Source organism: Lactuca virosa, chromosome 8, assembly GCF_052849685.1.
Source record: "Lactuca virosa cultivar CGN04683 chromosome 8, Lactuca_virosa_CGN04683_v6, whole genome shotgun sequence".
Lineage (NCBI taxonomy): Eukaryota > Viridiplantae > Streptophyta > Magnoliopsida > Asterales > Asteraceae > Lactuca > Lactuca virosa.
Window position 1 is genome coordinate 62,019,640 of NC_136433.1, and position 72,089 is coordinate 62,091,728.

The window sequence follows — 72,089 nt, forward strand, 5'->3', positions numbered from 1 at the left end:
TGGAATTGCTACAATATTCATGAGTACCTTGAAAATAGGGATTTTAAGTATTAGATAAACCCACACTTAGATATTTCTTCATGGATATTTTCATGAGTAATTCCAAGATGATAATATCTTATATTCTTCAAACGATGATACATAAGTTGTAAGCTATGAATCGGTTGTGTATTGGTATTACGTAAACGCATTAGTAACTTGATGTTATATAACGTAGTATCATATATGATTTGGATAGTAAAGGTTAGAGTTATGTAGTCAAAGTTTATTCATTCCTTTTGTCATAACATGAAAAGAAATATCTTTGGGTCCCTCAATGATTTGATGTTGACTATATTGTACTAGGCCTAACCAGGACTAACTGATCTATTAAATTGAAGTCCAATAAAGACTTTAAAAATCGGGAAACCGAGAAACATAATCTTAGACAACGATATTGCTTATGATCCATGTCTCGTGTACATACGATATCTTGAAGAACGATGGAATAGTTGATCACGTATCTTAGGGCCGACGGCTGATTTGAATCGGAGTTTGGCAGTGGCTTTGGAAAGCACACTTTACTGTTTAGTTCAAGGTCTATACTTACAATTCTAGTTACATACTTATCCAAGTGAGAGACTGTAGGATTATGTTCTCTACGCCAATAACTAAATTGATATATTCTTGAATTAAAAGCGAAGTCCGTTTTGGGTTGCCCTCAGAACTAGCAACTGATAAGAATTACGTTTAGAGAGAGAGGATGATTTATTAATATATGATATGATTAATATATTAATTAGAAATAGTTATAATTAATTTAGAATTAATAAAAAAATTAACTGGAATTAATTTCAGGGTTAATTAGAAGTAACTGGAAGTACAAGGACTAAGTTGTAATTGTTTAATAGTTGAACAAGAGTAGGATTCTAGAATCCTCCTTGGATGTCCAGTTTTGGCTTGTGTATTAAGCATTCTAGAATGCTTCTTATTGATAGTTAAGGAGTTGGACAATTGCCATATTTGAGATATTATAATAAGACCCTAGGGTCTCATATTTTCGGCCATGCTTCCTTAGCCTCCTATAGTTGAATTTCTGCTCCCATCTCCTCTCTCCTCTAGTGTTCTTGATACTAGGGTTTGAGTACAAACTGTTAGAGGCATCATCTCTTTGGTGCTAGTCTTTCCAAGCTTCACAACTACAAGGATTGGTTTGATTTCTTTACAATAAGAAATCGAAAGGTATGTAATTCTATGCTTTGTAATTTTCGAATTACACTAGGGTTGTGCTAGTTTAGTTGTTCATTGTATGTAGCTATCAAGGTGTATGACATAGGTTTCTTATAAGATGCATGTACCCTATTAATTGTTAATTGTTTTCCGCACTGTACAAGTTTGTTTTCTATAAAACTCATCATATCTTCCCTGGAAAAAATCTTCACTCTTGATCATCCTAAAAACAAGATATCATATCTCATTCATCTGTCTAGGATGAGTACTATGAGATTTCTAACGTTTCCGCTGAAACATGTTGGCCACTCAACCTAGTTAGTGAGTTGCACCAACCGATTATAACTGCCACTATTATAAAAAAACGGTTAGAGCCTTCAATCTTCTGACCAGTCAGGTTCAACAATAACAAACCAAAAAAATTTAGATAAACATTCATTTTGTATGAGATAAAGTGGCATTGGATCAAGTGCATGTTCTTCACGGCCCTTCCACGTCTCAATATGTTGAGATCTTCACCAAAGGACTCGTGACTACATTATTTCAAGAATTTTGAACCAATTTAAATGTTTTGGTTCCCCCTTTCATTCACACTACATGAGGATATTAGTGTATATTTATGTATTTGTTATAGGCTTTGTATATCTAAACCCCATATTGGCCCACATATATATTTCATATTTTGTTCATGTAATCCTCTATTTATTGTAATAATTGAGAGATGTTTGAATATTGATCCATGGGAAAATAATATCTTCATGGCATTATTCTCATCTCTAGCCTACTAGTCATTAAGGGGGTGTTTGGTATAGGGGAATTAAACCAAGGAGAAGGAATTGATTCATTTTCTCTTGTTTGGTTAATACAAAAGATAGAGAATTGGGAAATAAATCAATTCCTTTTCCATCCAAACAATTCCTTACTTTTAAAAGAGAAAATGAGAGAAAAGAAATTAATCGATGGGCCGAGAATCAGAAAAAAAAAATAGAGAAATCATGTTTACCTCCATTTGATCCCCCTTAAGAGCAACGATCATATATTTTTTTCTATCCCAACACGTATTGGATATCATGCAGTCGGCCCACGTTTCTTCTTGGTTTGCCCTACACTGCGAACAATCACAACTAGCACGACATCACACTTCTGGCTGCTTCTGGGTTGCTTCTTCTTGTCGATTTTGTCACTGCAATCTTCCAATTCAAGGTATTACTATTAATCTTTCAATGTTAAAATCGATTCTAGATGTTTGAATGTTGTTATTGTGTTATTTGAATGTTAATTGTGACCATACTAAATGCCGTTATTGTTAATTTTAAATTATTGTTGTCATCATAATTTTAGATAAATATTGAATGGAGGTAAATAGCCATATGTTTCTTGATTGTGCTTGAAGTGTATGTAGAAAAGTATCTATCTCATTTTTATTTATTTATTTCTGTAATTTAAACAACCATAAAATCTTCATATGATCTTGGAATTAGTAGATTGTTTTTCTATATTATAGTCCTCTGTCTTTGCTATGTTTTAGGCTAAAAAAACAGCTTAATTGACTAAGATATGGTTGAGTTATACAACCCTAAACAGGGTCTGTTACAATTGTTGTAAACTATTTCAGCATTTTGTAAACTTTTTGTCCAACTTTGAACCACCATAAAATATTCATACAAGATTGGTATGAGATGATTTTTATCCCAGGTTGTAATCCTCTATCTTAGCTACATTGTAGGATCACAAAACAACTTAATTGATTAAGATTTGGCTGAGTTATACAACCCTAAACAGGGGTTGTTACGATTTTTGTAAACTATTTCAGCATTTTGTAAACTTTTTGCCCAACTTTGAACCACCATAAAATCTTCATACGAGATTGGTATGAGCTGATTTTTCCCCAGGTTGTACAACCCTATATAGGGGATGTTACGATTGTTGTATAATATTTCAACATTGTTTTTGTCCAACTTTGAACCATCATAAAATCTTCATACGAGCTCAGAATGTGGCGGTATTTTTTTCTAGATTGTAGTCCTCTGCCTATTATATGTTTTATGCTTAAGAGATAGCTTATTTGGTTTAGTTTTGGCTGAGTTATGCAACTCCAAATAGTGGCTGTTAGGATTTTATGCAATGTATGATTTTGCTATGAATCGTTTAGAAAAAGCTACAATACAGGAAAAATACTTAATGAGTTACCATAATGGACATGATATTATTCAAAATATGGTTTATAAAAGTGATAAAACAAGTGTGGTTAACATAAGAATGGATAGAAATACATTTACGAGACTATGTGACATGCTTGAACAAAGAGGAGGGTTGAAAAATAGAAAAAACATGTTAGTTGACGAGCAAGTTTCTTTGTTCTTACATGTACTTGCACAAAATGAAAAAAATAGGATTATAGTAGAAAGATTCAAAGGTCATGTGAAACTGTAAGTTGATAGTTCAAGTTAGTCTTAGATGCGGTATGTTGATTACATAAAGAGTTTTACAAGAAACTAGTGTCAATACCCGATGACAAAACGGACGAGAGGTGGAGGTGGTTTAAGGTTAGTAATTAATTATTATAAATTTATTTAATTACGAGAATTAGATGGAACATATATCAAAGTTAATGTAAGTCCCCAATCTGCTTCAGTATCAATCAAATCCGTTTGATGGTGCGGAATCCCAATCAAACGGATGATGCGAGATCAATAGAAGAAGAAGGAGAAGAAGAATAACTTGAATCTTGAATGTATTGAAGATATGAATGATGCTCCTTACACAAGATTCTCTCACACACACTATTCTTCTCTCTAGTTTCTCTCTCTAGAATATGCTCTCCTTCTCTCTAGCCTTACACTCTTACTTCTTTTTCTTACACATGTACTCCTCACCCTATATATAGTAGACATGGGCCGTGAATGGGTTTACGGCCGTAAACCTGTTCACGGTCGTAAACACAACCGTAAACACTTATATAGCCGTAAACACCGAGCTGTTTACGGTCTTAGACATAAAAAATACAATTGTCTAGAAAAACAAAGTAAAAACCATAATTTAGACCCAACAATCTCCCCCTTGGTTTATAGCTTTCTTTTCTAACTGAACCAACAAACTCCCCCTTAAAAAGTAGTTGGCTTTTCTTGTTAATCTTCATTAGGAGCTTTGGCTTCAGCGTTTCTCTTCGAATTCTTCACAAATTCAAGATGAACTTGATGAATGTTCAATGAATGACTTCATCTTTAGCAGTTGGGCTTTTCTTCAGAATTTGGCTTTGAACGCACGTTGGGTGAGGATGCTTCTTGATAAGATTCTTGAAAGATAGCGCTTTCAGCTTCAGAATCTTCAGAGAGAATAGAGAACCAAACTTATGGATCACTTCAGCAGGTTCATAGATAGCAGCAGACTGGTTGAGGAGGCTTCAATGCAATCTGTCACATAATCTTCAAGTCGGCTTCACCTTGCTTCTGGGGTTGAAGGATTGAATGTTGAAAGAATAATCTTCATTTCTTGCTCCTTCGAATGAGAATTCTTCGATGCTCACGGATGAAGCTTTGGCTCAGAAATTTTCGATTCGGTCTCCATGAGTCTCATCTACATCTGAATTCACTTTTCAAGACAAAACAAAACTAATAGAAAACTTAGAACACAATATTTTTGGATTTTTTATATTTTCTGAAAAAATAAAACAGAAACAAAAATATTTTTTGATTTTTGATTTTTCTGAATAAGAAATAAAACAGAAATAACACTATTTTTGGATTTTTAATTTTCTGATTTTTGTTTGATTTTTGAATTTTTTTAATTCCCCCCCCCCCCCCCCCCCTAAATTTGTGCATAGAGGAAAACTATGAACAAATTTAATAAAAACAAAAATATTTGGGATCAAAGTTGTCAAGCAATCCAATATCGTTTATCAGCACACGCCTGCATGTCTAGATCTGGTCAATCACCGGTATTGTGGTCCACTTAAACACAAAGGATGTTGACAATTTGGACAGATTACAAGTGACAGGTCATTGTGATATATATTCCAAAATGGACATTTAGCTAACGACGACCAAGGATATTGTTGTCCACTTAAATTAAGCAGCTAGATCTACAGACAACCTATTAAATGGTTCAATTTTAGATGTACTAGAACATGTTTCCCACTTCCCGATATACCCCGGTAATCAACAACTTCCAAAGAACTCCTTACTTTAGGTGAGTATTCAATCATTAAGAAATAAGTCAGATATAGAAGTGCATATGTTGCATCCCAGGACCGATGTCTTCCAATCACACAGAGGGAACAACATATGACTAACATAGATAGAGGGATTGAGAGGTAGAATGTTGCATATGTTGTGTCCCAGGTCGGATCTTCCGATCACGCAGCAGGGACAACATATGGCTAACAGATAGAAAGAATTTCATAGATAAGGAGGTGCGTAGAATTAGAGTTGCATATGTTGCAATCCAGGTCGGATCTCTTCCAATCACGCAGAGGAAGCAACATATGACTGACAGATAGAAAGCAAGAAAATAATTTCCTATAGACCTACTTTATCAGAACCCCCCAGTTTCCCTATCAATACCGGAATTAAGGACATGAGTCCATACATCAAGGAAATGTTGAGCCATAGTTCTAGATAATTAACTTTTAGTGTATCTCGCAGGTTCCCATGTTTATCTCACTGCTCAATCTACCCGAGCGTCGTACGGTCAGTCCAAATGAAACTATCTAAGTCTATATTGTCTAGTCCTTTCATGGTCAATCAATGTATAGTGCTTTTGAATCCTTTGTGCCTACTAGCACATTGAATACAGAGTCTAGACAATTCGACTTTAGTGCATTACACGCATCATAAATTGCTCTTTAGCACTATACTTCATATCACTTCCCAAAACAACCTACTAAAGAAAGACATATAAGGAAATTGAATAAAATTGTCTTTGAAATGAATCAATGTAAGAAAACTCAGGAGTATCGAGAAGAAGAATCAAACCGTAAGTCACCGATTGAATTTGCATCCAGAAGGTCTGAGAACAGCATGCATAATCTCAGAACAGATCCAAAAATTCTTCATGTCTTTAAGCACTAACCCCATGTGTGATCCCTTCATTTCTTCCTTTCCCGCAAAGGACACATACTCTCAAACAAAGTTCTGAATGTTGTACAGTTGAGAGATGCCTCCTATCATGTGCCTGGAACAGCCACTACCAACAAACCGAAGTCTGATGATATGCCTCCATAGCTGCTCCGACACCGAGCGGGATCAGTTGATCTTTGGAACCCAGTCTATTTTGAAACCGGGTTGACCTTTTTCATCCTTGCACGATACTCTTTCCCATGACATATCCTGTTTATCACAAACAGAATATGAAGAAATATTAGAGTCATTGGTTGATTTGGGAGAGTGAACCTTTGGAACCCATCTGTAGTTGGGTTTAACCCATTTCTTTTTCGATCCGATGGGTGCCCCAACACTTGTTTCAGAACTTAAAGTCGATCTTCGAGATGACGTTGACCTAACCGGTCTTGATTTCGCTGGAGCATCTCTTGATCTTTGCTTCTTGGCCGGCATTCCCTTCTTGTTGTTGGGAGTTGATTTCTTGGCCTTCATGGCATTCCAGTCGTCATTGTCTGATCGTGACCTTGAGGGGTTTCTTTTGGAAAATCTCCCTCCTGGCGCGTTCTACCAGCCTTGTGCGTAGTAGGGAACGTATGCACGATTTGGACAATTTATGGCAATGTGTCCAGGTGTTCCACAGTGAAAGAAAGTCTTTTTCTTCACGTAAGAGTTGTTTATTCCTGCCCCTGGTGGCGTATCCTTGCCTTGACTCTTATTATTCCTACAAGAACAATTACAGCAAGCACTCTGTTTCGCTTGTTTTGGTGGCCTATATTTCTCAACAACAGGTTGATCAGAAGCAACTGAGTTCGAAGCAACAGATTCAGAGTTCAAGGAGACATTGGTTTGTTCAATAGTTTTCTCCTTGTTCTCATCCTCTACTACTTTACCTGCACAAGAAGTAGAAGCATTAGAATCGTTCAGCTCAACACTTTCTGGCACAACCACGACAATTTATCAAAGATATCAAAAAAATTTAAGTCATCAGACTTTCATACAATTTCATTATCAGACACACTCTCTTTAGCTGCTTGCTTTTATTGACTTAAAGATTGATCTGCATGGGGAGTAGAAACATTAGTATTTTCAAAATTAATACTACCTCCTGACACAAATCCATATTTCAGATGTGGCTCTCTGTCCATTTCCTCTTTTGTCAAAGGGTTATACTGATAGGTGTGATTAAAAGGAGGAGGCACATTACCATACCCTAAACCCTTTGACTGATTATTTTTAAGTCTCAAACTATTTTCCATCATTGATGCAACTACTTCACTCGACACATCAAATTTTCTAAAATTAAAATCTGCATTTTCAAATTTTTTTTTCAATGTGTCAAGCTCAGCAGTTAACTCAGCAAGTTGTTCAGTCACAAATCTATAATTGGCACACTTATTGCTATACTCTTCCTGAATTTTTCGGAAGTCCTTGGTTTTAGTCTCTAATTGTTCTTTTAGGGGTTTTTGTCCTTTCCTAAGTTGATATCCTTCGTATTTTAGGTCCTCATTTTCCCTTTTTAGTAAATCTATTTGTTCACGAAGAAACTTAATCGTAGTTTCACAAGATGGAGTACATGAAACTTCATTGACCGCGTCGCTTGAAGAACTCATTGTTTACCAAAAATGCCCTTTGACTAGAAACTCAAAAGTCAACCTTAAAAGTCAAAATTTAAAAAGTCAAACTTAAAAAGTCAAACTTAAAACTCAAACCGAAAAGCTAAACTTGAAATTTTGAAGGTTAAACGAAAAAGTCAAAGTTTAAAGTCAAAGGTCAAACTTGAAAGTCAAAGTCAAAATTTAAGGTCAAAAGTTAAAAATAAAAGTCAAAAATTAAAAAATAAAATTTTTGATTAAAAAAGGAATTTAAAAATAAAAAGAAATTGATATTTGGGTTAAATATGTCAAAATTGCGAAAATAGGGTCGAATGGGAGTCCTTTTGAATTAAATTTGGAAGGTTTGTAGCGTGTGACAAGTTGGTTCAACTGGTAAGGTGCTTGGTTGAGTTGGCAGGAGACCAGTGTTCGATCCCCGGCACCCCCAAAATTGCCTTCCCTTTTTTTTAAGTGTATGCGGTGCGAACTTCGGACCTTATGCGATGTTGACCACGAATCCGAGGCGAGGCTGTAAATTCCGGTCGTAAACTCCGACCATACACCGAGGACCGCAAACCGAGGCCGTAAACTCCGAGAAACCCTAGCTGCTGGCCGTACACGCTGCCACCCCCTCACTGGTTACGACCAAAAACAGCGTTTTTCAACCTTTTTGCTCAAAAACTCGTTTTTATCAAAAACACGAAGAATAAACCCCCCTTATTTTGCCAAGATCTATCCAAAAACGCAGGAATCCTTCAAAAATAAGATCAAATAAGCTCCAGATCTGACAAAAATGATTGATACAATCCAAGCTCTGATACCAATTCTAAGTCACCAATCTGCTTGTGTATCAATCAGATCCGTTTGATGGTGCGGAATCCCAATCAAACGGATGATGCCAGATCAATAGAAGAAGAAGGAGAAGAAGAATAACTTGAATCTTGAATGTATTTAAGATATGAATGATGCTCCTTACACAAGATTCTCTCACACACACTATTCTTCTCTCTAGTTTCTCTCTCTAGAATATGCTCTCCTTCTCTCTAGCCTTACACTCTTACTTCTTTTCCTTACACATGCAATCCTCACCCTATATATAGTAGACATGGGCCGTGAATGGGTTTACGGTCGTAAACCTGTTCACTGCCGTAAACACAACCGTAAACACTTATATAGCCGTAAACACCGAGCTGTTTACGGTCCTAGACATAAAAAATACAATTGTCTAGAAAAGCAAAGTATAAACCATAATTTAGACCCAACAGTTAAAGTCCTTGCAGCGAAGAGAAAACCTTATCGAACACGCAAGGGTGAGATTTGTACTAATGTACTTGGAGAGTGTTCGAGAGATCTTCAGTTCATATATGTACTAACGGGATGGGAGGTTTTCGCATTAGATATTCGAGTACTGCGAGATGCTATTAGCAGACGACATGGTCTTAAAATACCTCATGGTATGATATACATAAAACATTAAGCTACATAATATTATCATTAATACAGTCTAACTAAATATGTAGAATCTATTGTAGGAACATGCTACATTTGTTTTGTAGGTTATATAAATGGTGAAGGTTATTTTAACACCTTATCGCAGACAACGTTACCATCTTAATGATTGGTCTCGACCACCGACTAATGCTAAAGAGTTATATAACATAAGGCACTCATCAGCAAGGAACGTAATAGAACGATGTTTTGGATTGATGAAATCTAGATGGACTATTTTACGTGATAATGCATAACATACAATAGAATCTACGCCATTCATAATCACTACATGTTGTTTGATGCATAATTTCATACGCACAACCATGACCGAAGACCCCCTTGATCAAGAAATCCCTACAAATCACACACAATTTGGAGATGAACATCACAACATTATTTCTACCGTAGAGATCTCGCACGGATGGACTGACCGTCAAGATCTTCTTGCTAATACTATATTTATTGATTGGAGTGCAAGACGTGCCAACAACTAATATATTCCATATTTTTATATAAACTTCATTATTCATTATGTGGTGTTGATGATATGTTTAATGACCGAACAAATTTATTATTATTTCATTATTCTTGTTGATATATTGTATTCATTATGTGGTGTGATAATATTTCATTAGTTTGAATATGTTTGTAACGTCATTAAAAAAATGTTGTTTACAAAGAATAAACAAGGTAAAAAAACTCATTTCCATTTCACTGCTTAATACAACCAAACAAAAGAAATGATTCTCAAAAATATTTATTTACTGGATTGTCAGTTCTACCAAACAGTGGAATCGATTTTCTTTCTCCAGCTTAATCATCTTTCTTTGTTGTAATTTCATTTCTTTATACCAAACGCACCCTAAATGTTTATTGGATCACTATTAACACTAGCGTGGTGACGTGTTTTCGGTACGTGCCCTTTGTCATGAAGAAAAGAGCATTGAGCGAACGAGACATATAAAAAAAAATCCAGGGATTAGAAGTGTATATTGGTCATAAATTTAGGGATCGGATCTCTCATTGTAATGAAATTGGTGCCTTATTTATAAAATATAAGTTTTCCCAATAAAAAAAAACGTGGAAATCACTTTAACAATTTAAAAACGTAAATCAAGGACGATTTTAAATAAAATAATCACCGACCAACTTATTTGAAACATGGCCCAAGTCTCAAAATTTGACAGATTTCTTTGATATTTGACGATAAGATAAAACACACTCAAAATTAAATGCTTTTGAACCTCTTATAAAATTGGGGAAATTGTTTTTCAAAGATTCGATGATATGGTCATTGATATACCTCTTATAATAAATTACATAATGAATGTGGATGGGTCTTGCTCGTTCTTGCCTCTGATATAAGAATCTACATGCATTGCAAAGATAAAACATGACTGAGAATGAAAGTGTTTACTTAGCTTGAATTTTCTTTTATCAACAATAATCATGTTCGTAAATTTTGATACTTTCATCAACCGAAGGTCGTAACCATATAGATGTAAAAGTGGGTCTTGCCTAGAGATGCACACAAAAACCGGTTTCACTATTCAAAACCGAGTCCAATCCGAAACCGGATTGGGTCAAAACCGGTTTTGACCAAACCGGATCGGATCGGATTTAAAACCGGATTTTCAATCGAATCGTAATTCTATATTCCGAATCGGATTTGATACGGGATCGTAAACCGGATTCGCTAAAAACCGGATCCAAATCCGCCCCAAAATCCGGATTCGCTAACAATATATATTTATGTTAAATAAAAGGAATTAAAGTTATGATATGACCTTTCTCATTCAAAATGTAAAATTTAATAGAAGGGAAAACATTGTTGTATGTTTGAATTACACTCCATTTTAGATTATTTTAATGTTGTAAGACAACTTCGTGTTAAACTTAAATATACAGTTTAGTTTAGAAAGTATATAATTATATTTTGTTATCGTTTGCCACTCATTCATATTTTGAAAATTATTTGGTGTACCTAAAACATAATCTTTATTACTGTCACTTGATTAACCTTTACACTTATGTTAGGCTTATATGGTTTTAGTATTAACTTGAATATCCTTGTGTATAATATTCTTTGTTAGTTAGTTTTTCTAGCATTATTATCGAATTATTATTATAATCATGATTTATAAAATATTAGTTAAAATAGGAATAATAAAAAAATGAACACTTGATTATGATAAATACAGTGAAATAACCATGCCTTTATCTATTTGTTGAAATGACCATCAATTCTAAAATGTAACATTGCCGTTTTCAGTGATATATAACGTGTTTTTCTTTTAAAAAACAAAAACTTAAAAAAATAATTATCTCCGCCACATAAATTGAAATATCCACTTCTAATAATTTTTAACTAAATGTTGCATTTTATTACTTGCATGCAATCTAATTGCTCTAATCTAAAAACATCTCCAATGGTTAAATCATACCAAGACTTAAAATTAACCCTACATTATCATTTCAAAAAATTTAACCTCTAATTAAATAACGCATTCAATAGTTAACCTCTTTCTATAGTTGTTTGTTATAAAAAGTTAACTAATTTACCCATATATATTTAAAATGTTCTATAAAACCCTCTTATTAATCATTCATTTTTGAACATACATCGTATTTTAATTTATTAAAAATATTACAATACATTGTTTCAAAAGAAATATATTACAAAATATCATTTAAAGAAATTAATATGAAAAAAACTATTATGAAATAGTCATAAAAAGATTGAAAATATTTTTATAATCATCATAATTTTATATTTTATAAATGAAATGTCATTAAATATATAACAGAAATAATTATTTAATAAATAAATAAAAAATATTTAAAACTAAAGTATATTTAAGATGGTAAATGAAATATAAATAAAATATGAAGGTGATAAATAACAAAGTATAAAAGTATATGAACCGCGTAATATATATTGAATTGTCAATTAGAAAAAAAAACAAATAAGCTGTACACTTCAATGGTAATAAGCTTTAAAAAAGTCATCATTGGAGTGTACTAAGTTTCTTTAGTTTTTTATTTTGTTAATCTTTGGTAAAAAAACGAAATATGTTCTTACCATCTTGGATTTTTAATTGAATTTCAGACATATTATTAAACTTTTGGAATATGTTTTTTTTCCAATCACAACACGTAGTCAAATATCCAGATAGTCAGAGAGATATCTGGAAGTAACTTAATGCCGCAAAATATACTTTTTATATATGATATTAGTTTGAACCTAAAATAATGTAACGACCCAAATTTTCAAAAGAAAATTTTCATTTTTAATTAGCCAAAATATGTTTCATCATTCATGTAATCCCAAATACAATTGTTTTCAAATTCATAACATCAAAAATTTTTATTTTAAAACATCAAAGTGTCCCATGATAACGAATGAGAGAGAGTGCACATCGCGCCATCAGACCTTGCCCTTGCCCTTGGGCTCGGATGTACCTGAAACAAATCCACAAATTGTAAGCTAATGTTTAGTGAGTTCCCCAGAGCATACCCCACACACAATCCACACAACACATAACATATTAGCTATAAAAGCTACATATATACTACATAAGCCATGCATACAACAGATAGGGATGTCGTGGGCTCGTCCCCAGGGTCTTACTCCAGGTTGCCATGGGCTCCCCACATGGTCTTACACCTAAGTGTCATGGGCTCCCCATGGTCTTCGATAGGAAAGCCATGGGCTCTCCACATGGTCTTACATCCAAGTGTCATGAGCTCTCCCATGGTCTTCCACACATACATACCATATATACTACTAACATGCTTCCTAGCTCAACAACTATCATACCACATAATACAACTACAGCTAGGATGCCACATATCATAAAATGGGCCGGCCTTGGTGCCTTAGACCCATTAGTATGGTGAGGAGACTCACCTCTTACGAATGTTGCGCTGACAAGATAAGATCCAATAAGTCCCAACGCACAACTCCAATTCAACTTCCTATAAGCATCATAAGATTGACTTGTCATAATCCCAAAATTACCCTCAAAGTCAACCCTGGTCAAAGTCAAGGTCAACATTCTGTGTTGACCCCAACTCGTCGAGTGCATCTAGTAACTCGTCGAGTTCCTACAGAGTCCAGAAAACCTGAACAAACCCTAGCCAACTCGCTGAGTTGTTTCATCAACTCGACGAGTTCACTTGATAACCAGAAGACGGGGAAACCCAATCCGACTCGTCGAGTTGCCAGGGTAACTTGTCGAGTCCCCCTCCCTGTTTGCGTATTATGATGATACACTTAATGCAGGGACTCCAGGGCTTAGATCTGAAACCCTAAGGTGTCTAGAAGGATAAAGTTTCCAACTTTACCTTCTAGAACCACTCTGAATGCTCTAAGGCCCTTATCAAAGATTGGAAAGCTCAAAAGCTTTGCCATATGGTCCAAGACTCTAGGGATATGAAATCCCTCCTTTCAAGAAGACTTTCTAGTCCTCAAAACGTTCCAAAGATGGAAGATTTATGGACATGCATGTCCAATTCATGTCTTTAAGTCAAAATGGCCAAAAAAAGGGAAATATACTCTAAAAACCCTTGCATGGAATCCTTGCTTGACCAAAAGCTAGATCTAGCCCACCTTGGGACTATTTTGCCCTGTAGATCCATAAAGTTGAAAAATTTATGAATCCCATGCATGCAATCAACATGAATGATAGGAAATGAAGGTAAAACTCAAGATCTAGCCATATTCTAAGATAAAAATCAAGTCTTGAAGACTTACAACAGTTCACAAGATGGTCAATCTTAAGAGTGAGGGCTTGGTTTGCTGGATCTCCTTCTTCTTCTCACTATCTCCTTTTTCTTTAAGCTCTACAAGTCACTCTACCTCACAAAATGGAAGAGAATGGAGATTAGGGTTTAGCACAGACATTCTTAGGGTTTGGAGGTTGATGGAAGGTCAGCCTCAAGGTTCTTAAGGAGATTATATAGGGTGCAAACCCTAAAAATTAGGGTTTCTCTTTACAGCTCCGACTCGTCGAGTCGGGACTTCCGACTCGTCGAGTAGGACCCAACTCCCGCATCCTCATAATAGCCTCTACTCGACGAGTCGGAGGTCCCAACTCATCGAGTCCCAACACCAAAACCCCAAAAAATTAGAAAATTAAATTAATACCTGGAACAGGTGCTACAAATAATAAACAAAATAATAGTAATAATTAAAAAAGCATTAAGAATATGTTATACAACGCCGTCTAAGACCTACCGATGATTTCAAAATCTGATCGACATCATCTTCCACCTACGGCTGGTTCAAACGTCGGCAGGGCTGTGGGAGAAATTTCGTTCCTTATTGATTAAGTAATCTTTCGATTAATCGTTGACAATTAGAATTGTATCATGCAACCTTGTGGTGATTATCTTTTGGCATACATGATCAATATCATGGTTTCTCAAAATCCTAATTGGCTGCCTGGAGAGGGTTGGAAGAATGACACTGTATATGAGGGGCATAGTATGAAAAATAGATTTCATCCCAATCGTGATCACCATCTTGTCAGGTCTGGTATTCATTCTTTTTATGTAACGAATTTTCAAAAAACTATTTTACCTTCTGATATGTGGCGTGCCTGCTCTCGATTGGGTAAAGTTGTTGATGTCTTTATTTCTAATAAAAAGTCGCGTATGAGGAAACAAATTTGATTTGTTAGATTTTCGGGAATTCAAAATGTTGATCACATGATTAAGAAGCTTTGTGATGTTTGGTTTGGTTATCACAAAATGTTTGATTCTGTTCTATTACACTCTATTTCGGGACATTCCTTAATTCAGAGCTTGTGGACGGTAATCCGATCATGTAAAGGCTTTGGGATTTGAGGAAGAAAAGTTTGGACCTTAGTGAGGGTTGATAATATTTGTTATGACATCTAAGCCCTTGATTCATGTGCAGGAACCAAAAGATGAATTGAGAAAAGTTTTACGTTAGACTTCTTACATGGATTATGGTTTTTTGTTCGACATGTGTTAATCCAAAAGTAACTAGATACAATTGTGGGGCTTGTTAATACCTTTATGTGCATATAAAGAACGCCGAAATCGGAGTTGAAACGAAGGAGTTATGGTTATTTCAGGTTGAACTGGAAGTTTGGGGTTTTGCCCTACGCAGGGCGTAAACAAGTTACGCAGGGAATAGCTTATTGAATGTTGATCGTGTTTGAATGAGCGACGCACGACGTAACTTAGGTTACGTAAGGCGTAACTACTACTGACCAAAACCCTAATCCTAAGGTTTCGAGCCCTATTTAAGGGCTCTAACTTCTTTGAACCCTTCCCATTACCAGCCTCCATCACCTCATATCGTTCTTTTGAAAGCCTAACCACCAATTATTAGTTTTGGAAGGATAAATGTGATTTTTGTGTGCATTCTTTAAGAAGGAGTCTATTGGAGAATCAAGTATGAGCTCCAAGATTTGTAGATCTAGAATTTGCACTTCATCGCCTATATCCAGAAGGTATAAAGCTTTTATCTAGATGTTCCTTTTGTTAGATCTATTTAGCTCATGGGTTTTTATGCTTTTTGTCCCATAATCCTGGTCCTTGTAAGTATGGGTTACTCCAAACCATTTGAATGCCTCATTTTGATGTGTTTGAGGCTATAAAGTTTTAAAAATGAGAGATTGGGCACTCTCATCCATCCATGCATGAGTTCTTGAGCAAAAGCTGTCATCTTGGACTGTGAGTTTGATTGTGTGTTCATCATGGCCATGCAAAGGAATAAAGTCAGAGACTTTATCTATTAAGACATTTATTCAGATCAGATCTAGGAGATTGAGAGTTTGGCTTGTTGTATTAAGAGCTGAATAGCAGTTTTGGGATCAGAGGCTATACGCAGGGCATAACCTTTGTACGCAGGCGTAGCTCTATGCATGGCGTAGTTTAGTTACGCATGGCATAAGTCAATTGTAACACCCAAAATTTACACACTTTAAAATGTTATGGTTTTAAAAACATTTGGGTCTTAACCCACATTGAACAAGATCGGTCCCATAAAAACATTTACAAATTAAAAAAGTGGGTGTTACCATTAAGCATCAATACAACCATAGCAAGCCAATAAGAATTACATCAATACAATTAACAAGGAACTTAACAAGTTCCAATCCATTCTTTATCACTTGACTTCTAACTTCCACCTATCATCCTCTCTCCTTAAGTGTAACCTGATATGCATGGCATTAAAAATAGATACGCACGACAATAATATCTCGTAAGCTACGCGGGTTTGTGACCCAAAACATTTATCATCTTTTCATAAAAAAAACATTTCACTTTTGCAAAACATATCTTTTCAAACATTTTCGAGGAAAAATCTTTTCATATATATCATAAACATCAGTTCATATATTATCATTTCATTTCAAAAGATATCTTTCCACGTTCCATTCTATATCAAATCATTTCATTAGTCATAACGTAATTCAAGACATTTCTTTTCACATTCCATTCCTTATTTCCTAAAGGGCTAATTCCGATGTTAAACCATTTCCATTTGTATACTTAGGGCCTAGCAATATCCTGAAGTCTATACCAAGGTGGAAAGAACAAAATTAGTTCACCAAGGCATCATTTCCGTTAGACAATCTATCTCGCGAAGGGGTAGCGCCACCCTAATAGATTCCTCTATATCCCGTTACGGGGATATCATGGCTCGATAAATTATTATTTTTCATTACTTTCGATACTTTACACATCCCATACATCATTATCATATATTTCCATGCTTTACATATTTCATATGTTATTATTATTATTTCTTTCCATGCTTTTCACGTTTCATACATAAGTATCAAAATACTCCTTTCAAAAGTAAAGAATCTATATTTCAAACACGTTATCAAAACACCACTTCTTTCAAAACATTCTTTTCTTTCAAAATGTTCTTGCCTTCAAGGCATTTTTTCAAAACATACTTTCCAAAAATCATTTAACACTTTCATTTCAAAATATTTCATATATCATAGCATTAGTATTTCATTATCATAAAATCATTTTGCCATATACCCTAAAGTGGGAAAATGCCAACACGTACTCACCTTTATCACACGAAGGCTAGCTAGTCTTGTTCTAGTTAATTTACATTGAGCAACATTCTCAAACACCACCTATATAACCAATAAGTAAAGGTCAATAAAAATGACCAAAATACCCCTCAAAGATTCCATTACTAAATTTTATTACTTCAACTTATTCCTTATGAAAAACTATATAGGCGAAAACCATGCGTAAATCTGAGTCTGTATGCAAAATCTATGAGAAAAATAAATTGACCCTTAACATGGTGGAGCACGGGCCGTGTTCATTATGCGTTGGGGAACATGGGTCGTGTTCAGGTGGTTGTATCATTTCTAAACTCTTTTTTTTTTCTCAAACTAGAACTCTACTTTGCATAGTTCTTGAAGACCCTTTTCTAAATCACATTTCACTACTTATATAGGTTCTCACACATGATTAGGAGGTGTTTTATCATCTCAAAACACTCCACTTAATCCATTAAGTGCTCATTGAAGGCATTAAGATCATGATGATCTTCAAGTGTTTAAAAGAAGGGTAAACTAGTCCATTTTGCACTTAAACATTCCAATGGCCACAAAACGTGTTCCTAACTTGTTGAATACTCATATGAAAAGTTGTCAAGTACATAAAACCATAACTAATCTCATTGTAAAATACCTAATCTAACTATGAAATCCTCAATTCCATTCCATATTCCCAAACTGCCCTTTGGGACAAAACAATCACCAGAGCTAGAACTTCACTAGAATCCCTTCATGTTTATGTTTCAATATCATTTTTAGAGTGTCAATTCATGTTTATGAATGTCATTCGCTTCTAATATATAAATCATCATGTAGTTATCCTTAGATTTCCCAAAATGCCCCTTATGACCACATATTCCATAGGTTAATCCAATAGTAAATATACACTTAGTATTTTCATTCAATTCAATCAAATATCATGCATCAATGGTTATGAACGTCATTTGCTCAAAAATTGTTCAACTACATAGGATTTCGTTGTTTTCATCATATTGTCCCCAAATCCATTTCAATCCAAGCTTATACATGGTTCTACCACCATGGATGAGTTTGATCATTCCAATTGGATTTATTATTTTCAAACATCATCTAGGTCATAGAATCCAATCCTACTTCATCATCAATTGCAATATCCCTAATTTGAGTTTTCTAGGGTTCATGGAGCTTTTTACCTAATACATCAAATCCATCAATGGGATGATTGGATTGAGATTAGAACCGTGGAAACCAATCAAGGGTGGTTAGAAAACCAAATCCTAATCAATATTTCTCATCAAATTCCACATTGGGGTTAACCTACTTCATAAATTCGAATTTCAAGGTTTGAAGGAGAAGAAATTATACCTAGAAAGCCTTTGATTCCTCTTCTTTTTGCTTGAATGTTTCAATCTCTACTTGAATGAAACCCTAGGAGCTCTTGGTGTCAAAATCGCCATTAGAAGAGGGATGGTGGATATCAAGCATGTTTTTCCTGCATAAGAGAAGAATGGTGCATCTTATTTCCAAAACGTTTACCATTTGGTCCCTCAAGTTTGCTCATTTTGCCAATTTACAAAATAAACTCATATTTTGTGATATTAGCTTAAGTTTTGACATAATAAGTCCTTCCTCATCCATTTTATAACTTTTGTAGTCCCATCCATTAATTGAGTCAACCCTTTGGTCAATTCATTTTTCCAAGTTGACACTTTTGGCCCTTTAACTTTTGAAATATTATTATTTTCACTTCTTACTTTGTAAACTTCATATCAACTAAAGATATGATTATACCTTGATGATTTATTTAAATAAATTATTTTATTTATTTATTTACTTTATTAATTTAAGAACCTAGTCTTAAAGTTTAGGATGTTACATCAACTGAGTATTAACTGTTGACTTTTTGACCGGTTTGACTTTTGGCCAACCATGTCGGGACTGAGTATTAGAAGGGCAAAATGGGTTTTTGCCCAAGGGAGGTCTAGTTGTGAGCCATATACTTTCGTGGGTTAGTAATTTCTTTAATTTTTAATTAGGGTTTTATTATGGATATGTTCAGCAATGGGAGGCTTTATATCGTAGGCTCGAGTGGGTGGTTTATCTTGTCTTCAGGTTTGAGGTGAGTCTTCTTACTATAGTTGTAACGTCCCAAAAATAAGACCATAAAGTTTCATTTTTAATTTAATAAAATTAGTGTTCCAAAAACATCATCCACACAATTCTAATAAAATAAGTGTATCAGCATCATCTGAAATCAGAGTAAATTTAAAAATCCGGAAACATGTGGTGTATGCTCTGCAATCATCCTGAGCTCCCTCGTTTGAAAACCGTAGTACCTGAAACACAATCTGAAAACCGTAAGAGCAAAGCTTAGTGAGTTTCCCCCAACATAACATAAAACATACAGCCATATAATATCATGCAACATACATATAGCTGCCATGGGCTCCCCCCATGGTCTTTGCCTGGAATGCCATGGGATCCCCCCATGGTCTGATATCCAAGTCCCATGGGCTTCCCCATGGTCTTTAATCCAAGTGCCACGGGCTCCCCCATGGCCTTTCATGAAAGTATCACAAAGAAAACTAGCATTCCACATAACAAGCAATGGGCCAGTATTGGTGCCTTCGACCCATGGATATAGTGAGAAGACTCACCTCGATCCGCTGCAAATAAGATAACACTCAGACATCGAACCGGAAATCCCACACTAACAACAAATAAATCCTAATTAATAATTATTCCATAATCTATTAACCGTGGTCTTAACTGATAAGTCACGATTCCTAGGGTAAAAGACCATTTTACCCTTTCCATAATGGGCCAACCCAAAGTTGGCCAAAGGCCCACTGATGGCCCAACAACGTAACTTAAGGCCTAATCTATACCTAAGGCCCACTCAAAGTCCTGTTGCCCAACCATAGCCAAAACAACTAATTAATAGCCCAACGAAACAATCCAGTCCATTCCAAGAGAGTCCAAGTCCAAAAATCCAATTCCCATTTGATCAGACATACGCAAGGCGTGCATGGCTTGTACGTACAACATACGTCGCTGGTCCAAAAACGAGCATCCTAGGCAGAACGCACGGCGTTCCCCAGTGGTAGGCACGACGTTCCCGACGGCCACCAAAAAGCCATTCCAATGACTTAATCCTTTAAGCCAAACGTCTAAAACCTCATAATAGCTAAATATAAGTGACTTGATCCATAAAGTCGAAGGCTTTAAGCCTTTGCATGGCTTAATGAAGCCCAATCACCAAAGATGAACTCCAAAAGGTCAAAATCACTCCAAAAATGTCTTAAATCTTCTTAATACCTTAAGACCTCAATCCAAACTTCCAGATCTGATTTCAAGGGACTTCTTAAGTGATAAAGTTTCCAACTTTATGACTTAGTATAACTTAATGGGACCTAAATCGAGACCCTAAGTCCCCGTTCATCAAATGACTACCAAATCATGCATGGAAGGTTTATACCCATCAAGATCCAAACTTTATGACTTCGTAACCTCAACAAGGACCAAATATGAAGCTCAAAGGTTCTGGAGTAACTTCTACTCACAAGAACCACCTTAAAGGGACCAAAACCATAACAAAAATACCACTTAGCTAGATCTACATGAAAGAGTTGTCAAGGTTGAGACTTTATACCTCCAAAAGATAGATTTAGGTGCACAAAGCCTGGATCCAAAAGCTCCAACTCAAGCAATGACTCTTCAAGAAGTTCCTTCTTCTTCCTCAAGCACCAAAAACACACATAAATCACTTTGAAGCTCAAGAATCACTTCATTCTTAGGGTTAGAGAGGATGGAGGCTGAAGGAAATGAGGGTTGGAGGTGAGTTAAGGTCTTTAAATAGGGTCCAAGACCCTAAATTAGGGTTTTCAACTGACCTACGAATGCCCAACGTTCCCTAAAAGTATCTACGATGAACGCCCCGCGTTCCCTCCTGCTACGCCCTGAGTACCCAGATTGGTCCAAAACCCTTCTAACTTCAAATAATCATAACTTTTGCATCCCTTATCCGTTTTCGACGTTCTTTATATCCACAGAAAGGTAATGAGAAGCCGTACACTCCTATAAACTTACTTTTTCCTAAAAACTAATCGAACACAAATATAAATTTCATAAAATTCCCGAACCAACGCCTTTACCGATACCCTTGGGCTCCAAAATATAAACCTAGTACCCCGGATCATCCAAACTACATCATCCACCTCCAAATGAGCCTAAGCTCAATTCTTCAAGGGTTCTAAGTTTGCTAATACCCACTCTTGATCACCACCCCGCAATGGGAAACGATTCGAAACAGGGCGTTACAACTCTCCATCACTTGAATTAGATTTCGTCCTCAAAATCATTCCTTACCATCCTCGGCACGCCAAACAACCTGAGTAACACGACCACGACCCAGAGCATACCATAGCCTTCCTAAGGCAACCGAAACCAACCCTAGTAGGGCTCTCCAACCGGAAGACGAACGAATCCTCTCACCACACGACAATAATCCCTTGTAAAATAGCCACATCGACTCAATCTGAAATCTGAAGTCTCGAGATGGTCTAACTCCCTAAAATACCGCCCACACTGAACCACTACCATTCAAATTCCACTATAAATTATAGACAAAACAAAACACTTCCAACCCTTGAGGCTTCCACTAGAAAACAAAATCACAGACCAATTATTGTTGCAGAACACTTATGCTTGACAGAAGGCTCAGATAATCCTTCGAGTAGAATACTTAACCCTGCAACGGTTAAACTCAGACGAGAGTTGTGCAACCGGGTCAAATCGTTTACTCTGAGATTATTTAACCCAAAATGCAAGTGACCTAACATATTCTCCGAATGAGCGACTCCACACACGAGATCCAAACCAATAATATTGCCTTGACTTAACTTGATGCCCTTCACCAATAGAACTAATCCATGACACAATCACAAGAGCTTGATCTATCACCAAAACCAAATCTATTCCTTACCCTTGAACCCTTTGATTGATGCCCTCGGCATATAGATACCCCACTACTTATCCCACTGAAATAAAAATCCTGCACATAAACACTCGTGATGGCCAACTCGAGATCTCAACCAAAAACCAATCTGATACTAAATTCATGACCCGAGATCCACGGAGTTACACTTGTATTTCACCCCAAACCTTATGATTTACGACAAACCCTCTCTAGACTGAGATATAAAGGTTACCAACCATCACTGATACTACCAGTCTCGCACCTGGTCCACCACCAGGTTCCCAAAAGTCCAAATAACAAGGCTACCCAGCCTATAAACCCCTCTACGTCACACACTGACCACCCACTTGATCCTACCACTTAGATTCTAAAACCTTAACCCAATGGTCTCTACCAGGTTCCACCTTAAATACCACAATCATATGGGCCTCACCCACAAGTCCTACTCATCTAGAGCTATACTGGCCCGACTCCGCCTCGGACCCCATCAGTCTGAACGCAAGACAGAGAGATACTCCTCGACGATCCTGACCGGCGTGTCCATGGAACGAACTGATTCCCCCTCCATGCTCGTGATCATCTCTAACAATAGTTTACCTCGAACTGGTGAATGCCACGATCCCATCGCAGTCTTACAATACATCAACCAAGCATGGTTACCACCCATGGCCTCACCAAACCATAATCATCACAACTCTACGCATCCTGAGCTGAAACCTGCATCCAACTGCATCCCGGAAGATGTTCGGGACATACTTCGAATTCTGAAACCCTCAACCTGGACTCAACCATAAGACTACTATGCATAACAAAGGAGATGCCAACCAGTGGTTGGAAACTTCCTGAACTCCCACCTACACAACCTCAATCTGAACAGCCACCTGGGTCGTCTCTCCCCCTGGACAGGATGTGAAACTTGCCCTAGTTCCACACCCTTCCTAACTCCCAGAAATCCGGATCGATTCTCCCCCACTTGGATTCGACAAAGTCCTCTCTCACCTCTTAATTCTTATGGATCTCCAACCCATCTACCTCAAATAGCATGAACCACCTATAACCTGAGTTAATCAATACTAGTGTTCCATTGCTAGCCAAACTCAATGATCACCCAAATCCTGAAACCCCGAAGAATACTCTTGAAATCTTATCCAGTCTGATAATCCAAATCACCTCCCATGATACCATACCACTTCCCTGAGTTCTTATGCTGGCGACTAAAAACCATAACCCTTGCCCTGAACTGACGAATCTTCATCCTAACTCCCACTCTCGAAGAATCATTTAATCCTAATCGACTGCAACCTGAGCGGATATAAAACTCCCCTGACATTACCAATGACCAAACAACTCATGCAACTGATATGACCTTCTTCCTGCTACCGCTCCTCTCTTAGCAACGGTAGTGTTTGAACCCGACAGTGTTTCCATAGGCAACTGCCGCTCCTACCAGTACAAATACTAAAACCACTGAACCTTGATGATTATCGGAGAACTAACCTGCTGAATCCTAACCAAGGCCTTCCACATAATACCCTCGAACCGATTCTGACCAAAAACCAAAATATCAACCGAACACATTGGAACCCGCTACACAAGATACAACCCCTCAATAACCCACTAATGATCACGTCATGCAAAAGGCATATAACAATTCTTTGAGGATATAACCCAAGAATAACATAGAACTAAACCAAATATAATGCTTACCCAAAATAATATAGAATTCCAAGAAACATAAATACCGATAACAACTGAATAGAACGCAAAAGATAACATACCCGCCAAATCACCTGCTAGAGCACGAGCCTCCCCGGCCTGACACTGAAACGACCGACTTCTATCTGCTGGGGCTCCTTCCCTATCCTCATGACTATTAGAGATCCACAAAATAGTCGGAGTAGGTGCACTCAGTGCTCCTCCCATCCTCATCATACATACGACCCTCTTGTGGCCCACTTGGTCGCAGAGAAAATATAACGGTCTTGCCCATGAGGAAAATCCCTGCTGACATGTTCGATCCTGCTACACTTGTAGCAACCCATACCCCTAGAATGGAAAGCTCCATCGTGCAGTTTCCCGCATGTGCTGTACTGACCCCGACCCTGCTGGCCTCCCAATCGCTGATTTGAAGCCTTAGGTCTCTTCCTGGGACGCTCTCTCGCTTGCACCTGATCTGACCCCCTCTTACCCAGGTGCTCCAAATCGACCTCTCGCTCACAGAATGATGGAGTGCAAGCTCCAACGATAGCCATAACCTCAGCACGGATTGTGCCTAAGCGATCATCCAAGATCTCTAGAATCCCCTCCTTAACTGAACCAAAGATCATAGGAGTCTGTTCCAAAATACCGCGGGTAATCTACGACGAGATGAATTCCCGTATCTGCTTGCTAATCGGCTCTATACCTGTACCTGAGCCGGAACCAGAACTAGAACCTCCTTCTTGGGTGCTCATCGCCAAACTGAAATACACCATGCAAACGATCAGAACATAGCCAAGAATCCTCTTCCTACAAACTTCTTAGATTCTCCAAGACTCTCCCCGATTCGAGTATGGATCCTATGCTGTCAGTAGTACCGGCCCAATACTACCTTCCACACCTATCCATACTTTCCTCAAGAATCATCCCGAACCGTCTAAGTCACCTTCTCAAACTGATGCACCAAAAACTCACTAAACAGCGCAACTAAACCCGCTGAAGCACTTCCTAGGCTCTCCTAGGTTCTCGACCTCACCCTGCCATCAACTATTAAAGAACTGTTGAGAGAAAAACTTGAACAAATGTTAGTCACAAGATGATAGAAAGCGAAATAATAAGAAAATTTCGAAGGATCTTGTTGGCTCAACAATAATAAGTTAGAAGAGTTAGATTGTGGAAATATAAAGGAAATAAATAGCAACAAGTTATATCAAGTATACACCAAGTTGATTCATAACGAGATTTGCATGCAAACACAAGTTAGTAAGTGCGATCAACTTAAAGTAAAGAGGGACTTGGTTTATCAAATGATAATAGAGATAGAGATGAAAAATCTTTCTATTTCAATAAAAGTTCAGGAAGAGGTGTGTAGTACATGAAGAGGGATGCTCTATTTATAGAGTCTCGAAAGTTACATTGAGGATTAAACTAATACTAAACTACTGACTACAGTAAGCATGAAAGGTTCACTGGATAATACAAAGTAAACAAGTAATGTCAGTTAAAGTAACAAAAAGTCTACATGCATCGTCCATCCATGCGGTAGTTCTTAAGGTCTGCGGTTGACACAAGGCAAAAACAATCTCCGGCTTGAAATATCTTCCACGGTACCACCAAGTGTTCAGGTCTGCGGTTCCTTAGCTGAAGAGGATCACTTTTTGTTTCAATAATTTCCCCCAAAGTGACCTTTCATCTAATTTCTTCATTTTTGCATTTTAAGGAACTTGATGATAGTCAACCAAAATTTTCTCACTTCAAACAGCCACTGGATTCTTCTTGAGATTTCAAAATTCACTTCATCAGTTGTGTGCTTCGATATTTGCACTTAAGCCAAAGTGATATCCAGCTGCTTCTTCGTTAGACATTGGATTGCGGTCACTGATATGAAGTACTTGGACCATCTTGTGCTTTTTTGTACACAACCCCTAACTCAGGGTAGCTTGTTGCACCAAGGGACATCAGAGTGATCTAATGACATTACTTCTTGTTGCGGTGAAGCTGATTATCGAGGAAAGTGTTCAGAGATTGTTTTTTGGGGAGACTTTTGTGGTGATTCCTGAGGAGTTGGAATTTTGTTCTGCTCTGCGGCAGGAGGTTGATTTCTTGGAGGAGTTTGAGAATGATGAGCTGATGGAGTTTTGGACCTTAAAGAATCACTATCACATCCCCCTCTTGAGGAAGCAGGCTTCAGCTGCTCCTCAAACCACTATTTCAAACCTGCGAGTTTCTCAAACGTATCATTGAACTGGTTTTTCATTTGATCACAAACATCTTGGTTATTGGGGGTTTGTGACTTGAAGAGGAATTGATAAATTTCCTTGGTGAGGTGGAGAATTTCGTCAACACTTTGATTTGCGGTGCTCTGATTTGCAGTGAGTGCTCTCCTTAGACCTTTGATGGTGTCTTGGAGGACTGCATACCCTGATTCATACGTAGTGTGGGTTTCTTCAATAATCTTTTTGGAGTTGTTTTCTTGAGTCTGAAGTGTCTGTTGGAGATCATCTTTCAACTTCTTTACTTCTGAGATGAAGGCTTCAGCTGTGGACATGAAATCCTTGTGGTCTGCGGTTCTTCGATTATCAAGTTCACTTATACCCATTTCAACTCTCAGAATCTCCGTTTTGTGGCCAACCTTTCCCTTGTTTCTAATCTTTCAACTTGTTCAATGAGCGACTGTGGTGTTGGAACATCAGTGCTCTGCGGTTCTTTGGTAGTGACTTCCGCCAAGATCTGATCTACTTTGCCATGAAGATTGATGAATTCTTTTCCTTGAGACTGCAATCTTCTTTTTCTTCTTGGGCTTAGGCTTTGAAGTGGAATGTTGAGATCCACTTGATTCTTCATCGTCAATTACCAAGATAAAATCGTCTGTGGGAAGAGGCTGTTGAGTATTGTCGAGGTTGTCATCATCAAGACCGAACATGGGTGCTGAACTGATCTCGATTGCGGTGCCATCATCATTTGAATCGTGAGCTTCATCATTTTGAGGAGGATTAAAAGGGCCAACCATATTCTCCATGTTTTGAGCTTGTTGAACAGTAAGCTCCATTGAAGACATCCATTGCTGAATTGCCAAAATATTATGAACAGTTTTGACATTATTGAACATTGTAGCCTAGTATTTTGCTACAAGTTGGAGAGACTCTTATTTTTGATGTTGCTATTGTACCTCTTGTGCCTTTCTTGCTTTCAATTCTCTTTTAAAAGCTTCAAATTTTCATAACCCCGACTATGTTGTTGGATGATATCGAGTCCAAGAGTCATCCAAAGCATAATCGTCAAGTCCTTAGCGCACCGAGGTGTCCCTCGGGTTCATGGATCCTTGCACGTTTGTGCTCACCATACCTAAACCGCTTTACTGTAATGTACGTGGTACAGGGTTTCCAGAGCTTCCTCGGTCTCCTTGACCTAAAGTCAAGTTTGGCCTCTGCTATATTCTGGAAAGGGATGAGAAAGAAGTGCTTTGCGGTGCAACATGTGTATCGAGTGTATGTGTGACTCGAAGTCAAATGGAGCACAACTCCTCAAGTTCAAAGACGTGTAAACTTGATGCTATGGAGACCGTAGGGCGACTAGTAACAACTGGATCCACTTGGGTTACGATTGGGGTTCTGTCTCCATCATGAGATGAAACAGATACACTTTCTGTATCTGAGTGGTAAGTTGGGGCTCTTTTGGGTGAGTCTGCGGTGACTCGAATGCCTGTAGGAGTCTTTTGAGAGACTCATGCATGTGCCTTGGATCACATTTGGCCAGAACTGTGGATAATCTTTAATTTCTTCCTCCTAAATACATCTTGGGATTATGAGTGCTCATATTGATGTTCATCGACGACATTAACAAGAATGTCATGTGCTTGGGAAGGAGAAAGTGGGACTGCGGGAGTAGGCTCTGTGGTTTTCGCCTTTATTTTTCTGAGGGAACAACTACCTTTTTAACAATGTTCATAGGTGTTTTTCTTGAGACAGCAAGGGATTTAACCTTTTTTGATTTTGGAGGCTGGTCATGTGTTACGGTAGAATGACTGGCTTTTAAAGGTTTTAGTTGTGGGTTTTGGACTGCGGTGAACTGATTGGGTCTTGGCGGGGAAGAGTGATATGGTGCAATACCTCTACGGTAGTGAGTCCAGTGGACTCTAAAATGTACATGGTTAATCAACAGATGGGACCAAAAATAGTTTGATCTTTGGAAGGGTTGTACCTCTTGAGATCACGAGCTGGAACAGGTTGGTGTCATTGCCCATGCTAAGATTAACATCCTTGTGGAAATCAACTAGGCATAGTGACCAAAACCTTGCAAAGGTCAATTCTTTCATGTCTTCGTTTGGTGCATCCTTGGAGATGTATTAAAGAAAATCATCCCAGATGATTTTCCCATAATCAACAGTGTTTCCTGTGAAGATACTCCACACAATGTCAAGGAGTTGTTTGTCCATATTATCAGTCCCTCCTATCCTGCCCGAGAGACTCCTGATCACAAAATGGCAAAAAAATTGCCAAACCGCAGGCAACTTGCTTTTCTTGAACTCTCCTACGCCTTTAAGCTTTGCCTGATATCCCATCTGATAGAGAGCAGAGAACACATCTGTTGAGCTTGGAGTATAGAACTTTGTTGAAGGAAGGATCCTGAGATTGATTGCAGATAGGAACTTCTCTTTGGTCAGAACCACCAAAGAGTCATCGACTAGATTCAGATGAACTTCATGAGGATTGTGGCTAGGTCTGAATGCCGAGAAAGCACATTTAAAGAGAACTGCCAATGGAACTACTTCAGTGAATGAATTGAATGCACCAAACAATGGGTGTGTTGGAAGGAACTTGATCATCAGTTTAATGGCTCCGTTCTAAGATTGATGATCTTCAAAGATCCCTCTGTAATTGCTTGCTGCAATCGAAGATGTGAGGTCTTTGATAGTGGAATCAGACCCTGTTAAGAGAACTGAGCCTGAGGCCTTGGATGGCTTCTTCGAGATGCCGGATTTCACCCTGATTTCAGAAAATAGTTTGAGAACTTGCTGGAAAAAAGGTTTTTAGCAAGAAGATGAAGAAGATGAATGAGTTCGTCGAGAGAGTTCAGATAGCATAAAAGCTATCTTGGGAAGAAATGGGGGTTTTTATACCTCCGGATTTGAAAAGTTATTGATATTAATTAAATTATAGTTGTAAAAGTTAAAAACCCTTGGGTTTTTACCATTATCAGCTGAATTTAAATAAATCAAAAGAAAATTTTATTCCGGAAAAGGTGGGGCATTAAATGTGTTGCAGGTCCATCCTGAAATGCTGGTTAAATGTGGGGTGTGACGTGCTTTTATTTGTTGTAAAAATGGGGAAGTGGAACGGATTAGATCCCAAAGGTTGTGTAACATGACTGGATGAGAAAATGATCTTTCAAAAAAGATTTCTTTTATAGAAAATAGATTTTTTGATTTTTATCCAAAAGTAGACCCGACATAGGAAAGTTTTAAGGATGACTGGAAAAAGTTATATGTGACAAAATGAATGTTTTGAAGAACGTTTTTTTGTTGGTAATGATCATTAAGTAGCACACATCGACATTTAAATCACTTGAGAATTAATGCCTGTGGGTTCAGTGAATGAATCTGCGGTAGCTGAAGCTGAAAACAGACTAGATGCTGAAAGTTAGAAATAAATGAAATAAGGAGCCCCGAGGAGTATATGGATCATATGTGTTTTCAGTATACCAAGTATACTGAGAAGCAGATATGAAAAATATACTAATAATTTATTCAGGAAAGGAATCGTAGAGTAAGTTGCTTCAAGAGTTTTGTTTTTGAAAAGAAAAGAAGCGGTCTATTCACCCCCAGAGACCTGAAATGGTCTATGGTACTTATCCTTTCAAGAAGAACTTCGGTTCTGGGTTCATCATTCCTAGCATTTCCAAAAATCCATTTAACTTTGTGGAGTCGAGTTCCTAGGTAAAAACGTCAGCTATTTCTTCGTGAGTGGACACAAAAATAAGTTCGATGTTACCTTTGAGGATGTGGTCTTTGATGAAGTGATACCGAAGTTCTATGTGTTTTATCTTTGAGTGATGAATAGGATTATGAGAAATCGCTATTGCACTCTTAGAATCACAATAGATGGGTACCCGTAGCATCTTGTAACCATAGTCCATAAGTTGAGTCTTCATCCAAAGGACATAGGAACAACAGCTGGTTGCGGCCACATCTTCCGCCTCTACGGTAGACAAAGAAACACAATTTTGTTTCCTTGAAGCCAGCTAACTAATCTTCCTCCTAAGAACTGACATCCACCCGAAGTGCTGTTACGATCGAGTCTACACCCGACATGATCTGCATCTATGAAAGCTTAAAGACTGAAATCATTACCCGCAGGTTACCAGAGACCCATTGCTTTACTTCCCTTCAGTTATCTGAGGATCTGCTTGACTGCGGTCAAGTGAGATACTTTAGGGTCAGCTTGGTACCGAGCACACAAACTCGTAGCAAACACAATATCCGGTCTGCTAGCAGTGAGGTACATCAACGATCCAATCTTTCCTTGGTATGTTTTGTGATCAACTAACTCTCCGGTAGGGTCAGCTGATATTTTATACCCAAAGGCCATCAGGACCTTCGCCGAGGAGAAATTGTCCATCGAAAACTTCTTCTATAATTCAGTGGTATACTTTTCTTGATGAATGAATATCCCTTTAGGGACTTGTTTAACTTGAAGTCCTAGAAAGAAGTTGATCTCTCTATTCATGCTCATTTGAAACCAACTTGTCATGAGCCTTGCAAATTCATCCACCATACCTCGATCCATTGATCCGAAGATGATATCATCCACATATATTTGAACAAGAATCAAGTGATTGACATTTGTTTGTCTAAATAAAGTGGGATCAATAACACCTCTTTTGTATCCTGAGGTGATAAGAAACCCAGAGAGAGTCTCGTACCACGCTCTAGGTGCCTACTTTAGACCGTATACTGATTTCTCCAGCTTGTAACATCGATTTGGAAATTCTAAGCTTTCAAAGCCTGGAGGTTGTTGCAGGTATACTTCCTCTTTTAGTTCTCCATTCAGAAAAGCACTTTTTACATCCATTTGATGAACCTTAATGTTTTTTTGAGCAGCATACGCTAAGAAGATACGTATGGCTTCCATTCTTGCTACAGGGGCATATGTTTCATCGTAGTCAACACCCTCGAGTTGACTATACTCCTTGGAGACTAATCGTGATTTGTTTCATACCACCACACCTGATTCATCTAGCTTGTTCTTGTACTGACGATAGTGTGACCTTTTGGCTTCAGTACCAATTTCCAAACTTTATTTCGTTCAAATTCAGCAAGTTCCTCTTGCATTGCAATGATGCAATCAGGCTCCATGAGTGCTTTTTTTATGGTTCTGGGCTCGATGGATGACATGGATGCCACATAATGACAATGGTTATTTAAATCAGTAGAGGAACGAGTTTGAATACCTAAGGATGGATTGCCGATGATTTGACCCAGTGGGTGATCTCTTGTCGAAACATGTAGCCATCATTGTTGATGGTCTGCGGCTACGGTTGAAGGGATATCCTTTATGTCTGAGGACTCAGTGGTTGGAGAAGGTAGCTCCCCCTCGATTTGAGAATAGTCCACAGATGAGTCTTGGTTTGTTGGAATGGGGTCTGTGGTAGGTAGTTGAAGTTCCTCCTAAGCCGTAGATGGGAGTTCCCCCTGAACCGATGACGGTTCCTCCTGGACAAGTGACATTGGTTCCCACTAGACTGATGAGTGATGAACAATCCTTGGATCACTACTTGTATCAATGTTTTCAACTTCTTCTTAAGAGTTTTTAGAAATGGTTGATTTATTGGTTGGTCTGCGGGTAGGCCCTGGAGCAGTATCTTCAAGTATTGGAACCTCTGCGGTTGTTACTTCCAAAGGAATTGGTCTTTCCCCCTCAACTGACAAGGTGGAAATATTGAATGATGTTCCTTCAGAAAAGATAGGTCCAGATACTACTGCATGTTGTTGTTGTGCCACCGGAGACACCAGAATTTCTGAGAGATACGATGTCTCTACGGGATCGAAGAGGTCATCATATTTAACTTCTACTATGTTCAATGGACCCGAGGATGTGGGAATATCGCTTTCCATAATTTACTTTGTTTCGGTGGAGGGAGCAGCGATACGGACGTAATAGTCATCAAATTTGACATCAAAGCTTTCGACTATTAGTCTTGTACACTGTATGAGAACCCTGTATGCAACGTTGTTGGTTGAGTAACCTAGAAAAATTCCTTCATCTGACTTTGGTGAAAACTTGTTAAGATGATCCTTGTTATTGATCACAAAACATATGCAACCAAAAATGTGAAAGAATCGAACATTTGGTTTTCGATTGTTGAGACCTTCATAGGGAGTCTTGTTGATGCGTTTACAAATGATGCTTTGATTTTGAACAAAGCATGCAGTTGTCACTGCTTCCGCCCAAAAGTAGAGAGGAAGATTGGAAAAGTTAAGCATCAATCTAGCTGCTTCGACCAAACTTCTATTTCTTCGCTCTACTACTCTGTTTTTTTTTGTGGTGTATAGGGTGTTGCGAAGTTGTGACTGATGCCCTTGGAAACTAAGAAGCTATTCAAGAGTTGATTTGTAAATTTTGTGCCATTATCATTCCTTATCTGCCTGACTGCTAGTTTGATTTGGATCTCTTTTTCCTTGATGGAGTTTATCATGATCTACGGTGTGTCTGATTTGAGTCTCAAAAAGAAGACCCAAGTAAAGCGAGTAAACTCATCAACTATGGCCAAAATATATTTCTTGTGGTGTCGACTAGCTACAATAGATGGACCGCACAGATCAATGTGAAGTAGCTCTAATGGTTCGACAACTGAAGAATCAACTATCAGAGGATAGCTACCCTTTGTTTGTTTTCCACATTCACAGGCTAGGCACAACGTATCATTGTTGGATTTCAAGATTGGTAGTCCACGGACTAACTCTTCGGTTACCAGGTTGTCGATGTATCTGAAATTGAGGTGAGCAAGTTTGCGGTGCCATAACCAACTTACTTCAGACACTGCCTTGGACAGGAAACACAACTTCAGTTTGCCAATGATCAAAGAGACATCCAATGGATACATTTTTCCTTCAGCTTTAGATTTGATCAACCAAGTATTTCTGTCGTTCGTCATGATATAGCAGTATTCATTATCAAACTCAACCCGATGATCAGCATGGCATAATTGACCCACACTGATCAAATTATGTTTTAAACCTTCTACGTAAGCAAATCGTTGTATAGAGAAACTTCCCGTAGTCAATACACCATAACCCCTGATGATTCTGTTTGCATTGTTTCCAAAAGTGACATGTCCACCACTACTGATTGGCCTGAAATCTCAAAGGTATTCCAACCTTCCAGTCATGTGCAAGGAGCAGGCACTATCGATTAACCATTATTCCTCTTGTTCCTCCTTGCACATTGCATACAAAATCAGAGGGTTAGTTTGGGCACCTAAACAAGTTTGGAGCCCTGGGTAATGTGAGGCTTAACAAATGCATTCACATGTGACTTTTGAACGGATTTCTCTTTAAATTTTAATCCAAGCACATAATCTTTTGTCCTTTTTGAAATGTTGCATGATGGGATTGGACATGACTCTTTTAGTGGATAAAAGCCGAAAGCAAGGTTTTTCTCATTTTTCCAGAAACCATATTTTTTCAAAGGTCTGGAGGGTGCAACTTGTTTCTTTTGACTGGTCCTTTCGGTGTGTTTTTCTGGAGTATTCTTCAGACTTGAAAAAGACTTGTCACGTGGCCTAAACTTAGGTTTTGACTTTGTAACTGACTGATGTGATTTTGAAAGATTTGGAGTTGGCAAAATACCCTTGAAATTTGGATTTGTTAAGGTATTTTGTGGAAGTGACTTGACTTCTTTTTGAAATTTTGGAGACGTGTTTTGAAAGGATTTTGTCACCGTACGTTCCTTTTTGCACGATCCATCGACTGGAGTATGTTTTTGAAAAGTTTTTGCAGAGATGGGTTTTTCGAAATTCCTTTTGTTCGAAACTTTGACTTGATTTTTGAAAGTTTTGTTCTTGAAATCAGCTTCCCGCTTTTCACATCGGGATCTGATCTCCTTTTGTAAAGCCAATTTTGCTTGAACTTTTGTTGAGACCACATCAGTGACATTCAACTGAGGTTTTTTGAAATTCTTTTTTCGATGTAAAAATCGGGGACTTGGGTCATCAGAACTGGAAAGTTCATGACTTTGGGAACATTGGCCAAATTCAAAATTATTAATTGGCAATTCATGCAAGATGGGCTGAAGAGTGGTGGTGCATTGGACTGGGGTCTACGGTAGAGAAGATTGGACTACCACAGAGTAAGTTAAAGGTGACTTTGGATTGGGACATTTTTTGGAAGGCAAGGATGGACCATTTACAACTAATTCAGGTCCTTCCAAAATAATTTCTTCATCCACATCTGAACAGGACCGAGAACCAGGAAAAACTATGCCAATAATGGGAATGGAATTATCTGAGTTACCCGAGGATTCATGAAGAATTTCCTCAATGACACAATTGTTGCTAAGATCACGAAGTCTACCGAAGTGACATTGAATATCCTCTGGATATGTCTTGTCATTGACTGGATAATGATAAGTTCTATCTGGTGGGACATAAGGACGTTCAGCATTAAATCGGGGAGAAGTGGTCTCATCGGTTGAGTACCCATTGGACCATACCCAATTATAAGTGTTGTATATGGTCTCATTGTTAACTAGATTCTCAATAGCTTCAGTTTCACTAAGTAGTTTTTCAAATAAAAGATTTAAACGTACAATCTCTTTTTGGGCAAGATCCCGTTGATTCAAAGCAATATCTAATTTAGTTTCACTTAACATTCCAGCCTCTTTTTCTAACAACAAGTCTTTTTATAACATAGAAATCTTATGCTTTTTGTCTTCTAATATTCCTCTCACATGATAAAGCTCTTGGGTTGCTATGTTCTTTTCATCTAAGGCTTTGTTGTAGTCTGTAAGGACAGAAACACAAGTGTCATTAAGTCTTTCTAAGTATGGTTCACAATGATGCATGCTGTAATCATTAGATTGAATCATACTTTTTACCTGTTCAACGATGCTGAGAGTTCCGTCTTTGGCCATGTAGCAGTAGTTCTATTGGTTTGTTGATCCGTCTTCCTCACTAGTTGCCACCATGCAAATTTTCCCTTTCTTCTTGTTGTTGTCCATTTCTTCATATTCATCACCCGAAGACCATACTTGATGATCCCTTCTAACTTGAGCAACATAAGCTCTTGCATTTTCTCTTTCCTCCATTTCTTGAGCCATTCTAAGGTAGAATGCCTCATCTTTCACCACGTTTGCTTTGTAGTCTTTTGCAAAGTGGGTTTCCTTGTGACACTTGTGGCAAACAATGACTCCATCTTTGTCTTCGGTAGTGGTAATGAAGTCTGAAGGTTTGTTAGTCTGCGGTAGCTCTTTTAAAGAAGTATTTTGCGGTTGTGAAGGATGATGAGGATTTCTGGGATATCTTGGATGGTTACTCTGCGGGTTAAAGTTATGATTAAAAGTTGGTTTGGTGAACTGTTGGTTTTTACGAAAGGATGGTGGTGGGAGTCTATTGAACTATTGGCTGACCAGAGCAATGACATTCTGAAACTCTTCTTCATCATCAAGTTCTGCATCAGCTTTATACGACTGTGGTGAGCTGTCATATGAGTGTTGGTATGATGACTCTGCGATATATAGGTACTAAGGAGTTTTGAATTGTGAAGTGTGAGCCATCAAAGCAAGTGTTCCTCCCAGATCTGCACAATACTTTAACATGGTTGATTCTTGGGTTTGGAGTTCACCATAAAGTTTGAACAGTGAGAGAGTATGTATCTTTCTGTCTCCTTGAACTATCATCTTTTTCGTAGTCCAATGTCTTCCTAGACCATTGAGGAATTGCAGGTTTGCTTCATTATTACTTTGGACTGTACCAGCATTTGACAGTTTTTTGATGATAAGGTTGAACCTTTTGAATGAATCGTCAAGACTTTCACACGGTAAGGCTTTAAAGTTGGTGAATTCATTGAGAGTTGTTGTAAGTTTCTTGTCTTGAGCTTGTTCTGACCCCTGGTATAGATTCTTGAGAACATCCCAGATCTCTTTGGCAGATTTGCAGTTGATGATGATGTCAAAGTTGTCTGGAGCAACACTACTTGAAATTTCATAGAAGGCTATGGCATCTTTCTCCATTGTGTCAAGATCATCATTTGTTGGTCGGTTCATGGCTGCCTAACCTGCACCTAGTCGTGCTTGAGTACCATCTGCTTGAACATGAGTGAGAACAGGGACATGGGGTCCTTATTCCACATACCTTCATACATCTCCACCGAGCCTCTTAAGATACCTTTCCATTCTTTGAGACCAATTGTGGTATTCATTTGCAACAAGTATTGTAGCTCTATTTGAACCTCCAACACTGTTGGAAACGTTTAATGAAAAAGCTTGTGCCATATTTCGTTATCGTTTTTTTTAGTTTTTTTTAAGAACGAGCTTCAGTGGTATAGAAGGCTTTCTAAAATCAGAGTTTTGTTTAAAAAGCAACCACTTTGCCTCTGATACCAATTGTTGAGAAAAAAAACTAGAACAATCGTTAGTCACAAGATAATATAATGCAAAATAATAAGTCAATATTAAAGGATCTTGTTAGCTCAACAATAATAAGTTAGAAGAGTTAGATTGCGGAAATATAAAGGAAATAAAAAGCAACAAGTTATATCAAGTATACACCAAGTTGATTCATAACGAGATTTGCATGCAAACACAAGTTAGTAAGTGTGATCAACTTAAAGTGAAGAGGACTGTGTTTATCAAAAGATAATAGAGATTGAGATGAACAATCTTTGTATTTCAATAAAGTTCAGGAAGAGGTGTGTAGTACATGAAGAGGGATGCTCTATTTATAGAGTCCCGAAAGTTACATTGAGGATTAAACTAATACTAAACTACTGACTACAATGACCATGAAAGGTTCACTGGATAATACAAAGTTAACAAGTAATGTCAGTTAAAGTAACAAAAAGTCTTCATGCATCGTCCATCTTTGCGGTAGTTCTTAAGATTTGCTGTTGACACAAGGGAAAAACAATCTTCGGCTTGAAATCTCTTCTACGGTACCACCAAGTCTTCAGGTATGCGGTTCCATAGCTGAAGAGGGTCACTTTTTGTTTCAACAAGAGCTCCCCATAATGCCAGTCGCCCACCTGATGAATACATTCATATTCACTTAGTAGCTAACTCCCATTACTTAAGAGTTCCACAAAACAAAAAGCAAGCAACATTCGTGCGATAACACTCCATTCAATAAAACGGTCATAGGACATTCAACCCACATACCACAACTCATGCTAGAATTCCACCCTTACTGTCGGTTTCCTTATGCATGAAAATTATACACAGAACAGGATCAAGTAGACTATCGAATAAAAGACTTTACCCTAGGACCACAACCAGATGAGGAACAGGAAATAAGGCCAAATCAATTATTCTATGGCTATAAGATCCTAACCATATACAATTTTTAAAGCATACACTTAGCAATTACTGATACCAACAGATATTCCCATTCCAACATATCATCCAATACTCCCAAGGCTACAAGGCATCACATATTAAGCCAGTCTATCACTGACCAATCAGCACAAGCATGCAAGTCTACCAGCTCATATAATAGACATACAAATGCATCTCTCCTAGCATTCTATCATGCAAAAACTGAGGAGATCCTTAGCCCTAACTAGCATGCAATTCACAGATCAAATCATATTGGATAACGTGTGTGAGTATTTTGTGAAAACTTACTTGAGCTCGACTGATTGCATGCACCACACCCTTTCTTATCTTAGAAAACTCTTTTCTTAAAATACTTTTCATTTTGAAAACTTTATCAAATCCTGAGTTTGAGTTCAGACACACCCGAGAGTATGTCCGAACCCTAAAACCAAGGCACTGATACCAACTTGTAACGTCCCAAAAATAAGACCATAAAATTTAATTTTTAATTTAATAACATTAGTGTTCCGAAAACATCATCCATACAATTCTAATAAAATAAGTGTATCAGCATCATCTCAAATCAGAGTAAATTATAAAATGCGGAAACATGTGGTGTGTGCTCTACAATCATCCTGAGCTCCCTCCTTTTAAACCGTAGTACCTAAAACAAAAACTGAAAACCGTAAACACAAAGCTTAGTGAGTCTCCCCCAACATATCATAAAACATACAGCCACAGAATATCATGCAACATACATATAGTTGCCATGGGCTCCCCCATGTTCTTTGCCTCGAATGCCATGGGCTCCCCCCATGCTCTAATATCCAAGTGACATGGGCTCCCCCATGGTCTTTAATCCAAGTGTCATGGGCTCCCCCATGGTCTTTGTTGCAAGTATCACAAAGACAACTAGCATTCCACATAACAAGAAATGGGTCGGCATTGGTACCTTCGACCCATGGATATAGTGAGAAGACTCACCTCGATCCGCTGCAAATAAGATAACACTCAGCTTTCGAACCGGAAATCCTACACTAACAACAAATAAATCACAATTAAAAATTATGCCATAATTTATTAACCGTGGTCTCAACTCATAAGTCCCGACTCCTAGGTTAAAAGACCATTTTACCCTTTCCTTAATGGGTCCAACCCAAACTTGGCCTAAGGCCCACTGATGGCCCAACAACATAACTCAAGGCGCAATCTATACCTATGGCCCACTCAAAGTCCTGAGGCCCAACCAGAGCCCAAACATCAAATTCATAGCCCAACAAAACAATCCATCCCGATCAAATCCCATTCCAAGAGAGTCTAAGTCTAAAAAGCCCAATTCCCATCTGATCAGATGTACGCACGGCGTGCAAGGCTTGTACGTACGGCGTATGTCTTTGGTCCAAAAGCTGGCATCATAGGCAGAACGCACGGCGTTCCCGGCGGCCACCCAAAAGTCATTCCAATGACTCAATCCTTTAATTCAAACGTCTAAAACCTCAGAATAGAAAAATATAAGTGACTTGATCCATAAAGTGGAAGTCTTTAAGCCTTTGTATAGCTTAATGAAGCCCAATCACCAAAGATGAACTCCAAAACGCCAAAATCACTCCAAAAATGTCTTAAAACTTCTTAATACCTTAAGACCTCAATCCAAACTTCCAAATCTGATTTCAAGGGACTTCTTAAGTCATAAAGTTTCCAACTTTATGACATAGCATAACTCAATGGGACCCAAATCGAAACCTGAAGTCCCAAACTTCATCAAATGACTACCAAATCATGCATGGAAGGTTTATACCCATCAAGATCCAAACTTTATGACTCCATAACCTCTACAAGGACCAAATATGAAGCTCAAAGGTTTTGGAGTAACTTCTACTCACAAGAACCACCTCAAAGGGACCAAAAGCATAACCAAATACCACTTAGCTAGATCTACATGAAAGAGTTGTCAAGGTCGAGACTTTATACCTCCACAAGATAGATTTAGGTGCACAAAGTCTGGATCCAAAAGATCCAACTCAAGCAATGACTCTTCAAGAAGTTGCTTTTTCTTCATCAAGCACCAAAAACAAACATAAATCACTTTGAAGCTAAAGAATCACTCAAATGGAGGCTAGGGTTTCGTTCTTAGGGATAAAGAGGATGGAGGCTGAAGGAAATGAGGGTTGGAGGTGACTTGAGGTCTTTAAATAGGATCCAAGACCCTAAATTAGGGTTTTCTTCTGACCTACGAACGCCCAACATTCCCTAAAAGTGTCTGTGACCATTTTGCCCATGAACGTCCCGCGTTCCCTACTAGTACGCCTTGCGTACCTGGTTTGGTCCAAAACCCTTCTAACTTCAAATAATCATAACTTTTGCATCCCTTATCTGTTTTCGACGTTCTTTATATCCACTGAAAGGTAACGAAAAGCCCTACACTCCTATCAACTTTCTTTTTCCTAAAAACCAATTGAACTCAAATCCAAAATTCATAAAAGGCTCGAACCAACGCCTTTACCGATACCATTGGGCTCCAAAACACAAACTGAATACCCGGATCATCCAAACTACATTATCCAGCTCCAAATGAGCCCAAACTCAATTCTTCAAGGGTTTTAAGTCTACTAATACCCACTCCTGATCACCACCCCGTAATGGGAAATGATTCGAAATAGGGCGTTACAACTTCCCCCCACCCCCACTTAAATTAGATTTCGTCCTCGAAATCATTCCTTGCCATCCTCAGCATGCCAAACAACCTGAGTAACACGACCACGAACCAGAGCATACCATAGCCTTCCCAAGGCAACCGAAGCCAACCTTAGCAGGGATCTCCAACCCGAAGCCGAACAAATCCTCTCACCACCCGACAATAATCCCTTGTAAAATAGATACATCGACTCAATCTGAAATATGAAGTCTCGAGATGGTTTGACTCCCTGAAAGACCGCCCACACCGAACCACTACCATTCAAATTCAAGTATGAATTCTAGACAAAACAAAACACTTCCAACCCTTGAGTCTTCCACTAGAAAATAGAATCACATACCAATTATCGCTGCAAACACTTATGCTTGACAGAAGGCTTAGATAATCCTTTGAGTAGAAGACTTAACCGTGCATCGGTTTGACTCAGACAAGAGCTATGCAACCGGGTCAAATCTTTTACTCTGAGATTATTTAACCCAAACTGCAAGTGACCTAACATATTCTTCGAATGATCGACTGCACACATGAGATCCAAACCAATAATATTGCCTTGACTTAACTTGATGCCATTCACTAATAGAACCAATCCAAGACACAATCACAAGAGCTTGATCTATCACCAAAACCAAATCCATTCCTTACCCTTGAACCCTGCGATTGATGCCTTCGACATATAGATACCCCACTACTTATCGCACTGAAAGAAGAATCCTGCACATAAACACTCACGATGCCTAACTCAATATCTCAATCAAAAACCAATCTAATACTCAGTTCATAACCCAAAATCCACGGAGCTTCCCATGCATTTCATCCCAAACATTCTGATTTATGACAACCCCTCTCTAGACCAAGATATAAAGGTTCCCAACCATCACTGATACTACCAGTCTCGCACCTGGTCCAACCACCAGGTTCCCAAAAGTCCAAATAACAAGGCTACCCAGCCTACAAACCCCTCCGTGTTACACACTGACCGTCCACTTGATCCTGCAACTCATATTCCAAAACCATAACCCAATGGTCTCTACTAGGTTCCACCTAAAATACCACAATCACATGGGCCTCGCCCACAGGTCCTACTCATCTAGAGCTACTTTGCTCTGACTCCGCCGCGGACCCCGTTCGGTCTCAACCCAAAACAAAGAGATACTCCTCGACGATCCTGATCGGCGTGCCCAAGGCACAGACTGATTCCCCTTCCATGCTCATAAAAGGCCCGAACCAACGCCTTTACTGATACCCTTGGGCTCCAAAACACAAACCGAATACCCAGATCATCCAAACTACATCATCCATCTCCAAAAGATCCCAAACTCAATTCTTCAAGCGTTTTATGTCTACTAATACCCACTCTTGATCACCACCCCGCAATAGAAAATGATTCGAAACAGGGCGTTACAATAGTATAGGACACTAGGTGTTGTTATGTGCTTGTTGTCTTTGTGACTCTTTTTGATATGCCTATATGCTATATGTATGTGGGGTGAAATATACCCAAGGGTGAAATACTGAAATAGACCCGTTCGGTTGAAAAACATCGATTAAGTTGAAATAGACTCAGGCATGAAATAGACTTGGGGGTGAAATATAGCCATTCAGTTACAAAATACTGATTGAGTTGAAATAGACTCGGGGTTGAAATAGACCCTGGGGTGAAATAGACATGTTACAACTTCGAGCTGATATGTATGTATAGTATGCAGTATTTTGGGGAACTCACTAAGGTTTGTGCTTATGGCTTGTGGTTTAACATTTTTCAGGTACTTCGAGTGACAAAGAGAAGGGCCCGACTTGACCACACAACATCCCTTGATGGCTTTTTCCGCACTAATTAATTTTTATTTACTCTGATGATTGAGAAATGTGTTGTATCATGTTTGGTTTTGGAATAAATGGTTGTATGACTTAATGGTTTTAACTGAAAATATTTATCGGTATGTTTGGGATGTTACAAGTTGGTATCAGAGGCTTAGTTTGAGGGATTCAGGCACACTCTGGGTGTATATAAACTTAAATGAATGAATTGGTAATCGTTTTAAAAGAAAATAAATTTTCTAAAAAGATTTTTTCTCAAAAGCAAGGGGTGTGATGTGTGCAATCAGCCAAACTCAAGTAAGTGATTCCCAGAATACCTATACATTTTTTATGTTATATATTTTGCATGCTAGAAGATAGCATATGGATATGATCAGGGTTACATGCTAGAGTGCCTATTAAGAGATTTGCATATTAGGAAGGATGCTTATTGATGTTTTGTGGCGTGTAGAGTTCTAGTGCTTGAATGTTGCTTGCTTTGTTCTTTGTAGGAATCATATCAATGTGAGTTAATTATTACATGAATATGTTAAGTTACATGCTGTAAAGGTTAAATAATCATAGAGTGATTGATTTGGCCCTATTATGCAACTCATGTCTAAGTCTAAACCTTGTAAGGTTGAGTATTTTAATCACAGGACTATCTAGGCTTTATTGCATGTAATTCTATTCATGAAGTAGTTAGCGGACATTAGTAAGGGTTCTTCAGCAGCTGGTGGCAGGGTGCGTTGGGAATCCTAGGATAGCCTAGGAAGTGCTTTAGTAGGAATGGTACGTTGTTCAACGAGTTTTGGGAATACTAGTTTGGGATGGTGACTTATAGGATTCTAGATGATTCTTGAGGGAGGTATGGATAGGTGTGGAAAGTAGCATTAAGCTCGTACTACTGAAAGAACATGATCCGTACTCGAATCAAGGAAAGTCATGGAGATTCTAGGAAGCCTGTGGAATGAGGATTCTTTGAGTATGTTCCGATCATTTGTATGGTTTCCTTTCAGTTTATTGTTGAGCACTTGTAGAGAAGGTTTTGGTTCTGGTTTAGGTTCAGGCTATGGCGTTAATCTGATTGATGAGAGGATACAACATCTTTTTTTGTATGATATCACTCGCGGTATTTTGGATGCGGCTCCTGCGATGGTTGGTACCATCAACGAGGGGATTATGGAGCAACTGGATGAGCGACTTGGGGTTTTTCGTGTTGATATTGCGGCTGGTCAGATTCGAGTGCGAACTCTCTCTTTTCAGGAGTTCAAGGCTTGTGGTGGATTGCTGACATGGAGAATGCTCAGCGGACTAGTTTTTGCCATGGGTTATCCAAAGTGGGATTTGCGTTTTGTCGTCTGAGGGTTGGAGCCCACTAAGGGAGGGGGAATGATGGTCATTTTCTTGGAGCGGAGGATATAGCGGCCATGTCTTAGATAAATTTTGTGTCGAGATTCAGTGTGGAGTTTCCACCGGCCTTTGAGGTGTAGCAGTTGGTGAGGGAGCTTCAAGACCTTTGCCAGACAACAGAGATTGTGGTGGAGATCCCCGCTAAGTTCAGAGAGAGGACTTTATTGGTTCCGTGGTATGCTACGGGTGAAGAAATGAAGAAGACTACGTTCCAGGATATGTTGTGGGATGATATCTGTAAGTTTATGAGCCTGTCAAGCTGCAAGACTTTAAATGATATGATTGCCAGGTGAAGAAGACCAAAATTCATGATTCACGATCGGGAGGCAATCAGTGCCAGAGCCATTCTGTCAGGTGGGGGAGAAATCAAGAGGGGAGCTATCATGAGAAAGGGAGGTGTTGCATCAGTTGTGGATAGGTTGGTCGTTTTAGCAGGGATTGTCCTCGGGTTTTGAGTCCGATTTGTTTTCACTGCAGTCAGGTGGGCGACAAGAAGGCCGATTGTCCAAGGTTGGTGAGTGGAGCAGTGAGGACACCAGCTCCAGCTATGCTAAGGATCACAGATCGTCGCGAGTGTGGAGTGGAGGCTCTAGTGGCGAGGAGCAGAGAATTTCAGTTTCAGACCGAGGAGACTCGAGTTCCATATGATGCTGTTGCAGTTAAGTCTCCACCTAGGGGTCCTAGTTTCTTTATGGTTGTCTGGTTGTTATAGATTGAGAGATTTGATGGGTTTTATATGTTACAAAAAAACTATTTTTGGCGGAAAAACATAATCCTTAAGTTCACATGCATCCTAAAGGATCTATGTTCTCACTATGATTTGTAAACAACTATTGAATATCAAGAAACCTAGAAATACATTGCTATTTTCGAAAAATACCAAATGGTTATTAGAAAATACATACCTTATGTTTATTGTAGTAAATAAACAATGATTCCTTATTGGTCTAGCTTTAGAAAGCAAGCACCGGAAGTCTCGTGCCTCTAATGGTCACACCCAAACCCTAGCAAATTTGAAGCTAAAGAGGAGAGAGGATGAGAGGAAGGATTTTTGGTTTTCTTTTAGGAATAAGGATGTCCAAAAATATGAACCACTAGGAGGGTTTATATAGGTGACTAGAGGAGCTAGGATAAGGCAGGTTTCCTTGGATAAGCATTATCCATTTTGCTTTCCCCTTAAGGCATCCAAGTTTCCTTAGACCCTAAGAAAAACTCTAGAAACCCTATAACCATCTAGAATTTCATCTCCCTTCTAGGGAGGTTCTAGAATTGGTCAATGTTCAACTTTTAAACATTTTCACCTTTAGTCCTTCCACTTTTAATTAATCCAATTAATCCCAAAATTAATTCCAATTAATTTCTGATTAATTCTTAATTAAATAATAATACTTCTAATTAATATATTATTCTCATAATATATTAATAAATTATTTAATTTTATTTCTTAATTAATTTATTAACTATATAATAAATTAATAAATCAGTCTCTCTCTCCAAATAGCATTCTAGTCCATTACTAGGTTTGATGGCAACCCAAAAGGAATTTGCTAATAATTCAAGATTACACTAATTTAGTTATTAGCTTAGACACCTAATCCAACAGTCTCCTACTTGGATAAGTCTAAAACTAAATTACAGGTATAACATCTAAATTAAATAGAAAAGGGGGCTTTCCAAAGCAACTGCCGAACTATGATTCGATCAGATATTTGTCCTTTAGATAAGTGATCAAATATTCCTCCGTTCTTTTAGATATCATGTGGATATGAGACATGGATTGAAATCAATCTCATTGTCCATAATTCTATTTCTCGATTTCCCGAATAATGACGACTAAATTCAGACTACTATTTGAACACATCAATTCAGTCCGGACTCAGCCAAGCTCTTCAGATGTTGACATAAAATCATCGAGGGGCCCAAAGATATCGCTTTTCCTGTTAGGGAAAAAGGAACGAATAAATTTCGACTCATATGCTTGTATCTTTTACTCACCAAATCATACATGGCACTACGTTTTATAACATCACATTACTGATGCGTTTTCACAATGCCAATGCACAATCGATTTGTAAATTACAACTTATATATTTCCATTTCAATAATATAAGAATATATTGTCTCAGAATTACTCATGATAAAATCCATGAAGTAATTCTCTGAGCGTGGGTTCATCCAATACTTAAATCTCCATATCCAAGTACTCATGAATGTTGTAATAATACAATTTCAATGTCTAAACTTATTAGATAATCTACAAACAAATTCACGACAATCTTAATTCACTAGTTACTTCCAAAAGTGTGAGCGAATGTGGAATTCGAATAATCAAGTTATTCACGAAGTAAAACATGTAAAGTGAAACACAATAATAAACTAATTCACTTCCACCTCTTGAATATCCAACTTCCTTTTCTTTCTAGCTTCATCCATGCTCATATTAAGTTTCTTGACAGTCTAGTACACTCGGTGTTCAAACTCCACAGGAAGTCGACATGGATTCCCAAAAACGAGTCGATATGGCGACATTCCAATTGAAGTTTTATCTACCGTCTTGTGAGCCCATAATGCGTAATCCAACCGAATACTCCAATCTCTTTTATTGGGTTGATCATTTTTTCAATGATACCCTTAATCTGTCGGTTAGAAGCTTCAACCTATCCGTTTATTTGTGGGTGATATGAAGTGGACACCCGATGAGTAACACCATATTTCTTCAGAACAAGCCCAAGGGTGCGGTTGTAGAAATGTATGCCCTGGTCACTGATGATGATCTTTGGTGTCCCGAACCTAGCAAAAATATTATTTTTAACGAAATCAACCACAACCTTCACGTCATCTGTCTGTGTAGCTTTTTCCTCAACCCATTATGACACAAAAACCACTGGTAGCAAGATGTATACAAAACCAAATGATGGTGGAAACAGACCCATGGAGTCTATGCCCCAAGCATCAAAAACATCACATACTAAGATCGGAGTGAGTAGCATCTGATTTTGAGAAGTCAAAGATCCTATCATTTGGCACTGGTCACATGTTTTGCAAAACAGGAACAAATCCTGAAAAATATGGGGCCAATAAAGACCGTTGTCCAAAACTTTGCATGAGGTTCGTTGTGGACCATAATGCCCTCCACGAGATTCAAAATGACAGAAGTTCATAATTGATTTAACTTCATCTTGGGGCACACATATTCTAATATCTTGATCAGTGCAGTGTTTCCAGAAATATGGCTCGTCCCAGAAATATCTTTTCGCCTCCTTTATTTTATCTTTCTGAGCTCGAGTGAGATTTGAAGGGAGTCATCTACAGACCAAATAATTTACTATATCATAAAACGATGGAGAGTTCTGAATAGCAAAAAGATGAACATCAGAAAAGGTTTCACGAATCGGTGTCGGGTCTTCAGGTGGTATCAGCCGGCACAGACGATCAGCTCCAAGATTTTTTTCCCACTCTTGTCTCTGATCTCTAAGCCGATTTCCTGTAACAACAAAATCCATCTGATCAACCTTGGATTTGAATCTTTCTTAGCGAGAAGATACTGAATGGCTGCATGCTAAGAAAAAATTATGACTTACGTCCCCAACAAGTATTGTCTGAATTTCTCAAACGTGAAAAAAAATGACATCAGCTCTTGTTCTGTAGTGCAATAATTTGCTTGCGCACTGTCCAAGGTCTTTGAAGCGTAACAAATAACATGGTGGATCCGATCTTTCCTTTGTCCTAACACAGCTCCAACAACAAAATTGCTCGCATCACACATGATCTCGAAAGGCAAGCTCCAATCTGGTGGCTGAATAATGGGGGCAGAAGTAAGTAAATTTCTCAGCAAATCAAAAGCCTTTATGCACTTTTCATTATAATGAAACTCTACATCTTTTTGTAGTACCTGGCACATGGGTACTGTTATCTTTGAGAAGTCTTTAATAAACCTCCTGTAAAAACCTACATGGCCAAGAAAAGAACGCACTTCCCGAACACTCTTCGGGTAGGGTAAACTTTTGATAATATCTATTTGAGTGTTGTCTACTTATAAAACCTCTTGTTGAAACAATATGACCCACATCAGGCCTTGGTCAACCATAAAGTGTCATATTTCAAAATTTAGGACCAGACCAGTTTCAATGCATCTTTGAATAATTTTGATGAGGTTATTAAGACAAGTATAAAAGAAATCTCCATAGACAGTAAAATCATCCATGAAGACTTCTGTGATATTTTCTACATACTCAGAAAAAAATACTTACCATACACCTTTGGAAGGTGGCAAGTGCGTTGTAGAGTCGAAAAGGAATCCGTCTGTAAGCAAAAGTTCCAAATAGGCAGGCAAAGGTTGTCTTCTCCTGATCTTCTGGAGCAACTGGAATCTGGTGAAAGCCTGAGTATCCATCCAGACAGCAGTAATGTGACATCCCAGAAAGTCTTTCCAGCATCTGATAAGTGGAAAGTGATATTTTTGGGTGGCAGCGTTTAATTTCCCTTAACCGATGCAGACGTACCATCCACTCTGAAGTTGAGTTAGGACTAACTCTCCATCTTTATTTTCCACCACTGTCACTCCAGCTTTCTTTGGAACGACTTGAACTGGACTGACCCATGTGCTGCCAGATATCGAGTATATCATTCTAGCATCCAAGAGTTTCATAATTTCCTTCTTAACTACTTCCATCATTGATAGGTTCAGTCTTCGTTGGCCTCTCTTGAAGGCTTAAAATCTTCATCCATCAGTATTTTGTGCATGCATAAAGATGGTTTGAGTCCTTTTATATCAGCTATAGTCCACCCACTCATGTTCTTGTACTGCTTCAGAATCCCAATCAGTTCAGATTCCTCTTTTTCTAAAAGCTTGTTGGATATTATGACTTACTGTGTTTCTTTTTCTCCCAGAAACGTGTATTTCAGATGTTCTGGTAGAGTCTTCAACTCCAAGTTGGGTGCTTGCACTACAGAAGGAAAAAGCTTGGAGTTAGAATCAGGTAACTTCAAAATCTGATTGTCATACCTGATTTCCTTTTGCTAATCCATGTGGGCTGCCATTTCTTTTACTTTCTTATCAAGAACATATTTTTCTGATAAAACCTGGGCTGCATTAACATACAAAAATTTCTGGAGGACTAAAGCTAGTGATTCTTTGTTAGTAATCTCAAAGTATTTTGCAGACAATGGTTCGATTACATCAATGAAATTAAGAGTTGTAACATCGTCTGGATAACGCATGACATCATGAAGATTGAAGTTGATAACTTCACCATCTTATTCCATAGAGAGGGTACCAACATAAACATCTATTTTAGTTCTGTCAGTTTTTAAAAAAGGTCTCCCCAAAAGAATAGAACTTGGATTTGGTGAGTCGTCATCTCCCATATCTAAGAGGTAAAAATCAGTTGGGAATATCAGCTCATTCACTTGGACCAGAAGATCTTCCAGCACACCTTTTAGGTGTACCAATGAACGATCAGCCAACTAAATGATAACTCCTGTTCCTTTTGGTGGCCCTACCTTGATAGTTTTATAAAGTGAATATAACAAAACATTTATTAAGGCACCTAAGTCCAACATGGCACATGACACTGAATGGTTCCCCAACTTGCAAGGAACGGTAAATACTCCTGGGTCATTGCACTTTGGGGGTAGCCTTTTTTGTAAAACAGCTAAAACATTTTCGCTAACCTTAACGGTTTTGTTACCTTTCAATTTTATTTTTCAAGTACACAGTCCTATTAGAAATTTCGCGTATCAGGGTAGCTGTTATATAGCATCAAGAAGGGGAATATTTACCTCTACTTTTCTGAAAAAGTCCACAATCTCTGCCCTCCTTCTCTTTTTTCGTATTTTTCAATCTCGAGGGAAAAGGGGGAGGGGTAATTTTTACCTCAGCTTTAGCAGGTTTGTCCTTTTTCTGCACCTCTTCAGTCGCCTCATATTCTTGTTTAACTACAATCTCTTCTTCCTCATCTACTTGCTGATGTGGTCCCTTGTGATTCCTACCACTTCTGAGAGTCACAACACAAGCGTTGTGCTTTGGGTTTTTCTCAGTATGAGATGGGAACTTTCCTTGTGTTTGTGCTTCCAGTTTACTTATAGAGTTCGCGAGTTGTAATACCTGATGCTCCAGATTTTTGATACTAGACTTGGTCTCATTCTGAAAAGCTTGGGTACTGGTAGCAAGACTTTTAACAATGTCTTCTAGAGACATGTTGGAACTACTAGCTTGTTGTTGAACAGGTGGTTGTTGAAAATTGGTTGGATGCTGATTTTGTTGAAAAGGTTGTTGAAAACCAGGTGGAGGTTGGTACTAATTTCTCTACTAAAAATTTTGTGGTCCTGGCTGGAAGTTGTTCTGGAAGCCTCCCTGAGCTTGGTTGTCGTGCGACTGATCATATTGTATTTTACTGTGCTTGATAACCTCCCATAGCTTGTACAGCTTCAGTATCTTCCTGTAATATTGGGCACATGTATGTTGGATGCCCAGTCTTCGTGCATATCCCACAAGTTCTGATCTTTGGTTTAACACCTTTTTCTTTTGTAAGTAAAAGAACAGCTTTTGTTAATTCTGAATTATGGGACTCAAGGTGGGTATTACTGATCTCCTTACTCCTCTCAACTGATCTGGGTATAATTCTTCTTCATTTGCTGAGTGTTTTGATTCGATTTCCAGCTTCTCTATTAATGCTCGGATCTCAGTCGGTGTCATATATGCAAGCGAACCACCACTCGAAGCATTGATCAGCCGCATTTCCATTGGCGTCAGGCCTTCACAGAAACATTGATACAACTGACATTGATCCCGTGCTGTGGGCAACGGACCAACAACTTCTTAAAACACTCCCAATAAGTATGAAGGGCTTCTCTTTTTCCTTGCATAATGGCAAAGATTTCTCTATGGAGGTTGGATACTTTCGTTTCTGGAAAATATTTTTCCAGAAAGAGCTTAGCTAACTCGTTCCATGTAGTGATTGATCCATAAGGGAGATCATACAACCACTCTTTTTTGGGTCTTGGAGAGAAAAAGGGAATGCTCATAACTTGATCTGGTCTTCAGTTATAGCGTGTGGCTTCATCCTAGAAAATACTACGTGAAACGCCTTGAGAAACTTCTGTGGATCTTCGTTCTCAAGGCCTTAGGAAGTCAGAAGCAGATGAATCAAACCAGACTTTGGCTCAAAGTTCTGAGCTTCAGGGAAAGTGATACACAAAGGTGGTTGTGTAACATCTTGTGTCGCCCACTCTCGAATAGTCTTTTCAGGATTGTCTCTGTGTTCGCTCATAGTTGGTTCTGTTTTAGGATATGAATCAAAAGGTTCATGTGTTTCGGATTTGATGGAAGATATGGGTGAGTAATTTTTAAATGGACTGTGTGAAGGTGAGGATGGAAGTGCTTTGGGAAAAGATGAGAAGGTTGTTTCAGGCTCATTCCACAAGGGAGTGTCTTATGGATTTGTTTGCTATGAAGCTGGAGAAGATGTTGACGCGAAAAAATCCTTTAACTTTTTCTCCTGAAGTGCTTATTTTCTAAGTTTCCTTGCTGTTTTCTCTATCTCCGGATCAAACTGTAGTGGAGTACCTATATGTGTAGATCTTGGAATAAAACGATTAGTGTTTGTCGTGTCCCCGACAACGACGCCAATTTGTTAACAGTGTGTCGCAACGCCTAGCAAACTAATAATATAAATAAAAATATTGCTCTAATGCACTAAGGGTTGGTACAGGAAAGTAGGGTCGAATCCACAGGGACACGTCCTAAAGTCTATGCCTTTCTTGCGTAAGACACACACTAGATTAACAGAAATTAAAATGGGGGTGGGGGAGTTTATTGACTAATTAAAACTAATTTTGATAGAAATATATAAAAGAAAAACATAATTTAAATACTAGAACAAAATTCAGAAGATAAATACAATTTCAGTTTGGCGATGATTGTCCTAATCATACAAATAACCTTCAACAAGATACATGAATTGTGTACTGTTTAAACTGGTATTGAAAATCATTAATAAACTCTAACAATTTTCTCTTACTACAATTTTTAACCAAAACAAGCTCTTTGAATTAAACTTTACTTTTTACTGAATTAACCAAATAAGCTCTTAATTAATTTATAAAAGTAACATTAAGCACATTGTAAATTCCCAGTAAAGTCCAATACTTCTCATAAGCTTTGAAACATAAAGACTTGTTTGGTCAGTTTATATTAGAGTTAACCCTAACACAGAATTGATCTAATATTTGTTACTTTTACTGATCAATAAAGACAATTACGGATCTAAACGAATCAAATAACTGGAATGATTTATTAACAATTACAGTGGCCAACAAAAATTGAACAAAATAAAAAGTTCAACTAAGCGTAAAACTGATCATACTAAACAGTGAACACAATCAAAAATCGTGCCTAATTATTACTTGCACAAAGAGTCGAGTCGTTTGCGAAACTGAAATCTAAGGTTTTTAGCCAGACATGGCTAAAAACGAATTACAAGAAGTAAAAACGAAACCTAATTGATGAATCTTACTAAACTAAAGTAAAACTTCAATCGTGTTCTTCAAATCTATGTTTGGCACTCGAAAATCTCTGAAAATCGCCCCTCAGTCGTCTGTAATCACAAATGGTTGAAAGGTTGGGTTGTAAGAATGTTAAAGAGGCTTATTTATACGATATGAAAAATTCGAGTTATAAATTCGATCGAATATATTTTGGCACGATCAAATTTTTGGCTCGAATTCCAAGCTTTCTGATTTTTCTCGAATTTCTGACTCCAAAGACCTAATTCGATCGAATTTTTTGGAAATCCGGTCGAATTTTTCTGCTTTCTTTTTTCTTCGACTAAAAATGAACTGATAGATCCTCAAAACATTAATTCAATCAAATTTCTGAATAATTAAATCGAATTTATTGAATTATGACCGAAACGTCGATTTTTCCTCGATTAAAGCAGCTTCCAAGCATTCGTCAACATCATCCACTAGTTTCAAGCTCCAAAGCTCCATCCAATGCATCCTCAATGTGTCGTATTCTCAATCCTTGCTAATTTTCCCTGAAAATCATAACAAAAGTGAGTAGTATGGGCATTCTGCTAACATAATGAGAAACACACAATATATAATAAAACAAGGGAAATAGTTAGCATTTTATAAGAAAATAATGACCAAAACATGCCAATAGATGCATATAAAATGCATCTAACACGTAACTTATGGTACACAAGGCGTAACTGCTAATGACAAGAACCATAATCCTAAGGTTTTGAGCCCTTTTTAAGAGCTCTAACTTCTTTGAACCCTTCCCATTACCAACCTCCATCACCTGATATCATTCTTTTGAAACCCTAGCCACCAATTATGAGTTTTGGAAGCATTAGTATGATTTTTATGTGCGTTCTTGAAGTAGGAGACGATTCGAGAAGCAAGTGAGAGCTCCAAGTTTTGTACATACAGACATTTAACTTCATCACCTATCTCCATACGGTATAAAACTTACCTCTTGATGTTCCTTTTGTTAGATTTATTTAGATCATGGGTTTTGATGCTTTTTCCCATGATCTTGGTCCTTGTAAGTATAGGCTACTCTAGACCATTTGAATGCGTCCTTCTGATGTTTTTGAGGCTATAAAGTCATAAAAATGGGAGCTTCGGCACTCTCATCCAACAATTCATGAGTTCTTAGTCAAAAGTTTTCATCTTGGACTTTGAGTTTGATTGTGTGTTCATCTTGGGCATGCAAAGTGATAAACTCAGAGACTTTATCCATTAAGACATTCATTTAGATTAGATCTCATAGCTTGAGAGTTTGGCTGGCTATTTTGGGAGCTTCGTAGAAGTCTTTGGGATCATAGGTTGTACACAGGGCGTAACCTCTGTATGCAGGCGTAGCTCTACGCATGGCATAGTTTAGTTACACATGGCATAAGTCAATGCAGTGTTGGCGGTTGACTTTTTGACCAATTTGACTTTTGGTCAACCATGTTGGGACTGAGTATGAGAAGGGAAAAATGGTATTTTTCCCAAAGGAGGTTTAATTGTGAGCAATCACCTTTTGTGGGTTAGTCATTTCCTTAATTGTTAATTAGGGTTATATTATTGATATGTTCATCAAGGGAGGCTTGATATCAAGGTTGAGGTGAGTATTCTCATTGTACTATATGACACTAGGTGTCGTTATGTGCTTGTTGTCTTTGTGATTCTTGCTTATATACTTGTATGTTATATGTACGTAGGGTGAAATAGACCCATTCGGTTGAAAACACCGATTGATTTGAAATAGACTCAGGTGTGAAATAGTCCTATTCGGTTAAAAACATTTATTGAGTTGAAATAGAATCGGGGTGAAATAGACCCGTTCCCGTTATCCTTACTTTATGTCCCTAAAGTATCTAATTTAAGGGACCTAGCCTAAGGATTATCTTCGGGATTGACAATAACGCTTAGGGGATTCCTCAGCAATATATGTCAGTAAGGAAACCATGAGGGGGATGGAGTACAAATGGACTGTCTAGAATAGTTCGTGGTCATCATCTATACTCCGCTAGATGAATGGATCAGTTTTAACATCATGGCCTCTCATCATTTATTTCATCTTTCATTATCTGTATGATCTACCCATCTTTACCCAACATAATTGTATGTATAAAATAAATATACAAGTAAAACATGTATAAATCGTTCATCCAACAAACATATCAAGAACATAGATAATAGGCACATATAACATGTAATTTATATTAAATACTTCATATGTATGTGTAAGATGAAAGTAACTATGCACTCACTTGTTAAAGTGACGACTCATAATTCGGGAAGCGCTTCCCTTTTAACAATTGTCTTTTCCCTTGACGAAACCTAGTATCATTATCGCAAAGTCTTAGTCTATTATTTATTGCAACTAGTTATTAGTCTAGATTCATCATTAACTCAAAGTCTACTTCAAGATCTATCAAGTAAGGATGAGTCAGGCACGACACTTGGGAGGCAGGACCATTTCGGCGTATAGCCTTTCTGAAATCCAACAACCAAGCCAACGTGACCATTCTAGACACCTGTCCCGTAAGTAGATCAATCAGTATAACAACTTTCAATCATTGATAAATCTTGTTTGTAGGTTCATAATAACGATAATGAACTTAAAAATAAGTTATACTTAAAGTATGGTAAGCAAACTCACTTATAGGGGGTTTAGTAAGAAACCTGGCTTTGCCCGGGCAGAACTTCTGAGTCGAAAGCTCTTCTTCTCAGCGCTTTCCGGTGCTACGGGCTTCGCTAATAACACCTATGAGGTGCTAGGGAAAGGCTTAGAAGGTTTGGGGATGTTTGAGAAAGAATTTGTTGACAAGATGTGGAGAAATGAGTGAAAAACGAGTTCTATTTATAAGCTGGAGGAGTGTACATACGTTGGGCGTACTCAACACTACATTGGGTGTACTCAGTACACTAGGCGTACTCCATCCAGGTGTCGCCATCTCGTTCCAAGTCGTGGGGAAGAAGTTGTGTCCCAGATCTTGCCACGTGTCACTCACTGGTTAATCCCAAAAATTAATTATCTTCTAAAATTTGTAACTTTTCCATACGAGCTCCATTTTTGACATTCTTTATATCCACGCGTAGGTATCGATGAGTCTACAACTTTTGTTTAGACTTTGTCGGCTAATTTTTGATGGGTTTTGAGCATTACAACATTCCTATGGTGCACATGCAACCCTAATTGCTTTGGATCTAGGTTTTTCTCAAGTTATACATGCAAATTAATTTTCCAAAGCAAGAACCCTAATTTTAAGATATAAAATCGAAATCTAATCATATTAGGGTTTAGATGAATACCTTTCTTGTTAGCTAGTAGTAACAAGAAATCTTCACTTCAATTCCTTGACCTTCGAAAGCCTAGTGCCCTAAGCATTGCACATCTAATGGAGTTACAAACACCGCAAGCAAAGAATGAGGAGAAAGAGAGCAGATTTCGGCTTGGTTTTCCCTTGGAAGCAGTGGCCGAAATTGAGAGGTCAGGGGGCCTTTAAATACTTGTGGCTGCCAGGTTTTCTAGGTGGAAACCCTAATTCTCGACTTCGGCTCCAAGAAATCCATGAACCCCCTTTCTAGAAGGCCCTAGACGATTTCAATAGGGCCTCCTATAGATTTCGTACAACCCTTTACAAGGGAGTCCAGCAGCCCAATATTGCAACTATCAGTGATCTGCAATATCAGTCCCTGTACCTTTAATCAGTTTCTTCTTATCACTAAATTAATTCCAAATTAATTTCAGATCAATACTAATTAAATAATATGATTTCTCAATAAATATATTATTCTTATAATATATTAATAAATCACAAATTAACCTCTTTCTCCCACACTCATCATATCAAATTGCTATGGTGAAGGCAACCCAAAAGGACCATGCTACTATCAAATCAAGTACATACCAATTATAGTTATGGGCTTAGACACCTAATCCAACAGTCTCCCACTTGGATAAGTCTAATAACTATAACTGCCAATGCAACTTCAGAATCCGATTAGCAATCATAGCTCTCAAAAGCCACTGTCGAACTCTGACCTATTCAATGACACGTCCTTAACATAAGGGATCATTTAATCCTCCGCTCTGCAAGATATCGTGTGGACATATACGTGTAACATAATCATTCTCAATGTCGAACAGTTTGTTTTCCCGACTTCTGACTTGTTTCACATAGAACTTAATTTAACACATCAATTTAGTCCTGACCGGGCCTGACACATAAGTCAACACAAAATAATCGAGGGGCCCAAGATATCGCTTTTAACCTGCTGGGATAAAAGGAACATATAAAATTTGACTTATATGCTTGTAGTATTTACTTGTCAAATCATACACAACAACACGTTTTATAACATCAAGTTACTGATGCGTTTACGCATTATCAATGCACAATCAACTTGTAAACAACAACTCATATACCTCGGTTTAAAGATTATACCATATTACCGTCTCACAATCACTTGTGATAAATTCCATGAAGTGATTCACATGAGCGTGGGTTTAATCCAATACTCAAATCTTATTTCAGAAGTACTCATGAACATTGCAGCAAACCTTTGCTAAGTCTAAGCACTTAGACAATCCACAACCAATTCATGACAGTCATGCCTCATTACTTACTTCCAAAGTATGATCGACTGTGGATAATTTGAACAATCTAATTATTCTGGAAGTAAAACATGCAAAAGTGAAACAATAGTAAACAATCGACACAAGATAGTAAACTCTACTCATATATAAATCTCCATTACTTAATAATCAAATGCCAATTACATTTATCTATTACAACTTTCTAAACACCTATCTAATCGCAAAAGCTAATATCGTCCTTCAGACCAATGCTCCTCGCATGTTGTAAGTGCTTAACCCTGCTCATACCATTTGTGAGGGGATCTGCTGGATTCTCCTCTGACGGTACCCTCTTGACTATGAGGAGTCCCTCTTCTACCCGATGTGTGATGAAGTGGTATTTTCTGTCGATGTGTCTGGATCTACCATGATGTGACATCCCCAAATTTCACGGCCAGAAAAGACCGATTTGTTTATGCTTTGTTTCAAAATCAGAGTAATCGTTTAAAGAAAATTGTTGCGGAATTTGTTCCCAAAACAAAATATGATAAGAATCTATCAAAACTCTTCTTGAAGAAATGTATTTTCATTAAATAACAAAATCTCGGGATGTCATGTTCCGATACAAACCAAAAGCATAAATAGTACTAAATAGACCTTACAACAGTTATTTTCAACTACTGGTCTATATCCAAGTATCTTTTTCAGTCATCCGACTTATTCACTGGTGCCACTACCTATAATACAAAGAAAACTTTAGTGGGTCAGGCTTGGGGGCCTGGTGAGCATATAGGGTTTTCAACCCACAATAATATAATTATTATATTTAATCATCAAACAAACAACCCAATTACCCATACCCATTATCTTCTTTATTTCTTAAGGATTTACCGTAAGAATCAACTATCCTTCATTCCTAAGGATTGACCTAAGGAATAGGCACGAAGTCCATCGTTGCCCGAGGTTTATACAACAAGCACTAAATCCATAGCTGCCAAGGTTCATCTACACAGTATTAAATCCACAGCTACCAAGGTTCATCTACACAGTACTAAAGACATAGCTACCATCGTACTTATATAAGGCACTAAGTCCATAGCTGCCAGGGTTTTTAGAGTACACCGGTGAACATCAAGTCCACAACACCTACAGGTTGCGAGCCTGCCAGTGTTCCACAGGACTGTCTAGAATAGTCAGTGGCTGTCATCCCTACTCTGCTGAATGTCGGGGCAATCGTTTGGGTAAAGGTTTCACTCATTTTTTACCTGTCACCCTCATCTCATGATCTAAATCATCTTTCGTCTCATCCTCAAACTCATCTTTCATCACACACCGACTATTTCGTCTACCCATGTTCTACCCAACATATTTGTAGATATAAATTACATATACAGTTTAAACCATTTAAAAACCTGTATAAAACCTTCATTCAACATCCATCTCAAGTAAACAATGTATAAACACATAGCACGTATTTCATAGCAAATACTTCATATCTATGTGTTAGAAGAAAGTAACTACACACTCACTTGATTAGACGATGCTCGGACAGCACTACGGCTCTTCAAGTACTATTCTTTTGATGTAACCGGAATATTTTCCCACACCGGGCTTCTTGCAGGCAGAGCTTCGGCTTGAAACTCTTTTCTTCTCGGGATCTTTGGAGCGTCGGGACTCGCTTTGGGTATCGGGGATGATACCGGGACTTCGGGGGGTTAAAAGATGGCTAGAGAGGGTATAGAGAGTGAGAGAATGAGTGAAGTAGCAACCAAATCCGGTTGCCCTCGACTTATATTTATAGGGATGGATTTTCGATATTCACGTCGTGAACAACAAGTTCATGTCACGACTTCAGTCGTCATCAGGTGCGTCATCGCAACTTGGGTCTGTCAGGCTCCAGAAGTCGTCATCTCTGAGTTCACGTCGTGAACCCTATGTTCACGTCGTGAGCTCTGACACAGTGTTGGGGTTCGTGCCCCGAACTTCAGAAATTCATATCTTTTGCATACGATCTCCATTTTTGACGTTCTATATATCCACGCGTAGCTGAGATTATGCTCTACAACTCTCATTTCGACTTCGTCGGCTAATTTTGTCTTTATTTTTATTATATTATTTTTAGTAGAAGCCGGGACAGGAAAACTCCATTAGAAATTCATAACTTCTTCATCTGACATCCGTTTTCGTTTGTCTTTTTACTGTTGGACTACTATCGATGAGATCTTCGATTCTCGTTTAGATTGTTTCGGCTAGAAATCACTCGATCTCATATTCGAACTTTGGATTGCAGACCACTAAGTCGAAACTTAGAAAAATCATAACTTCCTCATACGAAGTCAGATTTAGACGTTCTTTTTATGCACACTCTCGGTTTAACGTATTCTACGACTTTCATTTAGATCGCTAAGGCCAAATATCGCTCTATCGTAAATTTACTATTTACGTCGCACAGTGTCGTGCCGGTTCTATCGCGAAACTTCGACAAGTCATAACTTCTTCGTTATAACTCGGATTTCGACATTCTTTATATATCTGGAATCCTTGTCACGACCACTACAACTTATTTAAGATTATTCATTCAAAATAATCTTCTATCAAAAAGTCATTTTTGATGCTTATCATCTCTAAATTGATTAACACCGATCTGCGGGCGTTACAATTATCTCCCCCTTCGGATGATTACGTCCCAGAATCATCAACAAAAATAGGGCTTGTATAATGATTCCATATGTTATCTTTCCATCCTAAGTAATAACCGTAATATTTATGTTTCTTCGAACGAGTATCTAACTCTTGGGCTTCTTGACTGCAGGCGATGCTCAAATCTTGCACCTGCTTTCTATCTTATGTTAAACTCCAAATTATGACCTTTAAGTCACATTCTCGATCCTTACTGGAGACTCCTTCTTCTTCTTTAACAAACTTAAGGCAAGTTCTTTTATTACTACCATGGATTGATGTGTCATATTTTAATGACCTATCATCGTGTGATGCAACGTTTAGACTCAAGTCTCTTAGAGTCAAATTCAAGAACAAACTATACCTTCCTTTATGTTCTAATGTGATATGATCACATGTAGCATTTCTAGCTACTAACTTCTTCAACAACGAGCGTGATGTTATCGATCGCATTGATTTCAATCTTTTGACTTAAGTCAGATGTTACATCGAACTTGGTTCTCCGAACCACGTAAAAAACTCCTCGTAGTCGGACTCAATTTTATATAACCACTTAGGTCAGATTAACATTCATCTTCTGAGTCATTACCGAAACGATGGTAACGACATACGTGAATAAAACAGAATAAATTACTAGCTTCTTGGCAACCTTGTGGCTTTCCCTGATCCAAGTGTGAGTCTTGTGCTTCTAGTAGTATAGATCTCTACTACTATTCACACCTACTCATACTCGTCCCAAGTATTGTCTCGCAGTCCCCAAGTCCTAAAATCACAAAACAATTTAACACATACGAATGTGCCCAAATAATCATAAAAATTTTCCTAGACTCTACTAGGAATTCTTCCATGCGTATCTTCAATCATCAATTCTACTTCAACTCGGTTGGTGATGGAAATTCCAGACCATGGCACAACTTTAAGAATTACACCAATCGTTCCATAATCCTGCCAATCGAAGGTGTACTTCAGACGTACCGTACTCCTCTAAACGTTCCGTTATTTTATCAGTCATATTCTAAAGGAAAGATACCACTCTTACGATATCTTCCGATAAGTGTCATTTACTATCATAAGCCTTTCATTTCCTCCATTTACTCAATTCTCCACATGTCTACACCATGACGTTTTGTACACCCAAGCAGACGTTCGATGTACCAGGCGAGAATTTTAGGAAGGCTTTATTTACAATAGACGTATAAATCTCCTTATCACTCCGAAACGTTTACATGCTAGTTCTAATATCGTAGTCATACGCTTAGAATCCTGAACACATAAGGTTTCTAGATCCGGTCGGCAACAGACCATAGATCTAAACAAATAATGGCATATATGGCAAACATATAGCATTTATCACATAAAAGCATTTTAGGCATCTTTCCTAAAATATACTAGTGCTCGTGTCTAAAATATGGTAGACACTCATCTCACAATCATCCCTTAGCATTCTAAGTTTAAGTCTAAAAATCCTACAAATTCCTAGTTCGCTTAAACTAATGCTCTGATACCAACTATGACATCCCCAAATTTGACGGCCAGAAAAGACCGATTTGTTTATGCTTTGTTTCAAAATCAGAGTAATCCTTTAAAGAAAACTATTGCGGAATTTGTTCCCAAAACAAAATATGATAAGAATCTATCAAAACTCTTCTTGAAGAAATGTATTTTCATTAAATAACAAAATCTCGGGATGTCATGTTCCGATACAGACCAAAAGCATAAACAGTACTAAATAGACCTTACAACAGTTATTTTCAACTACTAGTCTATATCCAAGTATCTTGTTAAGTCATCCGACTTATTCACTAGTTCCACTACCTGTAATACAAAGAAAAACTGAGTGGGTCAGGCTTGCGGCCTGGTGAGCATATAGGGTTTTAAACCCACAATAATATAATTATTATATTTAATCATCAAACAAACAACCCAATTACCCATCCCCATTATCTTCTTTATTTCTTAAGGATTTACCTTAAGAATCAACTATCCTTCAGTCCTAAGGATTGACCTAAGGAATAGGAACGAAGTCCATCGCTGCCCGAGGTTTATACAACAAGCACTAAATCCATAGCTGCCAAGGTTCATCTACACAGTATTAAATCCATAGCTACCAAGGTTCATCTACACAATACTAAAGACATAGCTACCATCGTATTTATATAAGGCACTAAGTCCACAGCTGCCAGGGTTTTTAGAGTAGACTGGTGAACATCAAGTCCACAACACCTACAGGTTGCGAGCCTGCTAGTGTTCTACAGGACTGTCTAGAATAGTCTGTGGTTGTCATCCTTACTCTGCTGAATGACGGGGCCATCGTTTGGGTAAAGGCTTCACTCATTTTTCACCTGTTACCCTCATCTCATGATCTAAATCATCTTTCGTCTCACCCTCAAACTTATCTTTCATCACACACCGACTATTTCGTCTACCCATGTTCTACCCAACATATTTGTAGATATAAATTACATATACAGTTTAAACCATTTTAAAAACATGTATAAAACATTCATTCAACATCCATCTCAAGTAAACAAACAATGTATAAACACATAGCACATATTTCATAGAAAATACTTCATATCTATGTGTTATAAGAAAGTAACTACACACTCACTTGATTAGACGATGCTCGGACAGCACTACGGCTCTTCAAGTACTATTCTTTTGATGTAACCAGGATATCTTCACCCACCGGGCTTCTTATTGGCAGAGCTTCGGCTTGAAACTCTTTTCTTCTCGGGATCTTCGGAACGTCGGGACTCGCTTCGGGTATCGGGGATGATACCGGGACTTCGGGGGGTTAAAAGATGGCTAGAGAGGGTATAGAGAGTGAGAGAAAGAGTGAAGTAGCAACCAAATCCGGCTGCCCTCGACTTCTATTTATAGGGCTGGATTTTCGATATTCACGTCATGAACAACAAGTTCACGTCGTGACTTCAGTCGTCATCAGGTGCGTCATCGCAACTTCGGTCTCTCAGGCTCCAGGAAACGTCATCTTTGAGTTCACGTCGTGAACCCTATGTTCACGTCGTGAGCTCTAACACAGTGTCGGGGTTTGTGCCCCGAACTTCAGAAATTCATATCTTTCGCATACGAGCTCCGTTTTTGAATTTTTATATATCCACGCATAGGTGAGATTATGCTCTACAACTCTCGTTTAGACTCCGTCGGCTAATTTTGACTTTATTTTTATTATATTATTTTTAGTAGGCTGGGACAGGAAAACTCCGTTAGAAATTCATAACTTCTTCATCTGACGTCCGTTTTCGTCTGTCTTTTTACCGTTGGACTACTATCGACGAGATCTTCGATTCTCGTTTAGATTGTTTCGGCTAGAAATCACTCGATCTCATATTCAAACTTTGGGCTGCATACCGCTAAGTCGAAACTTAGAAAAATCATAACTTCCTCATACGAAGTCAGATTTAGACGTTCTTTTTATGCAAACTCTCGGTTTAATGTATTCTACGACTTTCATTTAGATCGCTAAGGCCAAATATCACTCTATCGTAAATTCACTTTTTACGTCGCACAGTGTCGTGCCGGTTCTGTCGCGAAACTTCGACAGGTCATAACTTCTTCGTTATAACTCGGATTTCGACATTCTTTATATATCCGGAATCCTTGTCACGACCACTACAACTTAGTTAAGATTATTCATTGTAAATAATCTTATATCAAAAAGTCATTTTTTGACGCTTATCGTCTCTAAATTGACTAGCCCTGATCTGTGGGCGTTATACATGATCGCTTTGTTCCTTGGTTAAGGCAACCGCTCCTTCGTTATCACAGAAAATCTCCATAGGCTCCTTTATGGCTGGTACAACTCCAAGGTCTCTAATGAAGTTCTTCAACCATATTGCCTCCTTCGACGCTTCGCTCGCTGCTATGTACTCTGATTCGCATGTTGAATCAGCCACGGTCTCCTGCTTGGAACTTTTCCAAGTAACTTCTCCTCCATTTAGGGTAAATACCCAACCCGACAGAGAGCGGAAGTTATCTATGCCGGTCTGAAATCTGGCGTCACTATACCCTGTCACTCTCAAGTCATCACTCCCACCAAGTGTAAGGAACCAGTCCTTAGTCCTTCACAGGTACTTAAGAATGTCCTTAACTGTTGTCCAATGAGCTCTACCCGGGTTCCTTTGATATCTGCTAACCATGCTCAACGTAAAAGCCAATTCACGGCGAGTACATGTCATAACGTACATGATCGAGCCAACGGCGGAAGCATATGGCACTCGACTCATTTCCGCTATCTAAGCATCGCTATTCGAACTCTGAGTCTTACTCAGCTTGGTATTGCTTTGGATTGGCAGTTCCCCTTTCTTGGAATTCTCCATGCTAAAACATTTCAGCACCTTGTCCAAGTAAGTACTTTGACTAAGTCCTATTAGTCTCCTACTTCTATTTCTCAAAATCCTTATCCCCAGAATGTAAGCAACTTCTCCTAGATCGTTCACAGCGAAACATTTCCCAAGCCAGGACTTAACCTCCTACAAGTTCGGGATGTCATTTCCTATGAGCAGTATGTCATCAACATACAAAACTAGAAAGCTAACTATACTCCCACTAGCCTTGACATACACACAGGACTCATCCACGCTTCTCGAAAATCCAAACTCTTTGACTTTCTCATTAAAACAAAGATTCCATCTGCGAGACGCTTGCTTTAATCCATAGATGGATTTCTCAAGCTTACATACTCTATTAGGATAATTAGCATCCATAAAGCCCTATGGCTAACACATATAAACATCTTCAACCAGCTTCCCGTTAAGTAAGGCAGTTTTGACATCCATCTACCAAATTTCATAATCATGAAATGCAGCGATAGCTAACATAACCCTAATAGACTTGATTTTGGCCACTGGTGAGAAGGTCTCATCATAGTCAACCCCCGGGGTTTGAGTAAATCCCTTCGCAACCAGTCATACCTTGAACGTATGCACCTTTCCTTCCATGTCGATCTTCTTCTTGAAGATCCATTTACACCCAACTGTCTTTCGACCTGGTACATTGTCAACCAAGTTCCAAACTTGATTGTCATACATGGACTGGATCTCGTTGTCCATTGCCTCTTTCCATTTTGCAGACTCGGGGCCCGCCATGGCTTCCTTGTAGTTAGTAGGCTCATCCAAATTTACCAGTTTACTATCACCGATAAACGTATCACCTTCGTAGTAATATGAAAACCATAAAAATATGGTGCCATCCTAACTCGAGAGGAACGTTTTAGAGGTAATGATTAGTCAATCGGTTCAAAAAGAATCTCTTCCTCAGGTTGAGTGCTAGTGTTAGAGGTTCCTTCACCGCTTGACTCCTGAAGCTCTTCAAGATCAATTTGCTCCCACTGTCCTCTTGGCATATGAGTTCTCTTTCACAGAAAACCACTCTCCTTGCTACGAAGGCCAGATTGTCACTGGGTCTGTTGAAAAGATATCCAAAAGATGTCTGTGGGTAGCCGATGAAAATACACTGCTCACTACGTGTAACATCCCAAAAATACAGGCCAAAAATTTTGTTTTAATTAAGTTATTACATGACACCATTATCAGAGTGTAATCAAAACATAATATCATAAAACCGTATCAGAGTGTAATCCCAAGGATCTCGTGTGGGGAAATCGTGGTGTGATGCGCTGCGATCGAGCCGGCTCCCTTCCTTTGAAAACAAAGTACCTGTAATCAAAACTAAAAACCATAAGCACGAAGCTTAGTGAGTTCCCCCATCATACCACATACCACATAATTCCTATCCCTCAATATCTTTCAACCGGTATCTGTCTGGCATAACTGGGAGCTGGACTCCCCTTCGGTATCTTTCAACCGGTACTCGGGAACTAACCTCCCCTTCGGTATCTTTCAACCGGTAACTGGGAACTATTGCACCCCTACTACTACTAACACATATCTCATAGCATCCCAGCACAATAAGCATATCAATTAATGGCAACCAGATAATTATCACAAAGACAATCATCTCAAACATAATCACCTACTGGTGGGCCGGCATTGGTGCCTTAGACCCACCCCTACTGGAAGGTAACTCACCTCACACTGCTGAAGTCTCGCAGACTCAACCCCACATTGCTAAAGTCCCGCAGACTCAACCCCACATTGCTGAAGTCCCGCAGACTCAACCCCAACTGTTAGATGACAGATTCCCGAACTGTCAACACCAAAATAACACCCAATTAATAATTGGGTTCCAATACATAATCATAAGTACATACTTTGGATAATTACTACATTACCCCAAACTTGGCTTTATGCAAGCCCAAGGCCCAATCCATAGACCCAAAGTCAACTAGGAAATCAAAGCCCAACATATGGCCTAATTTTCCAAATTGGGCCCAAGCCTACACATGACCTTATTCTAAGTCCCAACATCATATATAATCATTAACGCCCAGACTATGGCCCATCTATGGCCCAATTTTCCAAATTGGGCCCAACTCCTCATATGGGCCTTACCTCAAAGCCCATTAATTATTCTAGTCCAATTGCTTGACTTTGGATGGCCCAATAATAATTCAATCATCAAGGCCCAATAGAAAGGCCCAACAATAAACCCAAGTGAAATTAGGGTTTCACATAAAATGATTATTAGGGTTAAGTTTCCTACTTAACCCATTAAGGACTTAATCCATTAAGTCCAATGTTGCTTAGATTAATTTTTGCCATTGATTATTATTTAATATTTGAAGTTATTAAATAATTCCCGCGTGTTCCGATTAATTCCCCAAAAATTAGGGTTTTATTGGCATTAGGGTTTTCCAACCCAACTACTAGCCCATTTATCATTTTGTTGGGCTTTTAGGTCAATTAGGGCTTCATCGGGCCTACTAGGCCCACTAGAAAGTCATTAAGTCCATTAGGGTTTTCCTTAGGCCCATTAAGCTTCATTAGGCCCATTAGGGCTTACGAGGCCCATTAGGGTTCCAAGCACCTCCAAAACTAATCAAACTCACAAGACAAGCACACCGTCACCCGACACGGCGGCCGGTGGCGGCAGCCACCACCTCACGGTGGTGGTTTGGTTTTTTTTCCTTTTCACTATACCGATTTGTTACAATTACAATGTCCATCCGATAATCACACTCACACCCTAATCTAATTATAAACACACATACACATGAAAATTCACCCACCCAAGGTGGTACACGGCGGCAGCCACCACCTCACGGTGGTGGCGGTGGCTTCCTTGCGATTCTCGGCTAGACTACACACGCACTAACAGAAATACATGCACACAAACCCGCTACATGGTCACATAACAACTCCAGCATCCACCTAGTGGCTCATAGCGGCAACATTAGCTGTTAACGATGGCAACGACACCGGAAAGTGGAAGGAATGGCGGCAGGCGGTGGTATTTGCGATGACAGCCACCACCTCACGGTGGTGGCAGCGGTTCTCTTGATTCCTGTGAGCAAATTAACGCAAATACAACACGATTAGCTCCCCATACGGCCCTTTAAGGCAACACACATGCATTTAGCCACCTACAAGGTGGCGGGACATCGTCGGAACGCCACTGAAATATAGTCTCACCGACAGCGTTCCTATTGCACACGACTCGTGTCCGCCGGTCACAGCTCCGCCTTCATTCTTGGTGGGGCTTCTCCAGCCGTTCACGACTTCACCGGAGGCGGCAGAGAAGATTATGGTGGCGTTCGATGACAGGGTGGCGGAGGTTGGAACGGTAGCATCTAGCGGTCTTGATCGATCGGAACGAGAAGGAGTGTGCGGCTGGAGATGGCGAACGGCAGAAGGGAGATCCAGAGATGGTGACGGCTGAAAAATGAGGCTAGGGTTAGGGTTCCGTAAGGGCTATATACCCGATGCCTCTAAACTCCTTTCCATAATAACGCAATCGGCCCCTCCTTCCTTATTTTCTTTCAAAATGGATCCATAAGTTACCCATTTAACCCTTGAAATCAAAACCCCTTACAAATTGGATCCGAATTTTACCAACAGCCCCTCCTTCTAGAAATCCTTTCCAAATTGGTCCAGAATTTACTCTTTAGCCCCTTACTCCATAAAATATGTTCAACCTTAATCCAATATTTACCTTTCAGCCCCTGACTTCAAAATCCTTTAAAAACAAATCCGAAAATTATATTTTAACCCCTTAACTTTCAATTATAACTTTTCAATCCCCGAAACTAACTCCTTGTTATACTATTCCGCTTTCAGGGCTATTATTCATTAATTAATTAATTAATTAATTTATTAAATAAACAGGGTGCTACAACTCTCCCCCACTTAAATTAGATTTCGTCCTCGAAATCATTCCTTACCCTTCCTTACACGCTAACCACTCTAGTAATACGGTCACAACTCCGAGCATAGCCCCAGCATTTCCAAGGCATTCTAAATCATCCCTCGCATGGTTCTAAAACCCAAGAGCGAACGAACTCCTACAACAAGATCACACCTACTTCGTCTGAATCTGTTGTCTTGAGATGGTCTGAATCCCTGACAGACCACTCGTACCAAATAATTACCATTGAATCCAGTTCGTTTATCCTTCAACTGACTACTCAACTTCTGATAACCTGTGGCTCCCACCGTGAACCTGGGTCACAAACCCAATTACCTCTGCAGATCACTTATACTCGGCTAAGGCTCAGATACTCCTGCTGTGAGTGACTTGGCACTCCTCAAATCATCTAGCTATTCTGTCCGTACTCGCGACCTGAAGCGCAAATGCTAACACTGCCCAAACGCTGAAACCGCTCGAACACTGAACTGCCTGAAGCAGTATGCTACTACATAGATGCTTCCTGAAATCTATCGAGACCTTCCTGGTCTCAATTCATCCATCAGTAATTTGAAATACCAGGTTCCAGCCCTACTGCGGAGTCAATAGGACTCCCACCTAGTCGTCTCACACGACTTCTATACAAAATCCTTCTCTGGAACTAGTTGCCACTAGTTGTCATGCCACAGCGACTCTAACAACCTTCTGATCCAACCGATCAGGTCCATACGTCGAATCCTGACGTCGCCAAATACAGGCTAAAAGTGATTGCTACCTAACCGATGGTAGCCTTATATCACAATCAATCTTATACAGCACATTGCTTCCCTGATCCCACAACTGTAGTGGCACTCCTACAGTCGTATCACTGACTCAACCTGATCCAATCCTTCTAGGTAATTCCGAAATCCAATCCGTGGATTTCCATATCCTTACTGTTACACCCGAACTGGTGGGTACTACTTGTTCCTTCCGCGTCCTAACAATGCGCTCATGCTATATACCAACCAAGTGAATGCTACGAGTACCCGCAGTCTTACAACACTTCCTATACTAACTGACCACCAGTGAATGCTACGTCTACCCCCGTAGTCTTACAACACTTCCCATGCTAACTGACCACTAGTGAATGCTACGGCTACCCACGTAGTCTTACAACACTTTCCATACTAACTGACCACTAGTGAATGCTACGGCTACCCCCATAGTCTTACAACACTTTCCATACTATCTGACCACTAGTGAATGCTACGGCTACCCCCGTAGTCTTACAACACTTTCCATACTATCTGACCACTAATGAATGCTACGGCTACCCCCGTAGTCTTACAACACTTTCCATACTATCTGACTACTAGTGAATGCTACGGCTACCCCCGTAGTCTTACAACACTTTCCAACCGGGTCGAACACGCACTCGACCTAACACATCACTGAACTTGAGTCCTAACCGTAACTCTAACCTCGTTCCCGAAACCTGCTATCATGTGAGCCCATTGTATCAGTGCCGTACCCATGCCCATGATGAAAGCGTCACAGTAACCCACAAAATCATCTACACCCTCTGGCAGGGTGAGAATCGGTGCCTCGCACAACCACTATCTGAGAGTCTCGAAGGCTGTCTGCTGCTCAGGCCCCCAACGAAAGGCCACCGAATTCTTGGTCAGTCGGGTCAAAGGAACCACAATCTCATAGAAGACCCGTATAAATCTCCGGTAATAACCTGCTAGACCCGGGAAACTCCGAATCTCAGATGGAGACCTCGGAATCCCCCACTGCATCACGGCCTCTATCTTGGCCGGATTGACGAGAATACCCTTCTGGTTGACAAGGTGCCCAAGAGATTACACCCCGCGCAACCAGAACTCACATTTTGAGGACTTTACAAAAAGTCTCTCTCCTACTTAGATTCGACTAAGTCTTCACGGCACGTGAGAATTGAAGGATTCCCAATCCTTCTTACTTCCTAATAGTCCACTGCCGACAATCTGAGCTTACCAATGCTAACAATCAATTACCAGTCAAACCTTAAGATCGGCCCATCCTCTGAAATCTCAAAGAGTACTCCTGAATTCTGGTCCAGTCTGACACCCCAATCCACCTGTCATGTTGCCCATTAGAGACCTTAATTCTTACTCTGGCTGACGAATCCTCGTCCTCACTTCCAATCTTGCAGCACCACCGAATTCTAACTTCGCTGGAGAACTATTGCTCTAATCCTGACCGAGGATCTTCCAAACAATACTCCTGCACATATCTCGATAAAGATCCAGAATGATAACGGTACACGCAGAACCCGCTCCGCAAGGTACGTCCCTATGTGGGTTCATCAAGGACCTTTTGGCATGAAGGATGGCATATATGATCCTTGATAACCCAGACACTAGCAGAAAACCGACCCGATGTCTGACTTATCCAAACTCACTCACAATTCCAAAGCGATACGTACTCCCAACATCCATCTAGCAGCAGTAGAAGATGACATACCTGCAACATCTGGAGGGATACAGATCACCTTCAGCTGACATGATCAACCCCGCCACACTTGTAGCATCCTAAACCCTTGGAGCAACAAACTCCCTTGTGCATTTTCCCGTACGTGCAGTACTGACTCCGGCCCTGCTGGCCTTTCACATGAGGATCAGAAGTCATGGATCTCTTCTCGGGACCCTCAACTATATGCACCTGGCACGAACCTCTCTTCCCATGGTGCTCCAAATCGATCTCGCATCTGGAACTCTTGGAAATCATATCCTTCAGGGTCTGACACCCTCTCACACTCACTAGCTCACTTGCCAATGGCTAAGCTACAACAACTGGAACATCCTCTGTCCCCAAACCGGGTCACAAACTCCTCCCATAAGCTCCTCAGATTCTCCAAGACTCTCACCGATTCGAGTATGGATCCTGTGCTTTCAGTAGTACGGGCTCAATGCTACCTTCCACACCTATCCATACTTTCCTCAGCAATCCTCTCGAATCCTCCAAGTCACTTCCTCAAACTGGTACACCCAGTCTCACTAAACCTCACTACTAACCCACTGAGACATATCCTAGGCTCTCATAGGTTCCCGAACTCACCCAGTCCTCAGCTGCTGAAAGATTCCCAGTAAGGTCAACTAGCTATTTCATGAATATAGCTAGCTCACATTACTAAGAGTCCCATAAAGCACATAGCAAGCAACATTCAGACAATGGAAAATGTAACCATCATACTCCAATCAAACCATTATATCATCTACTCAGGAGTCTGTACATGCAATTCAAAGGTTCATACAATCAGGCATAACCTAAACAGGCTATCCTATCACTGACTGATCAGTACTAGCATGCAAGTCTACAAGCACATACAAAAAGGCATATAAGGCATCCTCCCTAGATCCTTAGCCCTAATCTAGCATGCAGTTCTCATAATCATATCATATCACAACATAACATGTATGGGTATCTTGGGGAAAACTTACTTGAGCTCGGCTGATTGCGCGCATCACACACCTTGTTCTTTTCAAAGTTCTTTTCCCTTTTCAAACTTCTTTTTATAAAATGATTTTTACTTTTGAAAATTTTCATACCAAGTCCTTAGTTTGAGTTCAGACACACCCGAGAGTGTGCCCGAATCCCTCAAACCAAGGCTCTGATACCAACTTGTAACATCCCAAAAATACAGGCCAAAAATTTCGTTTTAATTAAGTTATTACATGACACCATTAGTATATAAACATTCATATTAATATCTCATGTCAAAGCCAAAGTGTCAATAATCAAAACATGGTATCATAAAACCGTATCAGAGTGTAATCCCAAGGATCTTGTGTGCGGAAATCGTGGTGTGATGCGCTGCAATCGAGCCAGCTCCCTTCCTTTGAAAACAAAGTACATGTAACCAAAACTGAAAACCATAAGCACGAAGCTTAGTGAGTTCCCCCATCATACCACATACCACATAATGCCTATCCCTCAGTATCTTTCAACCGGTATCTGTCTGGTATAACTGGGAGCTGGACTCCCCTTCGGTATCTTTCAACCGATACTCGGGAACTAACCTCCCATTCGGTATCTTTCAACCGGTAACCGGGAGCTAACCTCCCCTTCGGTATCTTTCAACCGGTATCCGGGAACTAACATCCCCTTCGGTATCTTTCAACCGGTAACCGGGAGCTAACCTCCCCTTCGGTATCTTTCAACCGGTATCCGGGGACTATTTCACCCCCTATCACTATCACATAATAACAGGTCATATACATATTGGTTCCATGATAACATAACATAAACATACTGAATCACATAATGGCATATCATAACCATACTGGTCACATAATATCATATCATAAACATATTGCGCACATAATGGCATATCATAACCATATGGGTCACATAATAACATATCATAAACATACTGCTAGGCATGCACGGGTTCTGTCCACCCCTTCGGTATCTTTCAACCGGTAACCGTCTTCGGTATCTTTCAACCGGTAACTGGGGACTATTGCACCCCTACTACTACTAACACATATCTCA